The 72,089-nt window shown below is 44.6% G+C and overlaps 1 protein-coding gene across 1 annotated transcript; it reads left to right on the top strand.

Annotated features, from left to right (window-relative positions):
* Nucleotides 1-41,079: 41,079 nt before the first annotated feature.
* On the top strand, nt 41,080-68,849 carry LOC144724391 (calcium-activated chloride channel regulator 1-like). Its single transcript, XM_078603481.1, has 15 exons — nt 41,080-41,098; nt 41,307-41,494; nt 43,641-43,781; nt 53,339-53,489; nt 56,197-56,302; nt 57,516-57,693; nt 58,647-58,871; nt 59,860-60,084; nt 61,377-61,554; nt 62,531-62,637; nt 64,832-65,053; nt 66,464-66,734; nt 67,010-67,180; nt 67,361-67,594; nt 68,293-68,849. The coding sequence occupies exons 2-15, from the start codon at nt 41,339-41,341 to the stop codon at nt 68,667-68,669; spliced, it is 2,742 nt and encodes a 913-aa protein (XP_078459607.1). The 5' UTR covers nt 41,080-41,098; nt 41,307-41,338; the 3' UTR covers nt 68,670-68,849.
* Nucleotides 68,850-72,089: the final 3,240 nt, after the last annotated feature.

Raw genomic sequence — 72,089 nt, 5'->3', positions numbered from 1 at the left:
CCCATTACTGGAAACTCACCTTCTTTTTCCTCTGGCAAAATGGAAATGTTTTCCGTTTGTTTAAATTACAACGCACCGATATATTGCAGTAATAATATCCTTGGACCCTTGGGCCTTATTACCAGAAAATCTGACTTGATTTATATGTGGAACTATTCGCATTGCTTGTAAATGTACTCCAATTTACAGTTTCTCTTCATGCGTATCATCAGCTGTCTCCATTTCTGAAATTATATAATAAAATACCTGTTGGATAAAAGGTCAATATATGGCCAAGGACGGACCATATATTAATGTACTCCATGGTCATCATCATCATCCACTGCTGGATGAAGGCCTCCCGATCTATATACCAAGGACTAGGACTGTCACTGCTAGACGTCATTTTTCCATGGCAGCCCATGCCGTCTGAAATGCCATCACCATGCTGCAATTTCTAAGCATTCAATCTACACCTACTCTTAATAAATACCCAAAGTCCTCACCTTTTTCTTAAAGGCCCCACCTCTTTCGTCGGGCTTTCGAGTGACACTGACCTTGGTTTCGTGCCCCAGAGTCGCAGTCATGTATGTATTTGAATGCATTACTATTGTTATTTCTCAGGGTCCCTGGCGTGTATATAAAAATGGAACACTCTAAAATACACCACGTTTATTGACATGCAGGCTCTACGAAGTGGGTGGGTAGAGACAAACATTTCTGGCTTATCACCCTTATACCTTTCTTCGTATGTATAGGCATTTCACTTGTATTTCTGCAACTGCTGAGGAGTCTGACACAAAGAGAGAGCCGCGTTTTAAAATAACACAGTCCACGTTACTTGCCCCAAGTCCACACACGTTTTCCAGTAATTCATCTTTTGCCACTCAAAAAGTGGCGACAGGACGGTGGAGATAAGGTCACAAAATTAAATGCCAAAAAAAAGAAAATCTCCAGAAGACGATACTATGCTGTGAACCGATACCAGCTCGTACTGGGCTGATATCATCAAGGTCACAGAAGTTGAGGAGCTATTAACAAGACAGCGGGCTCGGATACATTGTAATGCACTTGTACCTTAGTTCACTGTTCTCTGGTTTTAAGACCCATTACTAGAATTGTGTGTCACGTGTAAAATGTGCAATTTTGCCTGTGCTTAAAAGTGGACATTAACCCCATTGCTGTTCATGCCGTGTGCCTTCCGAGGAAATGATGATCATTGCTGTTTTTACTAAATAAAGGAGCTACTGTTCTCTTCCACATAGAAAGATACCCAGTGTCAATTTTCATAAAAGTAACATTGCCAACGCACAAGTAAAAGCATCACTATCTGTGTGCTGTTGCTTCATATAGTAGTTCCCAAGCTCCGGTTTTATGAGACATCCTTTTCAGCAGTTAATCTAGACGTACCGGCGTGCGCTATCTACAAGTCCTCTGTACCTCCAAAGTTTTACTGTAAAATGCTCTCACATTTGTCCATCATTCTTTCACAAATGCCTATCAAAGCAATCTTCGAGGCCCATTACAAGGCTCTTCACTCAGCCGCAGCCCTCCTTTTAACGCAGGTGAGTATGACATCCTCGCTCTTTAAATATACGGCAGAAATGCAACAAATGCAGCTGCGGAGGCAGACTCCTAATGGAAACTTCACATGGCTCCAGGGGTAAGGTCAGATGACGTGATAACGCACTTCACTCCACATTAAAGCCAAACCGGCCAGACAAATAAATAAGAGAAGAGAAAAAAACAGCGCGGCTTTAAAGGAAGGTTTTCTCGAGAGTTTGAGACAGCTACCTGGCGTAAGGCCCGAGACCGGATTTGTCCGTGAAAGCATGGGGCTTAACGCACAACAGGTTAGCCTATACTTGACATTGAACACCGCACTTTCAGGGTGATGGCTAATGCTAAATGTGGACTGCAGAAGTGAGCATTTTTAAAAGCCTCAAGCTGGCTTATGCCATGAGCAAAAACAACCAAAAAAATCCGTCAAGAATCACTGCAACAAAGACGAGCTGCTTGCAATGTCATAATGGGCCCACGTGACAAATTGCTGTACCGGTTTTCCATTTCACGGTCAGGTTGAATGAAAAACGACGCCAGGCAGGCTTAACGCAGGTTTCTTGTCGACCAGTGACGATTTCGTAGCATCTCCCACAATATTAAGAAGATCAAACTGGTAAGCCCCGCCAATTTGAGGAACACTTCCGTTTTGTTTGGGAATTTAACCATACAAAGAGGGCGCACTTGCAAAGTGTCAAATGCACGCAAAAGTAAGTGCACACATTATAGGCTCCCATCCCAAATGCATGTGTGTCTGCCTATGTTGTTGCCGTGTCTGTGTTTTATCTTTGTGTATGTCTCTCTCTGCATGGTGTCTGCCTATGTTGTTTCCGTGTCTGTGTTTTCTTAGTGTGTGTCTCGCTCGGTGTGTATTTGTCTGTGTCTCTCTCTGCACATGTGTCTGCCTGTGTTGTTTCCGTGTCTGTGTTTTATCATTCATTCTTACCTGATGATGGTTGCTTGTGTTGTTAACCGAAAAGTCGTATTATATTATTATTATTTGATTATATTTTCTACGTGACTTTACTGAAAGAACCAAAGAGTAATTCCTGCAGTCACGAAAGCTTCGAATCTAGTAGGAATAATAAGCACAATGTGAATATCAATGTGTCGGTAAACCCGCCATCACCCGAGACAGCCAATTACTAAGGTATGTCACGTCAACGAAACATGCCAATTTGTTACTAGTTCAGCACACCGGCGTGTTCGAGAGTAAAACGCAACAATTACAATTCGAGTACGAACGACAAATTGGATTCATCTTCTTGGTTCTTTCGGTAAAGTCACGTAGAAGGGAAATAATAAAATAATACAAATAAAACATAATAAAATAATTCTCACGACGTTTCGGCCACAACGCAAGCAGCTGTCCTCAGGTGAAGAACATGTCTGTCGGGAAGACAGCGTCTGAATGAAACACCCCAGGCTTGGAGCGTATATTTAAGCTGGGTTGGAGGGAGAAGACCGCCTTGACAAAATAATTTGCATATCAAGAGGAATTTAGCATATTTATGGGAAATGCAGATATGGGATTAGTCACTACTTGTGAAATGCGTAGGTGGGCGGGGGGTTTCGAAGTCATATTATGCCCGTGCATTATGCAGGATTAGCAGCATCAAAGGGAGGGGATAGGGGTAGCATTAACAAATTGGATATTTACGTGATCTAACCCAAAAACCTCTACTATGTATAATATTGGTCGCGAAAGCTCTGCGTGTTAGACACAAAGTGACTACAGGCTCAGCCCTGCCATTATGACTTGCACGTCAGATGACATCACGAGATTGCAGGTATATTTACATACAGTCTGACTTTAATCCTTCTGAGGAATAACACATTATCGCCGTCATTCCCGATTGCCGTTTTGTGCTTCAGCAGCTTGATGTAAACAAGCTTTCGCTGATCACCGTGGGGAAACTTTTGGCACTGCCTAATGCGTGACAATAATTCAATTTGAACACATTTACAGAAACTGTGCGGGATTTGGTCCTCACGCAATGCGTGCCAATGGCATTGATTGCACTGGTATGCAACATCTTTTAAAAAGTGCCGCGTTGAAAGTATTTCGTTGTCAACCTTTCCTGCAAACTAGAAGAACCTGAGGACTGCTATTGGTAAGCTTTGTGGAAAATTGTATAGCAATTGATTTAGGGAATTTGTATTTTTTTGAGAAAACATGTCAACTGTCTAATTCTAGATTTGAAGCTTTCGTGACTGCAAGGATTCATACTCTTAGTTCTTTCGGTAAAGTCACATTGACCACTTCACAACTCCTCCTCCCCCGCTGCCCTTCCTGGCTCCTCCCCCCTTAACCACTATATAAGGTACAGATATTTTGCTGTGACGGTTTCACCTGAAGACGGAAGCTTGTGTTGCCTCCGAAACGTCGTGATTTTTATTGTTTTATTTTTTATTAATTTTAATTTCATTTTTTACCTACGTGACTTTACCGAAATAACTAAGAGTATGTCAACTGTCTGTGTATTGGACAGGTGGACAACATAACATGTTCTGGACATGGCAATACATGGTTTATCTTCACCATTACTAAGTGTTCACCGGCGGGACGTGGCACACATAAGGAAGGACAGTGGTCAGTTGTCATGAAGGACACAATGTCTTCCAGTGGAGATATCATACACGCATGGCCATCAGGATAGATGAAGAATTGAAAGAGAGTGGACTTCAAATGGATTCCATCTCTATAGGACCAGAGGCTGTTACCTCAGCATTCATCGAGCAGTAGATATTCACTGAAATTATTTAATTACAGGATTCTATCTTCTATCAAAGGCATATATATGGTAACAGGTATAATTATCTTCTACACTGATTTGCGTCACAATAATAATAATAATGATTTACAATCATTTGTTAGTTTTGGGGGGTTGCTTAACCATACTTCATCATGCTAGTAAAGTATGGTTCATCTTCTTGGTTCTTTCGGTAAAGTCACGTAGAAGGGAAACAATAAAATAATAAAAAGAAAACATAATAAAATAATTCTCACCGCGAGAATAATTTTATTATTTATATATTTTTTATTTTCACTGTGAGGTTATTTTATAATTATTTTTATTATTGTATTATTTCCCTTCTACGTGACTTTACCGAAAGAACCAAGAAGACGAATCCCTGCAGTCACGAAAGCTTTCAATCGAAATTTTACTTAGAGTAGTAATTTGCTGTGTCCAAGTTTCTGCGCTACCATACTGTGACGGATTAAGTTCGGTGCTCCATTGAAAGGGCTTGTCACAAGTGCAATACGGAATATTTGCACAGCAGAGGCAGAATAAGCACAGCACAAGAAGGTTAATGTCAATTTCAGGGTCCTGAGCCAGCACCTCTCTAGAAGGCAGGTTAATACCCCGAGGCTGGCAAACAAGAAACACATAACTTGGCTTGCACGCCTGGCAGAGGTCTACATGTGCAAGGAGTTGGTCCGCCGCCGATTGCATCACTGCGCAGGATCGGTGCTTGCGCCTACATTGTACTCGGTGTTTTTTGGGAGCGTGAATTGGCAGTCTCAGTGTGCAAACTTTGAGGGGTGTTCAAACGGTCCGCATCGGCACGCGGAAAGCGATGAGTGACCTTGATGAAACTGACAAGCAGTGCACTCGCTTCATCTGTGTTCCAGGGCCACAAATGACACCTTTGCAGATAACCACGTGGTTCGCAGCATCTTGGAGCACATCTTGCAATGCAAATCTTGTGAATATGTGTGAAACTCCTAAACCCTCTGGGCTGTGAGGTTGCCATGAGATGGCGGTGCAACAAATATGTCCATGAACCCTTGCCCGCAGAACTTTCGGTGTTATCTCCTTGTGTGTGTAGGATTTCCCTGGATATGCCACTTTACTCCCACGTAAACAAAAAAAACGCTCCGAAAAAAAATACGTTACCGAACAACTGAATTCGGAAAGCATTAAGAAGACTCATTGAGGTTTTCCTGCATATATAACAATATCAATATACATAACTTCTTTGTCACTGGAAAATACATTTACCTACAAAAGTAGAAGTAAAGGGGAGCTTGGTCTGTTGATTGGGGGGTTTTTACAGATTGAAATTGACATTTTACAATTTTCCTACATTTATCCAGAAATATATTTAAAAAGTGGTAATGAATGCCAAATACAATTTACTGGAATGCTCTGGAATGAATCTGGTAAAGAGTTTGCTTTGAACAAACTCTTGGCTATGTGCGGTACAAAAGAAATTCAACATACCTACAAACATACACAAAATTAATACATTGCTTCTGAAATTATGCTCTCCCAGAAGGCTGTTAGTCCGATGGGTTGCGGAAGAAATACTTTTGTATATTTTTTATGTGGGCAGACGGAGATGTGAAAATAAATTGTCTGTTTATATATTTTGAATTATTACGGATCATGAAGGGTGAATTGTTCTACCCCTGTTGGTAAAAGAACAACATGCTACTGACTCCGAGAAGTAACAGTGACATTAAACTTTTACAAGTCATTGTAAAAGGGCACGCTTTGTAGAATGGCTCACGCAGCTTGTATTAGGCATCATGGTCGCATATGGGAAAAACGGGAGCACGGACAGATCACTGAAATAAAAGGCTTACAGTTATTTTTCAGACGCCTAACAGGAAGCATCAGCCACCACATAGCATGGAGTGCATGTGAATTAGCAGCTGCTGCATAACTGTACTTCGTGTGTCGATGTGTTGTAGATCAGGGACATGTCGCCTCGGGCCCATGAGCCACAAATGGGCAACAGTGGGGTTTTGAGTGGCCCAAGAAGCAGAAGAGCTTCGTGAACACTCGGCCAAACAACTTGGCAGGCTGTTTGGCACGGACAGGCTACAACGACTTGACTGCCCGCGGATAGCTCGAAGATTCCCAATGTTGCACGCGCTTTAAAACACTTCCACATGCCTGCTCTAGATATGACACGTGACCAAGATAAAAAAAAGATTGCATACGAAGATTGACTGTGAGAATAAATGCAACCAACAAAGGTACTTATCCGATGTGAGTTGCCTACGCAGATTCTCTCATCTTCATCTATCAATGATACACTTAAAGGCCATAAATACATATCGACATATGTGCTTGGCTGTGTATGTCAGCATCAATTGGAAGGGTGCCCCGGAAGGAGGGTGCCCCGGAAGGAGAGAACCAAAGAGTAATTCCTGCAGTCACGAAAGCTCCAAATTAAGATTTACAAGAGATGTTTACCGTCTGAGAAGAGACATACAAATATATAATTTGAGTTTCATAGCAGGAAATCTTGGTCCTGGGTGGCAAATGCTTTTACCTCCGATCCTCCCCCATCGGACCTGCTGAGTATATCTGTTCATATCCAAACCCAGATTTCCACAGCTGTGAGATTTCCAACTGCTTTTCATTTAAGCTTTACATCACCCCCTATACGCTTGGCGTTTGAAGTTTTAGCAGGTTTATAAGTGGGTCATTTTGTGTATAGCTCCATATGTGTATTTCATCATGATGATGTTGTTGCACTGTAGATCCTGGTTGATGTTGTGATGTCTACTCTTCACGATGTTTAAATATCTGTTTTAATTCCTTCCACTGGAACCTCTTGCTCTTACGATGTACTGTAATTTTCTACCTTGAAGATAAACTTCTGGTCTCAAGGGACTCTTATCCGATATTCAATGAAGTACATTGACCCAATTCAGCAATCGAATTTAATTAGTAGGGATATGAACAATAGGACAGGATATGTTAACACCATCATAAACAAACATGTTGCCTTAAAAGTAAGTAAATAAATACAAAATCCGTTATACGGTATTGAACAATTGTTTTTTTCTCCAGAGCAGAGAGGATATTATGAAGTAAATCGCTATGTGAGTTGTTAATTTATGGATGAATGTGCCGCTAAGAGTGGTACAATTTTAACGGTCATCAGTTGTGAAACTTCAGAGAGAATTGCGGCCTAGAGCACAGGCTTGTTCCGTGGTTTCTGGCTGGTTGACAGGTAGCTCACCACTGGCTCACCAGTGAACCACAGAGTTAACAGTTTGATTCCCCAATCTTCCAGTAATTTTTTGAGGATAAGTACCACAGCAGTCAATATAATTGTAATACAGTAGTCAGAATCCCGTGACATAATTTACCATCACAGATCATTGTGAACAATATTGTGACCTACATGTTTTTTTTTATGTTGGACTAATAAATAAATTAACTTTCGTATGATAGCTGCACGTAAAAATATATGCGTTATTATATTAGTCCATCAGTCTATAATCTTCCCACTCAATAATAATTTGCACTTATGAGGTGCATTTTACAATGTCTCAAGGCACCGTGCCTTATCAAGAACCGGGTGGCAAAATAAAAGCCAAAGAGGAACAAAGATACCATTGGAACCTCAGTTGCCAGTAAAAAATATGATAATTGGTTTTTTACCCTTCTATCTGGCAACAAAACTGACACCTTTTTACAAGGAGTCATGTTTGCATAGACCACAATACCTGCAGTCATAATGCAAACAAAAAACATAACTCTGTATGCACTGTACTTGAAGTTGATTGGTCCACACCCGAGGAAAGCTGTCTCAGGTATTGTGGTCTATGCAAACATGACTCCTTGTAAAAAAAGGTGTCAGTTTTGTTGCCAGATAGAAGGGTAAAAAAACAATTATCAGGACCAAAGATAATTAGAAGAGAGCAGTTAAAAAAATATGTGTTTAAATCGAGCCTTAAAATATATAAAGCGACATTCATATAAACAAGAAATCTCTTCTTTGACCTTCAGGGTCTCATCAGCCGTCAGCCTTTACGCGTGTATCTCTAGAGGACAAAAGGGGTGCACATTGTTCTACAATCCTCTACGTCGCCTCCACAAGAAATATTTATTTTTAAAATACCTACCAAGCATGACTGCTGATGTGACCCATAATGCTTCACAACAACTATGCATAATGAGGTATTATAGATCAATAAATTGCCACTACGGTCTTAATTACAGTTCAATAATGCAAGAATAGTGGGACCAGGCTGAGTATGGGTATGGGGAGTATGAGGGCAGGCCGCGGGAGGAATGATGGGGTGAAGGGGGGGGACATGGATGAAAGGGGATTGCTCCCACATCAGAGAGATGCCATTAGCCAAGTAGTGTGACATAAAAGGGCTTTAGATGCATTTGCAGCATTTTCCCCATAAGACTAATATACGCACTAGATAATTAAACAAACGAGAGTGGAACAAAGTTTGAGAAGTGGAGGCAACTTGGTCTGGTCAAATTGACTTTCAAATAACTGTAGGTTCTGAAAGCACACTTTTAAAGAAGTTTAAAAGTGTGCTTTAAAAGTGTGGAAAAGTTGAAATAATGCATTCCAGACCATCAGGTTCCACAGAATTGTTTTGTTTGTGCAATGTGCATGGCATACTTTCTCTTATTGACACCATATGCTGGGGATGCAACAATTGACCATGCACTGTAAAGTTATTCAGTATTTACTATTGACAAGTGGTAACTGTGTTGAATTAAATGAGCGCCAATCCTAAAACTATGAGACTAGCATTTGCAGAAATCTCAAAAGGAAAATTATTTAATCACGACAATACGTCCAATGAAGCTGTAATATTTATATATTTGTATTTCCTTTTCCACATTGAGCACCAGTGTAAATAAGACACATTACAGAATGCTTGCTGTGGTCAGCAGAGGGCGGTGCGGCAACGTTGGACTGTACTGCTATGATCCAACGTCCATACATTCACGAACTCGCACTCACCAGCGCGGGGAAGTATGGTCAAATAACCACCAGCAGCGGATTGACAAAGGCCTGTGTACATGCGCGTGAAATGTTCACAACAACAGGCCGATGCACACATCTCCTTCATATCATAAATTGAAAGTTAAAGACACGAACTGAAGTTTGTGCGACTGTGGCCATGCAACCCAAACTATCGACTGGAACGACAACCACTGTAGTCCGCGCTTCTTCAACAGACAGGTAATAGCAAACATTCCACAAAGTATCTCCTGAAGCCCTCTCTCTCTCTCGTCGTGGCTAGCTGACCTCGACATTGACATTTATCTCGCGAACATATGGCGGCCATCATACGCAAGGATAAAATTGAATAGTCCCAACTCGCAGGAGGTTACATAAACACGGCGTGCAGACGGCAACACCTGCAGGCGGCATTCCATCGCGAGTCTGCGAGCCACACAGAGTGAGTCCCAGGCAGCGCTGGACACGTGCGGCGCGTATATGCAGCGATCTCGTAAACCACCAGCAGCCACCGTGCCGAGGATCACACTGCCCAGGTGTAACGCAAACTCCCACAGCAGCAGCAGGCCGGCTGGCTGCTGCTGCTGCTGTGAGATTTGCCCGTACAAAGCGTGCCCGTTGCGTTCTGTTGCGTCTGGATTTCATTCATGCCAAAACAAGACCTTTATTGAAAACATTTAGCTGTTTTTTTTATTCCTCTTGGAAGTTTTTTTAAATCGTTTTTTTTTCTACTTTGGTGCCAAAGAGCGTGGGCACTCGTCCAGTCTTCCATTAAACGATAGAGCGACAACAAAGCGCAAGACGGAAGGAATTGTTTTTATGTATTTATTGAGTAAATGCCATTCAAAGCGTCCGAGAAGCTGTTCATTCATAAACACATGCCATTCAATAACAGACTTGGAAATACTGATCGACCGCGTATACATTCAACCGTATACATTCGTACATGTATTGTACTGTACAGTAAGTAATCACGCGAAGAGAAATCACTCTTTCCTGTGCACTTTTTTTGTTGCTGGAAATTTATTCAAAAGGAGTTGACAATAGACATTCCTTGAAAATGACCTCAAAATACATCTGCAATGCATCTGCAGTGCCCTGTCAAACATAATTACATTTCTTTGAATTTGGTCACGTGCCTTTAACTGGATACTCCAAAAGTTTAGCTTATATAATATTATATATGTGCTTCTCAACTAATTACCCGATTAGCTAATTAGTTATTAGTTGAAGGGTATATATTATAAAAAAAAATACTTAAATACTAAGATTATCAATGAAAGCGATACGTTGATGTGTGAGATTCTATCAATATGTGTAATATGAATTTAGACACGATTCTTAAAGTTTAGTTTATTGCTAAGTTACGTTTGCAAACGAGCTGTATGACAATTCACCCCCCTTGGAATTCAATTGTCACAATTCAGGATGACGATTTAATATCAGGACTCGATTCGTCTTATTGGTTCTTTCGGTAAAGTCACGTAGAATGGAAATAATAAAATAATAACAATTAAACATAATAAAATAATTCTCACGACGTTTCGGCCACAACGCAAGCAGCCTCAGGTGGAGAACAGGTCTGTCGAGAAGACCTTCAGACTCTGTCTTCTCGACAGACCTGTTCTCCATCAGAGGACGGCTGCTTGCGTTGGGGCCGAAACGTCGTGAGAATTATTTTATTATGTTTTATTTTTATTATTATATTATTTCCATTCTACGTGACTTTACCGAAAGAACCAAGAAGATGAATCCCTGCAGTCACGAAAGCTTTAAATCGAAATTTGACTCGATTCGTGTTCCAAATTGTGGTGGATGTTGCAGCCTCTCGTGGCTGAACGGGGTGGTGGGGGGGGCACGTGAATCCATCACGTACAATTCTTACGCACGAGTTTCTGTAGCAATGCATCATTGAATAGATGCATTGCTACAGCTCTCGTGCAAACATAACAAAGTACACTTACCCATTCTAGATTTGAAGCTTTCGTGACTGCAAGGATTTATATTCTTAGGTTTTTTTCGGTAAAGTCACGTAGGTAAAAAATTTTAATTAATAAAAGTAAAAAAAAAATCACAACGTTTCGGAGGCAACACAAGCTTCCTTTCTTCAGGTGGAACCGTCACAGCACGACTGCTGTATCAAGTGAGAGGCTGAAGACGGACGCTTGTGTTTCCTCCTTTTTTATTTTCATTTTACTTTTATTAATTTTAATTTTTTACCTACGTGACTTTACCGAAAAAACCTAAGAATACACTTACCCAGTAAACACGTCAAAGTTGTAATGTGATTTCCAACGTTGGACCAACGTTGTCAGGTGATTTCCAACGTTGGACACAACGTTGGACACAACGTCGGTCCAACGTTGGAGCAACGTTCCATGTTCACTGGGTATTTGACAGGTGTGTGCTACATAAATCTGGGTTTATTTCACACGGAACTGAACGTCAAAATTGCAACAAAAAATGTAGTTTACCAGCACCGCAAAGGGGCCGTCCATAAATTACGTCACTCATTTGGGGGGGGGGGGGGGTCAGACATTTGTGACGATGTGAGGGGGGGGTGAGAAATGTGACGTCACATCAAAATGCGCAACTTAAAATAAATATAGACAACACGTTCTGCTTAATTAAATATACTTTTAAATAAATGTTTTCTCCTACAACATCAGAGTGCAGCGCCACATTAAACACGCCCTACAATGACCATAGTTTAAAGCGATTTGAAGCATGATTTATTTTCAAAATGGAAATATTACGTCATATTTGAGGGGGGGGGTCTAACTTTTCGTGACGCCGTGTGACGAGGGGGTGGGGCGGTTCAAAAATCGTCCAAAATGGCGTGACGTCGTTTATGGACGGCCCCAAATTGACCACATCATTTAAAGTTTAAAGGCCATCTTTACATGCGTGCAAGTTGGCTTTTCAGCTGAGCGGCGGACGGTACACTGCTGTTTGTAACGCCAGATGTCACGCAGCGAGGGACGCTACAACATCTGGGCAGTTCTCAGGAGACTCTGGCTGAATGCGTCGTGGCACCAGGCTCTGCTTAATGTATAACGGGGCATGGGAGCCTGCAGCATCTGGCTCTGTGCACTGCCCTCTCCGTGTGATTCAGCGCTCTGCCTTTCGATATTATGCACTTTTAAACATACGTACAACATATTTTTTTTTACTAGTTTTTGTGTTTAGTTTGTTGCCATTTCCCCCGCACCTCCAATTAGCACGGTTGCCTACGTACGGTGCGAAAGAAGTTCAACATTCGTGCATACAACATGATACAATATACATATATACATGTCGACGCTTTTGGCGAATTCAATTACTTGTGGAGCCTCTTGCCAACATTTACAGTTGGTGGAGACGATCCAATGTGTGAGAGCAGAGTTTCATACTTGGCTGTTCAATTTTAATCCTAACGGAGAGCTGCTCAAGACTAAAGAGAGCACGTTTCCTGATTTATATCTGACCTGCCTCTGTGTTAAACGTATGGCTGACGCCCATAAAATGTGGAAATGCGGTCATACAATACGCGGCCCTTTACATTAACGCAGGCAGCACTTTGATATTTTAAAAACAACATGTTCAGACAAGCACGCTTGAGCGCTGACAAGATGTCGTAATGGAATAATGCCGGCATCTGGCTCAACCAGCAGATACTCCCCTCCCGTCCTGGAATTGTCGCACGGTAGACGGTAAACTCAGGAAATCTGGGTCACCTTTTGGTCAAGGACCTTTGGCCACGGTGTCAGGTGTTGTTGTTAGATATGGTGCCGAGGCGAATTGCCGTCATTTCCAGCTGCAGACCAGAATGTAAATTACCGGTTCCCAATGCTCTGTTAGCCGTTGAGATGGCAAGTCCGATAAGTCGTTCGGGGGTAAGCCGGATCAATTCAGCTGTGCACGTGGCGTCGAACAATATCCACCGGCGCTTCAGCCCTGTGGAAGGGCTTTGGATAGTGAGTAATGTGTGAAACAACCACCAGCACAGCTCTTGACAGAGACGCACTCGTGTGCTTGAGCTTTATGAGTGTGAGGGTCATCGGTGTAAACCCCAGTTCCGGTACCCAAACAACGTGTGTGGCAGAGTGGTTATACAGAGTTGGGGAGCGGTAGTGTGGCGGTCAGCATTGTGCTACGAACCCGGCGACCCGAGTTCGATTCCCTGCTCACGGCCAACACCAGTGACAATTATTTGAACCGGTCCCGGGCCTCCTCTAGGTCGACTAATCCTGGTGTGGAGTTGCGTGTAAACATCGCCACTAGGGAGACAAAGGTGGCCGGGCGTGGTGCTGGCCACCCACCCCCCTCGTGTGCAGTGCCCGCCTTCATAGGTGCTCGCTAACAGCACCTGCCCCAATGGTTTGTTAAGGCTATACGGGGGCCGGGGATTCTTTGTATTTGTTATACAGCTCATTATCGCTTTCAGGTGGTCTTAACCCTTGCAAGCACTGTAGACTCCACAACAAGTCCATGAGCTAAGGTAACTGTTGTAGTGGCTACATATTGAACAAAAATTACATCGTAGAAAAAGAGGCAATATTTGGAGAAAAAAGCACATTTGACTATACTCCTTGGTTCTTTCGGTAAAGTCACGTAGATAGACAAATAATAGATCAAAACTGCTGAATTAGGCTACTTCAGCAGTTTTTCCTTGCTGTGGTTGTCCCACCTGATGACGATTGCTTGTGTTGCGATCGAAACGTCGTGATCTATTATTTTTCTACCTACGTGACTTTACCGAAAGAACAAAAGAGTATGGATTCCTGCAGTCACGAAAGCTTCAACTCAACACATTAAACTATTCCTTGAAAAAGAGATAATCATGAAAAAATTGGTAAAACCACATCGCGGTCCGCATAGGCTCCGTCCCCTCGGGAGCGGAGGGCTATAAATGGCGGTGCGCGCGGGCGCCCGAAGAGTTGGTGACCAGTGAAGACGGAAGACGGAGGAGGAAGAGATAGGGCCCTGAGACACCTAGTCCCGCTGTCCTTGTAAGGACCGGGACCCTGTATGGCTCAGAGGCGGGACCTTGGGACCCGGGGCCGGACGTCCGTGTGAGGGCCGGGCCGCGGGACCCAGTGGTCGTGACCCATACCCAAGCTGGGGTGGGTCTGTAGGTTCCCCCGGATGCTACGGGGCTGGAATGCCTGTGTGTGTGTAGCCGGGTGGAACGTGTAGCATGAGCTGTAGTAACCACACGTGTCGGGTGGAACGTGTAGCGTGAGCTGTAGTGACCACACGTGTTATTGTGGCAAGACAAGTGTTAATAAAGTGTGCTACCCGTCAAGTGGTCTCCTGCCGTAATTTACAATACTACATATCCCATCGTACACACGCGATGCAGTGGCACAGTGGTTCATGCGTTGCACTATGAACCCGGCGACCAGAGTTCAATTGCCGGCCACGGTTAACATGAGTGGCGAGTGATATCTAAATAGTCCTGAGACCCCCCCCTCACTCCCACCCCTTCACTAAGCAACTTGCACGGACCAGTGCGGGTAAAGTTTTTCTAATGTTGCCCACCGCTGATGGGTTTAAAGGATACCTATCGCTGTCCAAGTACAAACAATAAATGCATTTTTTTTATCACAAATGTACATATGATGTTTTTTTCAAATTTTCCTGCGACAGGATTTGTCTGTAAAAATAAGGATCATATGTAATTGCAATTGTAATCCAATAATATGAACGTAAATAAATGAAAATTTATTTCGTAATTGACTTCTTCTGACTCTCTCTTGGGAGCACTGATGTGCTTGTGAATTTGCTCATTTTTCTCCAACTCTGAACAATGGAGCGGTTTTGGATCCAATTTCAACAGTACACTCAGATGGTCAGATACTCCTTTAGCAAGATGGAGGCAGGTCATACTCAACGCTTTCACATCTTGTAAGGGAATGGCCCACGTGTGATCTCAGAATTTGCAACAAATCCGTACAGCTACCGACGCGTATTTTTTCAGGGATTTTGATAAAGCCCTTCGAAGCGAGGCATGCGGACACATAAATCTCCCCGTATTCCTTTCCAGATGAAACGAGCTGCTTCATAAATCACAGGAGGCTGACGGTGCGCCCGTTTTTCTGGAAAGTGCGCTTGCCAAGCGGACGTGATGGATGCAAAGGTTGAACAGAAAATTATTTCTAAAGGGGATCCAGAGAACATACCGAGGTAATTATACTCAAAGCTCCTTTGAACTTCAAAAGAGACAGTAGTACAGCATTGCCACAGGTTCCCCACCATGGGCCATTACCTGGCTATTCTCAATTTCACTAAAATTGGTAACTGTTCAATAAAGGAAAAAATGGGTCTATTCCCCCCCCCAAAAAAAATTGTATTCCAATTGTGCTATTGGCGTCACGGAATGACAGCATCCTTTTAGAAATCTTGCAGAGCAGGGGCACACACGGGTGTGTCAGAGAATGGCTGTGGGTGAGGTTTTTTGACGGGTCTTCTGTAAAATCCTTCCATTTGAATTGGGGGGGGGGGGTCACACTTTCACATAATCTTTTTTATGCCATTGTTTCCTGCATGGCAGGAACATTTTAATTCCTCGGAGATGGTATTTAACCAAAAAAGCGCTAAACTAAATGTAATATTAAAAAAAACGTTGTGCAGACATTGGTAACCACACTGAGACAATCAACTTTACCGCACTTGAGGACCCGATTTCATCACAGGTGGCTGCCCAGACTCAAGTGCGGGATTGCAGCACCTTTGAGCCTCTTCACACTGAATATAATTACTTGGTGATGGTGCTAAATATTTTCAGTGGTGCACAAGCACAAATAAGAAAATTCAACGCAGTTCAAGACATAGGCCTTTCGCGACCAATGTTATTCATAATATCGTTTTTTGGGGGGGTTAGATCGCATAAATAATGTGTCGTTAAACCCGCCACCACCCGACACAGCCAATTAGTAAGGCTTGTCTATTGTAATTCATATGCATACATTAACCCCCCCTCCCCCCACCCCACCCCTCAGGCCTTCGCACCTGATTGGCTCACAAGTGACGACATCACAATGTGTCACATGTATCCCTCTATTTAAGACCGAAACAGGAGGATTTCTCCACAAATCTAACTGTCGCCTGATGATACGAGTTGTTATTACTGGCGAAACGTCGTACTCGAATTGTAAATATTGTGGGTTTATTCTATAACACACCCAGTGTGTGCTGTGCTAGTAACGATTTTGCATGTTTTGTTTACGTGACAAACCTTACTAATTGGCTGTGTCGGTTGGTGGAGGGTTTAACGACACTTTATATTAACACGATCTCACGCAAAAACACCTCTATTATGGAAAACTCATCGCAATCTTAGGCCACGTATTGTGCAATGGCTCTCCATTGCCTGACGTTTTGGACAATAAAGGCCCATTGCCCAATACGTCGCCTATTATAAACGGGTTTTCTTTTGAGGAAGTGTTGATGACGAACATGTTGAATTTTCACAATTAATTTTCATAATTTCCAAGCATGCGTGGAGAAATACACCACGGGAGCACAGCATCGCATTTGTAAACAATACACCTTGCACACATGAAGGTTTAACAAACAGCCACTCTGTTATTACTCACCAACAAGTTATTAAACAATTGATTAAACACCGGACCTATGCACAAATATGAACAACAACAAAATATCACTGGATTGTAAACAATAAATGTTATATCTTGGAAATCCATCGCTATTCTGTCTGGTGAATGCACACACCTGCATAACGGTGCGCGTTGGACAGGTGCGTTCAAAGTATTTGGCAGGGTTACGCAATGGTAGAGCACGTGGCCCACCATCGGAAGGGTTGCGACTTCAAATTGATGGTCAGAGTCGATAGACTTCGTTGCCCAGGAGTCAATACGTAGGCAACGTCAACAGTGGTCCTATAAAAACATGCACCCTTGCCACAGGACTGTGGAATTTCCACCACTGGTTCAAGGCCATAGGCAGGCGATGAACACCACTCTGCGTTCAATTGAGCAGGAAACACATTTTTGTTGTAAAGTGATGACTGTTTCCTGGCTGTATTGGAACATTTCTTCAAACTTTAAGGAATCCAGCCATGGCATCATGGTTAGCACTGGACTTGCAATACAGAAACCACCGGTCCCATCTCCCGGCATTGCAGTGGAAACAATTATTGGTAAGTTTCTTAAATCACCACGCCTCTGTCCACCCAGCAGCATACATGAGTTACACCACGGTTAGTCAATCGCCAGGTCGCATGTGGTACGGTAAAGTGTGGCCATCGTGGAAGAGTAGGCCAAAATACGCTGGGGTGGATATCTCGAGAGCTCGTCTCGTGGAGGCCCTTCCGCCAGAAGTGATGTGAGCAAGCAATAGCGGAGGCTGCGCTTTAACCATCGCATTTTATTGTTGCACTTGAGTGCTGGCAACGCATTGCAATCTTGTTTGTTTACATTACATCCGTTTGCTTTTTCACCGCAAGAGAAGAAACATAATAAATCCTGCGATGCCCCCACAAAGTTCCAGATTCCGCATTCTGGAAATATCTGTGTTGTGCAAAAGCTAATTGTTTTGGCAAAGCTGGGAAGCATTCCACTCAAGGCTACATGCAATTAACACCGCCCGGCTGACAGGGCCCTGCACACAAACAATCCGTATCTCATCGCGCTCCTGGCATTACAGCTTCAAGAGGACCTCTCTCGCCGAGCGATTCGAGCTGAAGAACAAAGACTCCAGCAGAACAAAGTTATAGGGTGTGTCGAACATTCCCAGCTGTTGCCGGGAGCCTCATTTTTCATGCTCTCTGCTACATCCGGTGTACGATGTTGGGATGGATTGATGGCGTGAGCAGGTGCGTTCGGTGGCGTATCCAGGGAATTCCGAGCGGGTGACGACAGAGGAAGGACATGGGTGCTCACGGCCAACACGAGTGACGATTATCTGAATCGGTCCTGGGCCTCCGCCTAGGTGGCCTCTGCCTCAAATGAGTACCTGGTGCGGTGTGTAAAACATCGCCACTGGGGAGACAAAGGCGGCCGGACATGGTGTTGGTCACCAAACCCCTCGTATTCTGTGCCGGCCTTCACAGATGCTCGCAAACAGCACCTGCCCCAACAGTCTGTTCAGGCTATCGGGTGTATCTTTGATTTATTTGGCGTTGGCAGCACTATGTGCATCCAAAACATTTGGCAGGAAATAAAAATTAAAGCACGGCTTCATCAAGAGCAATTGTAACAAATGCATATCCACATTTTTATTTTCATGTAATGATGCATCCATTAATTACCATCCATGCTTGCATTCATAGTACCATGCATCACATTGTGCATGTGAAAACAAATGACGGTATTCGCGATTTTTTCTATTAAAAGTTAACACATCACAGCCCTTTTGTCCAATCCACTGACTTATGAAGACTTTTCCATGCCATGGAAGTCTTTAGGAGTTGCATGACCATACTTCACCACGCTGGTCAGTGTGAGTTGGTGGCAAGTGAGGCTCAGGACTGCTCCAGGTACCACTCACCGCTGATGTTCGCCACTGTGGCCAGGAATTGAATTCAAGTTGTGAGGTTCATTGCATCACCCCCCCCCCATCCATGCAAATCTTCTGCAAATAATAACTTAATTATTGTTACATTTAGGCTAATGGCAAAATACAGCACATAAATCAAATCGTGACCGAGAATTAAAGATGTTCATCACATCACTGAGGGCAGTGAAGTGTTGCTTGCCTAATCATCAATATCATTGCAGTACTGTTGCTTATTGCAAGTCTAGAGCAATGTAGTTATTGGACACAATCTACGTTAAAGCCAGTGATGACAGCCACTTTGAAAATGCTCCACGTTTGGCTGCGGAAAAAATAGCACCACGGAGTGTTCCAGTAATCCGAAATACTCGTGGTCACGATTTCAGTGTCACATTAGTCCACCAACGTAAACACGTGAGATGCCCCCCGTTGTCGGTGCACGGAAAGCCCCTCAGAGTCTCAAGACTTGTTCAGGATGATTCATTGCATGAATGAGTGTTTGGCACTCATTCATGGAAGTGTTTGGCGTCGTTGCTTATAATTCACTTTTTTTCTACCACGACTGATGAAAATGATGGGGGGGGGGGGGGAAATAAAAGGAGTAAAGTGTCAATTTCATTAAATGTATTAAAGATTAGCAAGTTACTTAAATGTTTTGTCTTTTTACTGCTACCGAGCACAACAAATGAACTCGATGTTTTCACCACCCGACCTTCCAGAGGTAGATAAAACAACATCTAAAAAGGTAGCCAGTATTTTTAATAAGAGCCTTTCTAAATAACCTAAGAAAAGGCCGATTTTCAAAGGCGTGCATTGTCCTATATCAACCAACTTTACATACCAAATAGTACCCAGCACATGTATGGATGGAGGTTGGTAAACAAGCACTGATGGACCACGTGACAGTCATGAAACCAGGACATGAAAACAAAGAGGCAATTAGAAATAAGGTTTCTGCTTACTTCTGGTTGCTTCTGTATTTCGTCTGCGATGAAGGCCTTACCACGTCATGTCAGTCATGGGGGGATGTTTCGACCATACTTCACCATGCTGGTCAGTATGTGTTCGAAAAGGAGGGAAGCCCAGGACCGGTTCCATGTATCACTCGTCACTGCTCTTAGCTGTGACTGGGAATTGAACTCAGGCCGCCCGGTTCATAGCAAACCAAGAGTAAACATGCGCTTACTTCTGATCGCTTCGTGTGTTTTCGTGTCCTATTCCTGCTATGTATGAGGGGCACTAAAAACGTGATCCATCCCAGTAAGGAGTGGAGTTAGGCAGGTGGGAAAATTGTGGAATGTTGTGACGTGATTATTGTTGTTCATTCCTGCAAAGGGCAAGAAGGGTGTGCTGCCACACTCTGCAAATCACGAGATGTCGTCACAGAGAAGTGGCACGGTCTAATTCTCCTGCACAACATGTGCTTCAATTCGCAAGTCCTTTTTAAATCCTTTATATTAAGTTCACTTGCTTGCGCGCTTACGACCGTGCAAATCTTTCGGTCGTTTTTCAACCCATTTCCCGTAATCCAATCGAGCTGACATTTTACACACAGACTCGTTGTGCGTGACAATGTATTTTCGTGAGAAAAAAACTGTCCAAAATTTTACACTTTTTTGAATTTTTTTATATTTAATTACCAATTGCGTAATGGTGGCAGGCAATCATCTGACCCATAGGTGGCAGCCATCTCAAGCCAGAGGACGAGAGGACTCTAGCCGCCCGTTTCAAAGACCAATGTGGGCTGGGTTGTGGCCTATTGAACACGCATATAAAGGATTTATAGTGAAAAACTTTGTTTTTACGGGTTAATATTTTTTGTTTTGTTTCAGGCTGCCATCATCAGAGTGTAGCATTGAGAAGTGAAACAATCCACCGCACTGCAGCTCAGACCTAGCCCCTTTCAGTGACTACTTTCTCAGATAAATAATCTCACGCGTGGTCATCGATTTCCCCACTGACGAAGACGTCAAAGGGAGTTGTGTCTGGCCGGGTTGAGGACCAAGCCCTGGACGAATCTTCTATTGGGAGATCCGGATTAAAATTGTAAGTGTAGGAGGTGAGGAGAACGCATTTAAAACAGTGAAGGGAATTCAATTCCAGCTCATCTCATTCTTCCTCGGGTCGATAACTTTTCGAGTATTTCCTTTCAAATACAGAACACACACAATCGCGAGTGCAATCATTAATAGATCTAGATAATCATCGACACATAATTGCTTTGGCTGATTCCGCCTCGTATTCTTTGCGAGCGTGTAAATGGGCGTGCTAATACGTCACCGTAATGTTTTCACAGATGATAATCAAGAAATGGTGACCTACGAAATGATGATTCGCTTGTAAAAGCTAATCATCATTATCTTTGCCACCTCAGCGGTGCTTCGAGACGTGACTTCATTCTCGCGTAAGAACATACGCCCTTTCAGAGTGACGCTGCCCTATATAATACCATAGCTTCAAAAATCAACAAGTGGATCCAATTAGGGTACAGTATTGTGTTTCCACAATTAAATATTTGCTATAGTAACGGGGAAAGTAGCCACGCGATCATGTAAGTAGCTCACTGTTTTTTTTACACATTTCTTCAGGCACGGGGTTTATCGAAGAATGTGTGTTCAGACGTAAACCTTACGTGTGACAGAAGCAGTTCTGAGACAAAAAAAACCACAAGAATTAAAGGGTTTCCCAAACTAGATTCAGATTTAGTTTTAGGCCATTGTATAAATCACAACATTGCATCTGAATAAATAACAAAAGTAGTAATACTGGTAATAATAATAACTCATTTCCAGCCATTTGTCAAACCAGATGAAGGCCTTATCCCGATTTCATGGTGGGTGTTTGACCATAATTCACAATGCTGGTCAATGTAGGTAGGTGAAAGCGGAAAGCCCAGGACTTGTTAAAATATCACTCGCCACTATTATTAGCCGTGGCCGGGAATTTAACTCAGGCTCCGGGTTGATAGTGCCCTGTGTGCGAACCACTGCTCCACCACCCCCCCACCCTCCATCCCTATATAAAGAGAGCAGGTCAGAGTGGTTTCCTGCTCATCCAAATACGAGGCAGTGTTCATCTTCTCTTCGCAGGCTTCGTCCAGTGGTCGAGATGTCCAACCGGTGTCAGAAATTCTGCATTCCTCTGAGTTGTTCCTCGAGAGTCGTGGTTACGAACCTGGGGGTGCACGCACCTCCTGGGGGTGCGAGATGCCCTTTCTGGGGGTGCGAGACATGGCCAAAATTTCTTAGAAGGTAAATAATCGAAAGACAAATTCAGCGCGGGCACGTAAGTGCAACTACTTTGTTTCACCAAACCGACGTATTTATTAACATCGTATAAACACGTTTACGGTTGAGAACCAAAGGGGTGCAAGACTTCAGCAAAGGTTAAGAAGCACTGGTCGAGAGAATGCGCGATCGTTGATCGATATTCGGTCGCCAGGTCGTGATTTCTCAAATTCACAGAGTGAGCCACGTGAACGCTGCCAACTCCCACTCCATGTCTTCTGACAGGGAGGGGCTAGTACTGGTAGGAACCTCCTGGTTACACCAGCCCACAGGGGATTATTGTGTCCGTCCGTCCGTCGTGAATCCAAAAAGGGGAGGGGTGGGGCTGGGTGGAGAGGGGAGGGTGGGGAGGGGCTGGGTGGGGTGGGGCTGGGTGGGGAGGGGAGGGTGGGGAGGGGCTGGGTGGGGAGGGTGGGGCTGGGTGGGAAGTGGGAGGGGTGGAGCTGGGTGGGGAGGGGCTGGTCACCCCGTGGTGCCCTTATAAAACTCAACGTTTAACCTACTCACGCCGGCTTGTGCCCGCCCTCACAGTCGGCCATATTTGCGGAATACACCACGCTGCTGTTGACCCTGGCCATTGACCGAACAACCCAACGTTCCTACCAGCTCCCTCCGCAGGAATGTGTTTAATTCGTAGATGACACCCATTGCTTCTTTGCACAAAGCGGTATTCGTTGTATTGACCCCAGCAGGACAAAAAGCTGAGCCTCCCACCAACTGACAGTTAAATGTGCAGCCTCATGAATGCAAGCCATGTGCACTAACTACAATACTGCAATAACCAATCTGGTATATATGTACGTATATAGACATATATACACAAAGTCAGCCCATGTAATTGTTGGGGGCATGTATTCAGTTTCAATTTGGGGCCCTGTAAACCCCCAGACCTCCCTTGAGAAAACTGCACTTTATAAAGCAAGGCTTAATTCTGACGGTTTAGTTGGCCAAGCTAAACTGCACCCACGATATAAAATTACATGGCATTCATAAACTTAAATATTGCAATGATAGTTGAAAAAAAGAAGTGAATAGCATTACATACAAGGCAAATATCCTGCTGAGTTTCCACGTGTTGAACTTCTTTAATTTAATTTGTGTTATTTTATATTTCTGAAAAACTGTAAAAAAATGTTAAAACCTCCCATGTAGGAGCAGGGTGGCCCAGAGTCTGGCTGCTCAAACGTGGGCTCGACTGGCCGCTGATCTGAAACAAAATCGGAACCCCAAAGGCTGCGCGATGCTTGATAGTAATTTATCTACATCTTCTTGGTTCTTTCGGTAAAGTCACGTAGAATGGAAATAATAAAATAAAACATATTAAAATAATTCTCACGACGTTTCGGCCACAACGCAAGCAGCCGTCCTCAGGTGAAGAACAGGTCTGTCCTGAAGACAGAGTCTGAATTATGTCAGTCAGACTCTGTCTTCACGACAGACCTGTTCTTCAGACAGAGTCTGAATGATGTCAGTCAGACTCTGTCTTCACGACAGACCTGTTCTTCACCTGAGGATGGCTGCTTGCGTTGTGGCCGAAACGTCGTGAGAATTATTGTATTATGTTTTATTTGTATTATTTTATTATTTCCATTCTACGTGGCTTTACCGAAAGAACCAAGAAGATGAATCCCTGCAGTCACGAAAGCTTTAAATTGAAATTTAATTTCTCTTCGTGCCTTACAAAAATACACACACGGATGCCTTCAAAAAGTCCTCATAATAATGTTTTGTTAAGGCAGCCTTTTTAAAATACTCCTATCCCGCTGAGATGATTAAAGGTGGAGATGAATAGGTAGGACAAACATTTACACGGGAAAACAATCTATCGTTACAAAGCCTCTGTAACTCATTGTGATGTGTGATGATGCACACCTACACTCCAGGGAACGGAGGATAGGGGTGGTTGATTGTGCCTGAATGAGATAGCATTGGGATGTCTGTAGAAAGTAGTACAGCAAGTAGGATCACATGTAAAAGTAAAAAAAAAACTCAGTTTAACACGTAGGCATTCGCGACCAATATCATCCATAATACAGCCAGATTAGGCTGTCGTCTGATGAAGCTAGTTGTAATTACTAGCGAAACGTCGTACTCAGATTGTAAATGTTGTGGCTTGGCTCTCCAACACACCGGTGTGCTGTACTAGTGACGAATTGGCATGTTCTGTTTACGTGACAACCCTTACTAATTGGCTGGTGGCGGGTTTAATGACACAATTTTATATTTACGCGATCTAGCCCAAACAACCTGTATTATGGAAAATTTTTTAATAAAATGTAACACCAAACGTTCCAGCAAAACCCTCCTGAAATAGATTGTTGTGACTCAGTTATTTTTTGGGTTAATTAATCAAATAACACTGCTGTTAATTATGAATCATCTTTAGAGTCTACATGTGCAACAAACATCTGGCATTTATTTTGAAAACAGGAGCATGCGATTTGTGCGTTGGCTCCATTATTTGGAAAGATGGACAGGTGTTTCCGGACTCCTTTACAGAACGCGTGACTTGCACGTCATGTTTATATTTACTCCGAGCTGAATCCAGCTTTCATAACAGTACGCACGGCTGTGTTTGGAGGAGCGCCCCTTCCGATACTGAGGCACGGCCAGTGATGACCCGGCGCCAAAATCTTTCCTGGAAGCCACCCCAAAAGACTTGGCTCATCTTCTGACATTCTGTCTTTCAGTGTGTGGAATGCCATAATGATTTCCTTACCTTAATGTTGAAGTCGGAATGCAGTCGTTACGGCTGTTGATGAATATATAGACATTGTTGTATCGAAATAACCAACCACGTGTGCTTCCAATTTTCCTATTATGGTAATTATGATTATGGTGGCGATGAAAATTGAAAATGTGCTATCTGAAGATCATCTGGTTTCTTTAACCCTTCGCTTTCTTGCCACCGGTTTTAAGAGGGAATTAGTGTGAACAATTTTTTTTGCTAAAGTCTGTGGAAAAGCGATGGCTTTCATTTGAAATCCAAATAATGAGACCCAGAAACCCATTGCCTTGTCAAGTTACACCCAGTCAAGTGGTTACATAAGAGGTTCCGATATTATTTACCCAAACCGTAAAGATCCAATCAATGACCGCTGTGGAGACAGAGAGGATGAGATCAATTCACGCATGGGAGTGAGATGGATTGTTGCATCACAGGAACTTAAGGAATGGCAGTAAGCACGGCTAAACCCTCATTCACCAGTGGGTAATGATGATGACTTTATAAATATGGTTTAACATTCCTTTGAAAAGGACCTATTACTAAAGGAAACTATTCCACTTATGATATAACCGTTTTGTTTCACACAAAACACCCAACAAATTGTTGTTCTAAAGCAAGCGAACGACATTTATTGAAAGCAGGTTGCACTCAAAGCAGATAACCTCAACTCCCGGAGTAGGATGGCAATGGATAAATAAATAATCACGTTGAAAGGGCGCTGGAGAACTTGCAGATATCAACTTCCACTGATGAATGCTTCGTAACTTGTCTCTGGATGACTCACCTCTACCCTCTGCTCAGTCGGTGCTTCTGCAGATTTCATGGCAATCATCAATCTCCATTACTCAGCAGTTAAAGCGTACATCCTTTCCATCGTTTATCACACACTCTATCTTCTTGTCACGGTTATGAATTACATCATTTTAAGAGTCCTTAAGAGAGTGAGAGAGATAACAAATACTATATTGGATTTCCCCCCCTTTTATTTAAGCCAAGTGCAGCCCATTGCAATTGTTAATTTCTTGATTCCCTTAACCCTACTCTTTATATTTAAACTTGACCTAAAGGTAATAATCACACTCTCCCATATGTCTCACATTGTTCTAAGTATTTACATTGAAAATAGGCCTCGGCAAGGTAAGGTAAAAGTTAAAAGGTAAAAACAACGAGCCGACCTTTACCCTACCTTTTACCTTACCACAATACAATCACTCTACCCTTACCTTTTATCCTTTAGCAGGTAAGGTACAAGGTAAAAAGCAACGAGCTTACCTTTACCCTACCTTTTACCCTTACCGCATACAAATTACCCGATTACAGGGTAATTACTAGGGAACAACTACACATGAACAAGGTTTATAACGGTAAATGCTAGGTAGAGCGCTTTAATCATATAGAATACTCTCGATTATTCCAATTTTACACGCTTTCTTTTAACTCACTCTGTCTGTTGTTGTTGTCGTTGTTGTCGTTATTGTTGTTGTATCCTCAAATCTTGAAACTCAATTTTTACCCACTTCCTAATGTGGTATCGACTGCAAACTTGGTATACTTAGGTCATACTGATGACAATACTATATTCTATCATAAAAAAAATCTATATGTTTTTAAACAATTTTTTTTATTTGTTATGTTTCGGCTTGGGTCTAATTGTCCACGCTCAACTGACGTTGGCTGTAAATCACCACGGTCCCTTACGTTGTGGCAAGCTTCGGGGCCACTTCCTGGAGTCGTGGAGTTGTCATCACTCGTACATTTCATAAAAGCGTGTTTTTTATCAAGTTTGTTTTAATATTACTTGTTAAATGTAGGCCACGGACTGCGCGACGGAGCTTTTAGCGGTAAACTAGGTACCGTATTTACCGGGTAATACTTTGCGCTATCTTTACCCTACCGGGTGATTCTTCCGAGCTACCTTTACCCTACCCTTTACCTTACCCCTTGGCATGTCGACATCTTTACCCTTTACCTTTACCCTTTTACCCGGTAAAAAGGGTAAATTACCTTACCTTGCCGAGGCCTAATTGAAAACAAAATTTTTCATTAAATATTTCCAGGATCATAGTGCCTTGCCTTCCCTGACAGCCTTTGTCATTGCACTTCTGGATGAAGGCCTCATCATGCCATTTTTGGCACGGCGGCTGCTTGACCATACTGCATCATGTCGCTCGGTGGGTTTGGTGATGGAGAGTCCTGGACCGGTGCAGATGTCACTCACTGCAGATGTTAGCCCTGACCAGGAATTTAACTCAGGTCTCCAAGTTCATACCACAGTGTTCTGATCACTAAGCAACCGTTGCACACTGAGGACAGAGTACTGGGTCATTTTACTGGTAGGAACCTCCTGCTTACACCAGCCCACAGGGGATGATTGTGTCCATCCGTCGTGCAGGGAGGGGCTGGGTGTGGAGGGAGGCGCTGGGTGGGGAGGGGAGGGTGGGGAGGGGCTGGGTGAGGAGGGTGGGGCTGGGTGGGGAGAGGAGGGTGGGGGGGCTGGGTGGGGAGGGTGGGGAGGGAGGGGCTGGGTAGGGAGGGTGGGGCTGGGTGGGGAGGGGCTGGTCACCCCGTGGTGCCCTTATAAAACTCAACGTTTAACCAACTCACGCTGGCTTGTGCCCGCCCTCACAGTCGGTCGGCCATATTTGCGGAATACACGACGCCGCCGTTGACCCTGGCCATTGACCGAGCAACCCAACGTTCCTACCATCTCCCTCCCAGGAATGTGTTTTTAAAGCAGTAACACATACACTATTTGAATAAACAAAGCCTTCCTCTCTGGCCAATCTACGACACAAAGCGACTGCACATGCATGACAGAGGTTTATCTATAACTTTATTTACCACTGGTATTAGTAAAAAAAAGAAAGCACGTCATGTGAATGCAGTTACAGATTCTGGGCAGACACGCAATATGCCTGGAAGGTATTTTCAGGCATAACGTTTCGCAGTAATGAACTTGACACTGATGTAATGCCATGTTTGCGAGTTGCCAACTATAAGGTTGTAACTCGTCCGGCTAAGACTGTGACACACGCACATCATTACGCCAAAGCAATAGGCGGTCCACAGCAATTTTTTTAAAATATAAAATCAGGGCCAGGTGTGCAGATGTCAACCTGTAAAACAGCAGCTTGGGGTTCGAGTTGGTGGATCACACAATGACGGGGGCCTGCTCGATGCATCCACCTGCAGGGACATTAGGTGCACATCAGACGTAGTACAGCAAGCAGGTTGTTGACCTATATGTGCAAAATTGCGGTGCTTTTTCTCGTCTTGCAACATTGTGAAAAATAAATTGGGCAAACGTCCAAGGTAGAAACCCTCTTGGAAAATATTTTTTTAGGCTCAGCGAAGATTTTATTGGGGGTAAAAAAGTTAACCCGTAAAAACAAAGTTTTTCACTCTAAATCCTTTATATGCGTGGCGGCTAGAGTCCTCTCGTCCTCTGGCTTGAGATGGCTGCCACCTATGGGTCAGATGATTGTCTGCCAGCATTAAGCAATTGGTAATTAAATATAAAAAAAAAAATTCCCTAAACAATGTAAAATTTTGGAAAAATTTTTTCAGAAAAATTAATTTTCACGCACAATGAGTCTGTGTGGAAAATGTCAGCTCGATTGGATCACGGGAAGTGGGTTAAAAAACGACCGAAAGATTTGCACGGTCGTAAGCAAGCAAGCAAGCACGCAAGCACGCAAGCAAGCAAGCGAACTTAATATAAAGGATTAAAAAAAACAAACGACTGTTTTATGTTGTAGAAAATATGAAGGCTCTGCTACTGCATTTACATATTTATATATTTATTTGATGATATTATGTCCGTGACATTTGTAAAGTAACACAAGCACCCTAACCTTTATAGATATTCCACAAAAATAATACGGAAGCATACAGTTTCGTAAATAGAAAGCATCGTTTGATTTAAAACCCTTTACATGTCTTCAACCAATCTCAGTGTATGTATTACATATTTTGACACACTCCTCTGTAAGATAAAGAGAGTGGAAGAGGGAGAGCGATTAGAAATCAGTGGGGATCTATAGATGGATCACCTTATATATACAGAGACTCCCACGAGCAATTATCTAAAAGTCAAGTGTAACGTGAATATCTGGATTTAACTCTGTGACGCAAGGTGCAAAAAACTGCTATTATATTACAAATAATACCTCTGTTCATTTAAATACAACAACCATAACTTGACTTTAAAGTTCCACTCAAAACTTGGGAGCACATGAGATGATTTCACATCCATAATAAAGTTTTTTTGGGGTTAGATCACGTAAATATAAATGAATTGTTAACCCACCACCACCCGACACAGCCAATTAGTAAGGTTTGTCAGATAAACAAAACGTACCAATTAGTTACTAATTCAGCACACTGGTGTGTTGGAGAGTAAACCCACAAAATTCACAACATTTACAACTTGAGTACGACGTTTCACAGCTTCATCAGAATTCAAAAAAATAGCCTCATTAAATTTTGTGGGTTTACTCTCCAACACACAACCGGTGTGCAGAAATAGTAACTAATTGTCGCGTTTTGTTTACGTGACAAGCCTTACTAATTGGCTGTGTCGGGTGGTGGCAGGGTTGACGACAAAATGATATATATGCGATCTAACCCAAAACACCCTATTATGGATAATATGTGTCGCGAAAGCCTACGCGTTAGAATTATTCCTCATATTTTCGTCAGTGGTATCAAACTGGTAGGATTGACAAGGGAATGTTGAAGGGCAATGAGAAGGAACACAGTGGCAGATAGAGTGAGATTGATGTACTCCCGGAAAACATTAAATACCATGGATCTGTTGTTTTTTTATGAAGACAGAATTCAGGCCCTTAAAAGGCGTCCTGGTAACCCCTTAAAGTGAGCATTACTGCAGAATGTTCATGATGATATGTACCCTGTATCGCACCAAAAAACTCAACCACCACCAGTATGGGTCGTATCACTTAACACCTTGATTTAAAGCTTTAAGACATATAAACGATGAAGTTGCTGCTGCTGCTGCACATTTTAAGGAACATTCCTAAATATTCCCATTCCAAACTAAAGTGCAATTACTGTCTAAGGTAGGTTTAGAAAATAACCAGCAGGCCATGCACAGGGCAGGTCATTAATAGAGAGGGCTTTTGGTTCTCATATATATATATTGTCCAACTCAAAGTCGGTTCATCACTACCCCTGACTGGTCGGCACTCAGAGACACTCTTGAGGTACTCTCTATATGATCATTTATCAACTCTCCGATGAGCACATTTAATGTGAGGCATTCACAAAACCCGCTGTAGCTCGCTCATCTGGATATCAGTAGGAGTCTTAAAGCTTATCCACGCTATCAATGTCATCATTTAGCCGCTTAATGAAAACAAATCTCATCGCTATTAACCAGAAGTGCCATTAGGCATGCACGCGGGAATTTTTTTGGGGATGTGAAAGAAAAAACCCACTCCATACCACAAACATTCCTCCAAGCTCAATTGAAGCTCACTTGATCTCAAAAAGGGTTGACACGAAATGTTAAGCAGGTGTCTACTGAATTTACGGACGCAAGTCTTTTTTTTCTCCGCAAGCTGAGGTAAACATTGCTTTTTCTTTTTAAAAACAATCTTTTTCTGAAGTTCTGACCATCACACCTTTGACCTCCGTCGCGGTGTTGAGGTCTCGGCTGTCCCTCCGATTGACTTCAGCAGCTCGGGAAGCAGAGACTGAAAGCGAACAGCTCTGAGCCTCGTGACCCGGCATCGATGGGTTTATCGTAAGCCAAGCACATAAAGAGGATACACGATTGATGTGGTACGCTGGAGCACAGAGAGTGACGGCCAATGGTCACAAGCAAGACAGTTGCCCAACACCTCATTATCGTGTCACTCAATATCAGTGGTTAAAATATACAAACCGTACACGTATTTATCTAACCACAACACGATAAATAAACAACGTCTTAATCCACCAGCCTATTGGTTTTCTAAGTTTCTTCAGTAAAATCTGATAAATATTCACTAATTCTAGATTTGAAGCTTTCGTGACTGCAATGATTCATACTCTTAGGTTTTTTCGGTAAAGTCACGTAGGTAAAAATAAAAATAGATAATAAAATTTATAGAAATAATAATAGAAATAAAATAATATTCGCTATTAACTTTATTACCCACAATTCACTCCTGCAACAGCACAACACATCTTGTGTTTTGCAATCTTCGTACGCAATCTTTTCATTTATGTATATGGAGTATTCTATTAATATACACACACAATATACATTAATACATCCCTTTGTTAATCCACTACTGAATGACGGCCTCCCCACTCTGTGTCAGTCATAGGGCTTGTTTCACCATACTTCACCATGCTGGTCACAGTTAATTGTTGAAGGGGTGGCCCAAAAATGGTTTAATTGGCATCACCCATTGATGTTAACCATAGAGTCAGGTAATCATATTTATCGTGCAGTGCACTAACCACTGCGCCACGAGACCCCATGGGTATGCACTGTATAAGCATATAATAAAGGCAATTATTTACAAAGCGGGAAACCTCCGTGAGAATTTATTTAGAGGGGTTGTGCACTGGGACGTTTGCTCGTTTCCACTAATGAATGCGTTGCTCTACATGGGAGGAAACGAGGGTATGTGGAGAAAACCAATTGCGAATGAGGTCACAATCAGCACTGCCATCCCCTGACGAGCTCGTAACCTCATGCCTGCAACATCTGGGCAACTACTGCTGGTTAACCGTCCAAGCATCATCATCTTTATTTATACTGGAGGAATCCGATGAGCTACCAAGCTCTTTTCACAGATGACCAGTCGTTCCAGTAGGACATCTGTGAAGTATTGACCAGGTTCAAGATCTGCTTAGCTTTTGAGATCCAAGGATATCAGGCACATTTATGCTGATTTGGTTTTACGCTATATCATGATGTGTCAAAGTGACGTAATTAATATATATAAATTCATAATAGGTGTCATAAAAAGAAGACCACGTATTATGGAATATAAATGCACATTGCACTGTCTTTTATTCGCTAAATGCAACAACAAAGTAAACCTAGCAAATACACGTCTTAAAGCACGAAGTCGGCAAATGTAACACATGCAGACAATTAGGAAAACTTGACATAAGCGAGATTTTTATATACATTTTTATTCCATTCCGAGGTAGATCCACGGGGGAAATACATACATGCTCGTTTTGTAAATAGAAACCTCATTGGTGGAGGACATTGCCCTGTGTGTAATGGCTCACGAGGCCCCCAAAGGACAGATTTTGCTGAGGCGCATTTGGATGAAACCCCGAAAATCCTCTGGGCTTGCCAAACACCCGGCCGCCTCCCCCCACCCCCTACCGTCTGGAGATGTGCTGCAAAGACTGTGTAACACAAGACCTCTGTACCATTTACCTTTGCTTTTTTGTGCCCCCCCCCTAACCGCGACCCCCAACAACCCACCCCAACCCACTCCCAAAAGCTTCTCTTTTTTTATTTCAGCTTTAGCTTGGGTCTTAAAAAGAAGCAGGAGAAGGCAAAAAAAAAAATAAGAAAACAGGGATACATTTCATTGAGCTCAGGAAATGGAGTTTGGTCTTCTTCAATCAAACGACAAAGGTGGGGATTGTGCGGCCGAACGGCCGAGTCTGCGTCTATGCCTGCCGAATCACTTCCCCCGTGTCAGCGCCGTGGAAATGGAGCCTCGCCGCCTGTGACAGGCGCTTTCATCCGGACGTAACCCGAGGCGCACCACCGGCACCGATAATCGGCGCTCACAGAAATCTGTGGAAACACTAACCGCCTTTAACACTGCAGCTCTGCTACCCTTTCAAAAATAGACTAAAAAATACGGCGAAGATTCCGTGGCATCTGTAAATATGTGCGTGGCCACGCACGCGCGTACGTGCGTGTGTACGTGTGTGTGAGACTGAGTCTTAAAATGTGTACCTGGTGTGCTGTCAACATCAGAAGTTGGGGAGATAAACAAGGCAGCAAGGCATGATTCTGACCACACCACCCCCTTGTGTGCTATACAGACTTTAATAGGGGCTCGCTAATAGCGTTGTGTTTGTATTTGTGTCTGTTTCTGAACATCAAATCGTGTTTTTGTGATGTAGGGTGTGTTGCTTGCTACACTTTTCATGACAAGATGAAATAGTATTTTTTATTTCACCGATATAAATAGTTATTTTCAAACAAGGCTATATTTCTACATGCCACTGTGTATAAAAAAATGTTGCATTGTTTACTGGAATTAAACAGAAATTTAAACAAAAACAATACATTTTGCGTGTGTCTGCTCAAGACATTTTCTGTTTAAGTAATCAGAAAATGTGGTGGATTCGTCTACGTATCTCAAGCAAATATGAAGGAGTGCAACCACAAAAAAAGACAATTGTGAATCTTTGTTCATTGTTTAGGAGACTCATACATCATACGTGTGGTGTACCACATGCAACACACACTCTGTTTTATTAAACAGGATGTTTTTGGCTCTGACTTGTATGAAAATGTAAATTTCCAGTGTGTCCTTAAAATGCACTTGTGTTCTTTCCAGTGGCCCTGGCTTACCTGATGCACCAAAGTGACGACCTTCTCTGGAGAAGTTCACCAAAGTAAATTAAAACAACCCAGTGCCATGTACATGCCAGTCTTACATTTCATAATCAACATCATCGTCGTCGTCGTCACCTTAATGTGTTAATGCACAGCACAGGTCTGGGAACATATCTGCAAAAAGTTAGAAAATGGTGCATGTCACAGAATAAGTAGCAGCTTTCGTGTGAGTATTTACTCGCACGGTTTTCAAAAATATATCGTAAACAATATTATTGGTGAAGTGACAACAGAAGCCCCTTTTTTAAATCCTTTATATTAAGTTCGCTTGCTTGCTTAGGACCGTGCAAATCTTTCGGTAGTTTTTTAACCCACTTCCCGTGATCCAATCGAGCTGACATTTTGCACACAGCGTCGTTGTGCGTGACAATGCATTTTCGTGAAAATTTTTTCCAAAATTTGACACTGTTTAGGGAAATTTTTTTACATATTTAATTACCAATTGTTTAATGCTGCCAGACAATCATCTGACCCATAGGTGGCAGCCATCTCAAGCCAGAGGACGAGAGGACTCTAGCCGCCACGCATATAAAGGATTTATAGTGAAAAACTTTGTTTTTACGGGTTAATTTTTTTACACAATGGAAACCAACCGGTCCTTTAAAACCGATTTAACCAAGCCGTTGACGGCAAGTTGCTGCCGCGCAATTGCTCGCTCAGGCCACTGCTGGCAAAAGAGCCTCGACTAGAGGGAGCTCGAGAGTGGCCGCTCAAGAGGGCATTCGGCCTGCCCGTCAACACTGGCCAGACCTATTGGAAGCGGTGGCACGGCCCTCCTGAGAAACAGTGACGAGAATCAGTGAGGCTTTCCTGGGCAAACCAGCCTAAGAATAAATAAATAATATTCGCTGATCAAGTTGGTGATGTATGGTTAAACAATCTTCATGAGTGGAACAATGTAAGGAGGCTTTCATCCAGCAGTGAATTGAAAAAGGAATGTAAATTGTTATAATTTTATGATGCTGTATTGCTGAATTACCATTATTTTATGTGAATTTTTCTTCTCTCATGGTGTGTTGTCTGAAATATTAGTTTGTTATATTTTTTTCTTTAGTGAAAAAGCTGTTCTTGTTCATGACGATAGGTGGTGATTTCAGAGGTCGGGCATCTGCTTATGTGGACTAAATGAGTACTTTACCCTGTGCTCTGGTGCAGCCTTCTGGCCACAGTAAGCTATTGAAGGAATCTCGAATTAAAGCTTTCGTGACTGCAGCGATTCATATTCTTGGGTCTTTCGGTAAAGTCACATAGATAGGTTAAAAGAAAATAACAAAAAATAACAAAAAACTACGACGTTTCGATCGCAACACAAGCGCTCATCATCATCTCCTTGATGACGAACGCTGGTGTTGCGATCGAAGCATCGTCGTTTTTTTGTCATTTTTTTGTTATTGCCTTTGAACCTATCTTACGTGACTTTACCGAAAGACCCAAGACTATTGAAGGAAATTTGAAGGATCGTTCAACATTTTTCCAGAGCACACCAAGCGAGCTCGTTTTCCCAAGACGTCTTCCACCCTCTCATATGTGCATCAAAATGTTGATTCCCGGGTAAAAGTCTTATCAGTATAGCATTGATAAAAAAAAACATTTCCAACCGTTGGGATATATTTCCATACATTCTCTCGCCAGTGGGGTTTGCTATCGAGCATTCGGGAAGTGTAACTGCGTTGAGACCCACGGTTGAGAGGGGTCCATGAAGGGGCGGCATATATTGGACAAGGGACCACCTTTGCATTTCTTGCACCAGGGCCCACCGCGCTACGCCAATGACAAGAGCGCACGATGTGTTCACGATCACAAAGATGAATTAGCGAAACATGACAATGGAAATAATAATAATAATATTGGTCGCGAAAGCTTACATGTTAAAGCTAAACCTGTGTGTGTGTGTGTCATGCAGAGGTGTGGACTCGAGTCATGTGACTTGGACTCGAGTCAGACTCGAGTCATGAATTTGATGACTTGCGACTCGACTTGGACTTGCATAACAATGACTTTGTCCCACCTATGAGATGTGGACTCGAGTCATGTGACTTGGACTCGAGTCAGACTCGAGTCATGAATTTGATGACTTGCGACTCGACTTGGACTTGCATAACAATGACTTTGTCCCACCTCTGGTGTCATGCACATAATTGGTATCAGGATGAAGGTACAGCCTTGAAAATATTTTCTCTTGCCTCACTGTTTCTGAGGAAAGGCCTCCACTAGAGGAAACCCTGGAGAGCCCCTCCAGAGGGCTTTTGGTCTACTCTTCCTCACTGGCAGTACGTCTTGGAAGAGAGAGTATCCGTTTATCCTGACTGTGGTGATCAACTCACTTGTTGGACAGAGGTGGAGCGGGGTGGATTTAAGAATCGTATTATTTTCACTGCCCTGTTGGGAGATCAAATCGAACTACCCACCCCTGAATTGCAAAGTCTTGCGTGCCAACCGTTAGACAATGGCAACTTCGTCACTTGTATAAATGCACGTCATGCATGGAAACTAACTGATGCATTGGCAATGTTTACTCGACAGAAATACATATCAATGTATATATGAGGAAGCCACTTGTTGTTTCACAATGATTGATAGGATGACTGGTCACCCGCTAATCATTTAAAATAAATACTGCATTTGGCCACCTTGGGAAAACATTAATTATTTTAAGGTGACTTCTTGTTACACAATCACATGAGTCATTGTGAGTTTGATATCGCAAATTAACCTTATACAGAACCCTTTATGCTCAGCATTTCCCCATTGCTGTATTGACCTTAAATACGTCATCTGATGCAAATGACGTATTTATGAGTAAAGGATCAATACGCGGTCGATGAATTGCCCTGATTGAAACAGATGAGTGTACAAGCCTTTTCTCGTGTGCCGTAGGCGTAGTTCCATATAACAACGTAACGTCATTTGTAACAGCGTGAACGGGGATATGTCACAACTTGGGAAGGTCTTCATCCAGCAATGGCCGAATCATTACTGATGATGAACTGGAATATGCCACATAGGTACGATATGTAACCGTTAGCTAGCTCCAGGATTTTAGAAATGGTCGCCATTTGGGGTCACGTTTCGAATCACTTTTCTGCACTCCAATTTTTTCCCATTGCCATGCAGATATAATCTATAGTCGTATGCATAAACAAAATTGCTATAAAATCTGTATAGATATGTCAATCAGACCACTGGTCAACAACTGGATCAACATTTGCTGTTGAAAAACGGTACTTTGCATAAAAGGAAGTCGAACAGTATATTGCAAAACAGGAAGTATAAATATGCAAACGGTACGCAGGGTAAAAAGGCTGGCTGTAGCTTTGGATGTGGAAACATTTTTGATACAAAACTTGCAATGACTCATGTCATCGCTAGATCAGTTATTTATTTTTCCAACGATTCATCACAGTCATACATAATTACCTGCTCTTGAAAATGTCACACAGGTTATCACTGTGAAAGCGTCTCTAAGTTTCTCGACCCCTTTTTCAGAAGCGCCTTGAATTAATGTTGTTTGGCCAATTTCAAGGATTCATGTTCAACGGGGTTTTTTTTTATGTGGGAGGAAACAATACACCCTGATTCATGCAGATGTAGAGGTGTAATTGTGTATGGGCGCGGATGGCTAACAAACACAAGGGGCGTGGTTAGGGCCGTACACAGAGGAGGTGCTCACACCGACGTCCGCACCTGTATCCCCCACGGGCCCCTCCCGGGGGCCGAGTACTATAAAAGGTGGTGAGCCGGAGGGCTCGAGGTCGAGTATCAGCTTAAACCAGCGAAGACTGAAGACCAGCTAGAATAGGCCCCGGAGCTCCCCTGGCTCGCTGTCCTTGTCAGGGCCGACCAGGGCAAGCCGGTGGCGTGGCCCCGAGAGCCCAGACTGACGAGCCAGTCTGGAGACTCAGGGTGCCGGGATCCCAGCTTGACCAGGGCTGGGATAGGTAGCCTCCCCTAGCTCCGTAGAGGAGGACTTGGGCTTAGGTTAGCGGGGTTAGATGTTGTGTCTCCCTGTTAGCCGGTAAAGGGAACGATAACCCCTTAAGTACTGTGTGTACCCGTTACTGTGCACAAGTTGGTGTTAATAAATAAGTGTGCCTCCGACCCCGTCGTCAAGCCTCCTGAATACTTACTACACAGGGATATGACACTCGAAAGGCCACACAGACTGGTTATTAACTCCGTGTGCTGCATAGTGGTCATCTCTAAACAAAATTGCAAGATCAACACACCCTTTCTCCCAAAGCACTGGATCACAAATAAATGTAGTCCTTTGTCAATCCATGGCTGTATGAAGGCCTCCCCAAGGCACCGCGATATTTCCGATATTAGGAAGCCACTGGAGTTATGCACTTTTAAATGTAGATTGAAAACTCTTTTATGAAGAACTGTTCTTTGTGTTTAGTTTGTTGTTCTTCCCCCACACCTCTAATTAGCACGGTTGTCTGTGAAAGAAGTTCACCATACATGCATCTCTCGTGATCATGGTATGTAATAATCCACCAAGTATATTGAACTTATTTCGCGGTGTACGTAGCAAAATATGCTAACTGGAGGTACGGGAGTAACTGCACACTAGCCAATGTAATCACTCCATCTTCTCTGTGAAAACTCTCTCGCGCGTGTACCATTCTTTGGCCACCGCTCCGTTATTATACTTTACCATCGGCCGTCTTTCCTCCTCGTGACTTGTCCTTCCCAAGCCGCACTTACTTTTTTGACAGTTTTAATTGCCTCATTAACCTGAATGTGTCCTCCAGTCCACGCGTTTCTCTCTCTCTGTCTCTCAGTGCAATTCCAAGCAGGTATCTCTCTACGCTCCATTGAGCACTTCTAAGTTCTTATTAAATTATGTTTGTCAATGACTTTGTTTTTGAAGCAAGTGTAATAGCAGGCAATACACACTGATTAAACACCATCGTCTGCAGGCCACATTTCTTTATTTTGTTTCGTGATCAAGTTTGGATTTACAAAACCACCCCAATCTGTTCTCATCCACCTCTTTGCAGGTAATTTTTTTTTTTCCTGTTTCGCCTTCAATAGTTTTCCCAGACTCTTTGGTTCTTTCGGTAAAGTCACGTAGATGATTTTTTTTTTAAAATAACTAAATGAAATCACGACGTTTCGTAGGCAACACAAGCTTCCTTCATCAGGTGGAACAGCCACAGCAAAATCACTGTAGTGAGTAGAGAGAGCTATTTGTGACAAGCGATTAAATAGGTTCACACATTTCCACTGTTTTCCAGTCGTGTCCCTCCAACAGACATCTGCAATTGTCTAGTGGACTTGTTGTCTACCACCTTGTTTCTTCTCTCGTTTATCCTGCACTCAACCCTGCAGCCTCACTTTATAACGTTAGTCTAAAATTTCCTCCAGTTCATAACAGCCAGAGCATCTGAGATGGTTATTGTTTTTTTTCTACACGAGAATGTACACACTTAAGCGGTTGTGCTTTTGCTACATTGTCCCCACCTGAAGAAGGACGCTTGTTTTGCGCCCGAAACGTCGTGATAATTTTTTTTATGAAAAAAAATAATTCCTACGTGACTTTAGCGAAAAAACAAAGAGTGTGAGAATGCACGTATTTATTTCTCAAATCCAAATTTTATTTTTATTTTTTAAATGTATGTCGTTTTTTTTACCTTTTCCCTCACCTTACTGAGTCCAACAAATGTCCCAATTTATTTATCTCGAATCCTGTCGATTTTTCGTCACGCTTTACTTGCCAAACAAAGCCTACGTATTGTACAGGGCTACTATCAACTCCAGGTGTCCTCCCATAATCGAGGTTTTTGGGTTAGATTGCATAAATATAAATGTGTCGTTAAACCCGCCACCACCCAACACAAATCTGGCTGTCACCTGATGATGCGAGTTGTAATTACTGGTGAAACGTCACACTCGAAATGTTGTGGGTTTACTCTCCAACACACAACCGGTGTACTGGACTAGTAACGAATTGGCACGTTTTGTTTACGTGACAAACCTTATAATTGGCTATGTCGGGTGGTGGTGGGTTTAACGACACATTTATAGTTACGCAATCTTACCCAAAAGAAAAAACGTATATTATGAATAATATTGGTGGCCAAAGCCTGCGTGTTAAACTGTCCAGGTGTCCCTTTTCGGACCCAGTGATTCTTAGCAGCCTCTGCTTCTTCACTGACCCCAACGATATCACAACTGCTGGAACCAGTGAGGGACTGGAGTCCGTTGTTCATTCATGACAGACGTGAGGGACCTTTTTGAAATCGTACTTTGTCACCCTTGACAAGGGTATCTATCTACCTGACAAAAGGAATGTCCCATGATCGCACAAGGTGTCAACTAATTGCAGTTCACAGTTCACTCCAATGACATACACCAACACTATCAACTACAACTGCATTCCATCATCAACGCCACACAACTACGGTGCACCGCAGTATTAACAATAAACCACAATGCGAGCCCCACACCAGAACTCTGCACGCACAGTCTACCACGACAACAAAAATGGCAACCACAAAGGCGACGTGGGTTGCCATTTTTAGCAACCACGTGGCCTTGTCAATTTGGGGGGCGAGTTGGTGACAGGTGAAGATAATATGAGCAGTGGTTGTCTTGGCCATTTGCACGGTAGTCAGCCGATGGCCCTAGGCTCAGTAAATAGTCAGCCTAGGCTGAGAAGAGGTAGTTACACCCTAGGCAGTGAGTAGGAAGTCAGCCTTGGCTGTGAGTAGGTAGTCAGCCTAGGCAGTGAATTTTACAAATGACAATTGTTACAATTTACAATTGTGTAAGACATTTTTTTGGATAGTTTTTGCATCCTTCCCGAGCAAATAAATATGACCTCAAAGTTCTTCAACTGCACGTGATTCAACAAAAGCCTGCCGTAAACACACTTACAATCAATAACGGTTATACTGCACATGCTGTCCGTTAACATTGAGTGGTTAAACTATATTTAAAAAAGTGGCATAATGTACATGATGTCAATTCCTTTGGAAAAACTTTTGCAAATGATAAATTTAGTCGGAAATAGCCGATCCACAACATTGAACAATTGACTACAGATGTTTCCCTTGTAGTCACAACCAGCATCACCAGGCACTTGTCAGAAATGTGCATCGTAATTTTGGTCAGGAAAGCCTACGTGTTAGAGTTTGTATTATTGGTGTTTTGTTACTTTGATAGGAAATCAAATACTTAATAAAAGTAAAATAGCATAAATGACAGTATTATATGTTGCACAACAAACGATACATTGTTTGTGGTGTATCAAAGTATCACTAGATTGCCACGACCCTAGCTGCGAGTGCGTTATCATACTGCTTAGTGTGATCTTAGTTATCGACACTTTGATGGTAAAACTAAAACGGGTAGATATCACCTGTACCTTAGACTTTTTATTTATTTTAAGTTCTGCGAACATGGCAAGTCTTGCATTATACAAGACCTTGGACCGGTGACAATAGCAGTCTTTATTTAAAAGTGACTTGATCTAATGTTATCAGCATCCAACGAGATTATCTAAGATGTACATGTCGAACAGCTTGGATTAGATTACTTTTGCATTCAACGGTTTTTAGCACTCGGGGTGATCCCCTTGAGTGTCGGAATTTGGCAGTGGAATTGTATTGCCCCGACACAAGCCCTGTCATTAAACGGAGCAAAATAGGACCCAACTATAGAAGCAGGCGTCGGTACATGGAACAGGTTCGTTACCCTGCACCCAGATTGCACTGCCATTCCAAGCAGCAACTTGAGATAGCAAATAATGCAACTGAGCAAAGGTGAAAGACAATCAACATTATCTTGATGATTAGATGTGGGTGCTAAAGGAATGACGGGTGGGTGAACACGGGATCTTGCGAATATAAGGCAACGAGGTAAATCAGTGCATTGCATTTAACCTCTTCCCAAGGTTTCCTGTCAAATCAATTGACTTAGCGCAGCATGAACATCGTCGTGGCTCTGACCGCGGTGCTGTGCGCGGCCGTGGGGCTGAGTCACGGCTCGCGAGTGAGGTTGAGCGACAACGGCTACGAGGGTTTGGTCATCGCCATCAACCCCGCCGTGCCGGAGGACCCCCAACTCGTCGACGCCATCAAGGTGAGTGGATGGAGATCAGCAGTGTGAAGCTTTTTTGCTTTTAATCGAATTCGATGAAGGTCCATTTGAATTTTCAGAGCAAAAAAAAAACCTGCAGCAACTGCTTATTAGCAAACACACAAAGCCAAAGACCTGCCACCATCATTAACTATTTCTAGATTTGAAGTACTCGTGACTGCAAGGATTCATATTCTTGGGTTTTTTCGGTAAAGTCACGTAGGTAAAAAATTAAAATTAAAATTAATACAAGTTAAATTAAATAAAAAATCACGACGAAGTACAGCAAGCGTGCTGTGACGGTTCCACCTGAAGACGGAAGCTTGTGTTGCCTCCTAAACGTCGTGATTTTTATTGTTTATTTTACTTTTATTAATTTCATTTTTTTACCTACGTGACTTTACCGAAAAAAACCCAAGAATATCATTAACTATGTTATACAGTAATTATATAGTAGTTTACTTAATGTGTTTTTTCGGCAATAAGGCAGTGTTGATGAAGGTGGTGGTTTTGTTTTTAGCTTTTGCTTGTATACCACTGCTAATGCAGTGTTTTTTTATTTGAATTTGTTTACAAAAAGTCACAATCTTACAGTGACTGGATTTTTTTTAAAGCTATCATTGTTGCACTGCTCCAGTCAGACTGTATCAGGGCTCACAATGCTGCAAACAAGACTTGACTGGGGTTATTGGAATAACTCTACTAGTTCTCTGATGCCATGGGCATACTGCTTTTAGCTTCCAAAGTTTGGCCTTCCACTTTTTAACAGCTTGCTCTATTTTTTTGCAAGTTATTAAAGGATTGTTGGGCATATTTTAAAATTCTTTCTTACCGAAAGACCCAAAGAATAAGTTAAGCAATCATGTTTATACATATCATTATACGAGGCAGTTTATTTAGATTCATAATGTGTTTCTTTTGCAGTAGATTTTGTAAGTATACTGTCGATGTTTAAAATATCCTTTCATCACTCCACAGTGCCAGTGCAATACATCTGTCACGTGGGCTATTATGCAAATTGATTTCATGTTCAGCAAACTGCTGCGATGCTTAAATGCAAGCAAGCATTTTTTTACAATTTTATACAAGAATATAAGTACAAAAATTGTCAAAATGTTACTTGCTTGTCAACATGGCAGCAGTTTGATAAAAAATCTAATCAATTAACATAATTGCCCACATGACAGATTTATTTGATTGGATCTGTTTGATGGTGGAGGGTATTAATTAAAGAATGTACATTATACCCACACGATATAATCCAAAATAATGTAATCATGAATCATAATATTGGTCGTGAAAGCCTCTCTATAGAATTAGGCAGTTTGCTTGTTGCACGTTCAACGTCCTGGCGGACAAATTGTCGCAGATGAAGTTGACAGCTGCACACTGCATAATTTTAATTACAGGAAAACTCCACTCATCCATCATCTTAATACCCGCAACTCATATTATCCATGAGAGCTGTGGGGTCTGCACAAACGGGCCTATTTATCATATTCTTCATTATTTCCCCCCTTGGATAAGTGGAATAAAATAAGTAGATAATCCTGTGCTGTGGATAATAGGATCCGTCTGACCCCCCCCCCAACCCACATCACCATCACCACCGATAAAGAGTTCTCCTGTACGTGCGCTCTGAATCTCAACAAGCTTGCAATAGCTACGGTGAACACATCAAATCATTGTGATCCGCGTTGTTTCATTTGTACGTGTACTAAATGTTGGCGCCACGGTAGCTAGGAGATGTTAACTTCCTCGCCTGATATGCAGGAGGTCGTGGGTTTGATCCCAACCCTGACGCCTGCTGTATATTGGAGTTTGCATGTCTCTCTCTCCAGGGTCGCACGCATTTTTCGCCGGTCCTCCGATTTCCCCCCTCCCCACACCCCCACACTTAGAAACATGCGTTTTGAGTATTTGTCTGCGATCAATTTCCACGTGACAAGCCACTTTGCTGAGCTATCATTTGTGGCCAGGTCGCTTCTGAAAAAGAGCTCTATGGCTCAGTGGGCCTTACCTGGTAAAATAAAAGATAGTTAGAATGATTATGTCGTTTTAGCCAATTTGCATAAGAAGCATTGGACTTGACATAAAACATTACAACCGGTAAGATATTTGTTGCTGTCTTGAAAACTGTTTCTCGCAGGCTATGGTCAGCGATGCCTCTGCCTACCTGTTCAAGGCAACGCACCGCCTGGCGTATTTCAAACACGTCAGCATTCTAATTCCATCTTCCTGGAGCTCACAATCAAACTACACACGACCCAAACACGAGTCCTATGGCAAGGTAAGAGCTGATTTAAAAAAAACTGAAATCTTCAGCACAAGTAGCGTTTCCAGAGTTTAGACAGTGGTGATAAATTGTTTCCATTCATGTTTTAAACTTGTTTGCGTGGCTAACACAACTCTTGATATTCAAATAACATAAGCACAAAGTAACAAGTTGCATGTTTCAATCTGTGCTGAAGCAACAGTCTTTTGAAGTAATGCTTATGAGAGAATACCGGAAGTTGGTGGTATGGTTTGATTAAAATTGTGTGCACGCACACAATTTTGATGGAAAGAATCAAACCATGTGCAGTCCATTTGTCAATACACTGTTGCATGAGGGCCTATACGTGAAGTATTGGAAATGACGGCAGGAAACTCCTTGACGGGTAACACACTTCTTTTATTAAATCTTCACTTATCTCAATACAACGTGTAGTCTCTATTCTTCCGCGTACGGTCACCAGACACCGGTACAACTCGTAACCTCTTCTCTTCCTATAACACACCGTACTGAACTCGTGTAGACTCCAAGCCTCTAGCTACACACGTATCACTCGTCTCGTGTAGACTCGCCTCGTGTAGACCTTATGCCTCTGGCTACACACACATCACTCGTCTCGTGTAGACTCTTCTCGTGTAGACCCTATGCCTCTGGCTACACACACATCACTCGTCTCGTGTAGACTCTTCTCGTGTAGACCCTATGCCTCTGGCTACACACACATCACTCGTCTCGTGTAGACTCTTCTCGTGTAGACTCGTCTCGTGTAGACCCTACGCCTCTGGCTACACCCATATCACTCGTCTCGTGTAGACTCTAGGCCCCGGCTACACACTCGGCATGCTGACACTGCATGCTCACACTACCCCCGCCTCTGGGTTACACAGAGTCCCGGTCCTCGCAGGACAGCGGGACTAGGTACCGCAGGGCCCTGGCTCTTCTTCCCGTCTTCAGTCTTCGCTGGTTACACTCTCCCCGTGCGCCTGTGCGCATCCCCTTATATAGTCGTTCCTCCCGGGAGACGGAGCGGATGCGGACCTCGATGCGAGCATCGCTTGTTAGTGAACCAATCACAACGCGTTATCTGTACGATCCTTTTTCCCCAACGCGTGTTTCCACTCACCAACCAATCACGCCGCGCTGCCACTCGATCACTCCCACACCAGCACGTCACCGGCACCCAGCCAATCAACACCACACAACCCACGATCCCGCGCTGACCCCTGATCGCTACCCCAGCGCGTATCACCACTACATCACCCCCCCCCACATAGCTTGCAGCCGTCCCGGCTGCTAACCAACAACCTCCCACATCGTTAACACAACAAACCCCCCCCCCCCAGTGTGCCCCGTAACACAACAACAACACAACAGCAACCTATGTACAATTTGACAATAACCGCAAGAAAAGTTAACAATACCACACACAACACCTTATATAGAAAAAACTATATACAGCCCAACGAACAACATAATAAAAGCGATTTCTAGAAAACGAACGCGCTGCGCTTCTCTGCAACCAACGAAGTGACGAGGCGCTCCCACTGCCTCGACTCCTCACGTGGCAGGTCAAACAAAGTAGCGCGACCTGGCGCGAGTCCGTCTGGCTGGTCCGTCATACGGGACGGGACACTGACGACCGTCAGGCGGCTCCGGCTGCTCTAGACGGCATGGAACGGGCTTGAAAGGCCCGGCCCCGCCGCGAAGATCCGGCCGCCGGTGGTCGGCAGCTGTCAGTTCCGAGACACCTGGGAGCAGATCAGGCGGAGACATGTGAGGATCAGGCAGAGACATTTCCCCCTTTGGGTCGACGGTCACGTCACATGCTCGGCCCTCACGACACAATGGGAGGCCATATGGAGGCGAGAACGGTTTCAGTCGGGAGGGGTGGACGTACCACCGTCGTTTTCCCCATTTTATCTGAACGCACTAGGGCCGTGCAACGCGCACGATCTCCACGGGCCCCCGCCATGGCCTCAACAATTTAGGCGACGTAACCAAGGGCACCTGAGGGCAATGCAGCCAGGCCCTGTCACCCGGTTTCCATTCGTGCACGGACACCTTCCGTGCCCGCAGTCGTCCGTTAGCAATTTGGCGAGCCCGCGAATTAAGCCGTGTGGCCTCCCTTGCCTCTGTTAGCTTGTGAATATTGAATTTAATATGTTCCGCCAATTTAGAATTGGTTCGTGGAGCGGACAGGCCAAGCTGCGTTTCCATGGGCGGGTCGGCTTCCCGACCGTACATCAAATAGAATGGGGAAAACCCTGTCGCTGCATGGGGGGCCATTCTGTACGCGGCAAGGACCCCCGGGACCTGCAGGTCCCAATCTACATGTGCCTCACACACCTGCTGGCACAGCATAGAAGTCAAAGTCTTGTGAAGTCTTTCCACCATCCCGTCTGTCTGCGGGTGGTACGGGGAGGTACGCACCTTTTTAGTACCCAATAAATCGCACACCTCTTGCAACAATTTACTCGAAAATTTTTTACCTTGGTCGGTCAGCAAGCGTTCGGGAGCCCCCTTGTCCAGGACATAGCCCTGGACAAAGGCGTCCGTCACAGCCGCTGCCGACTGGTTGGCGAGAGGCCACGCCATAGGCCACCGGGTGAAATATTCGACCCCCACCAACAGGTATTTATTCCCTCTAGGCGTGACTGGAAAAGGCCCCAAAATATCGAGTGCAACAAGCTCGTTAGTGCGCGAGACCTGAATCGATTGCAGCGGTGGATTAGCTAGCACGGGCGGTGGTTTCCGTCTGGCGCACTCAACGCACCCCTTCAGAATATTTACCACGTCACTCCCCATTCCCGGCCAATAATAGTCACGCTGAAGCAGGGCAAGAGTTTTGTTTACTCCCAAATGCAAGAGGCGTTCGTGTGCGGCCAAAACAACTTTCCCCCTTACAGCAGAAGGCACCACCAGCGCGTGCCGCCGGGACAAACTGTCCCATCTCATCAACATGCCCTGTTTAAGTACATAGGAGCCAGTTCGCTCCTGGTCCTCTTTAGGACCACCCACCCTGCGGCGCAATGCTAGCAGGGAGCTGTCCGCCATTTGGAGGCGGCCCCACTCGCCCAGAGACAATGAGAGCAGCGAGTCCCGATCCTGACAAGTAGCGGGGACCTCCCCGATTGGCGCTCCCGCAGTCGCAGCCAATGTCCCCTTATCTTCCACAACCGGCAGTTTACAGCGCGCCGATCCCGATAGACACGCACATTTCTGACACGGCAACAATCGCGACAGGGCATCGGCATTTGTGTGTCGCAACCCCTTACGGTATGTGGTCGTGAACTGATAGTCTTGGAGGACTTCCAACCACCGTGACAATTGGCCCGAGGGTTGGGCGACCCTCAATCAATACTGTAGCGCCGCGTGGTCCGTCCGGACCGTAAAGTGACGCCCATAGAGATACGGTCTGAACTGTTGTACAAAAAAAGCAATGGCGAGCAGTTCACGATGGGTGACGCAATAGCGCTGCTCAGCCGGAGACAACACCATGCTACCATAAGCGACCACCCTTTCGACTCCCCCAACGACCTGGGACAGTACCGCCCCAATGCCCGTGTTGCTAGCATCCGTGTCTAGCAAGAAGGGACTCGCAAAATCCGGATAACGCAAGGGTGGGGCGCCCACCAAGGCGTCCCGGAGGGCGCAGAACACGGCCTCCTCTTCCGGTCCCCATTTGAACTTCACACCCTTCGCCGTGAGAGCGTGCAAGGGTTTTGCAATAGTGGCGAAGTGCTCAACGAATCGGCGATAATACGAAGCAAACCCAATAAAACTGCGCACGTCTGCAACCGACGTGGGTGTCGGCCATGAACTGACACAGTCCGTCTTTGCGGGATCGGTAGAGATCCCCGAAGAGTCGACAATGTGACCCAAGTATCTAACGGACTTACGAAAAAGGTGGCATTTGGCCGTTTAAATTTCAATTTAGCCGATCGCATTCGCAAGAACACCCCTCTCAATCGCTGGAGGTGTTCCTCAAATGTTTTACTGAAAACAATGACATCGTCAAGGTAAATCAAGCACGTCTCCCATTGCAAGCCTGACAAAACCAACTCCATAAGGCGCTGAAACGTCGCTGGAGAGGAGTGAAGTCCCATGGGTAACCGGTTAAACTGGAACAGGCCCCCTGGAGTCCGAAATGCTGTCTTAGGTTTAGACTCTTCGTCGAGCGGCAACTGCCAGAATCCCGATAACAAATCAAGAGTCGAAAAATATCGCGCACCAGACAATGCATCGAGGGACTCGTCCATCCTGGGGAGCGGATACGCGTCAGCCACAGAGATCTTATTCAGGCGACGGAAATCTACGCAAAATCGCAAGGAGCCATCTTGCTTCTTAACCAGCACAATAGGTGCTCCCCACGGACTGGAGGAAGGCGAAATAATGTCGGCTTCAAGCATATCGTTAACGGCCGACTGAACATGTTCCTTTTCGGCAGGACTCAGCCGGAAGGGATTTAACCTGACCGGTGCCGCATCGCCCGTGTCAATGTGGTTGCGTAACAAATCTGTACACCCAATGTCATATTTATGCTTGCTGAACACATCAGAAAATTCCAATAGTAACTCACGCAGCGCACCCAACTGCACCCCTGACAAATCGTCCGAGGCCGCGCACAGCGAATGGACCCATTCAAGGTCCTCCCTCGGTTCAACATTCTGCGTGGGGCTCGGATCAACATGCGCAACCAGCCGTTCCTCCGCAGGAACCCGCGCCGCGTGAGCCAGCACGGTACCCTGCTGAATGACGGCTGGCCGCGATCCAGCGTTTAAAACCATCACAAACGGATCCTTGTCCGCCCGAACCAAAGTGTGAGCCACCGACAAATCGACCCCTCCTACAGCCCTGTTAGAAGGACCCAAAAGCATGCCTTGTTCCGAAGTCCCCTCTACCCATGGTTTCCTTAACCGGAGGGGAATTAACATCTGTGAACCCGGGGGCACGTGCACGGTCTGCGTCGCCAATGCTTGTATCGTGGCGCACGCCGTCCGAATCTCAGTAGGGCTCGTCAAAAATGAAATGCGGCGACCCGAAGGTAGTTCAATGCAACGCTGATCGATTAGAATTTTAATGGGCATCTTAGCCAAAAAATCAGTGCCCAATAGACAAGGAACCGCCAAAGAAGACGAAACAAAAACGGGTCCCGACAATTTGATATCTCCAATGCAAATGGACGCCCTAATCTGACCGATAATGCCCAACGATCCCCCATTTGTGGCGAAAAACGGCACATCCACTGGGAGCAGTGGACGGCACTGGACGGGGAGAATGTTATAAATGAGGTCAGATATAATCGTCGCCGACGCCCCCGTGTCCACCAATACCCTGACCTCTACCCCATCAATAGAACCCGCAACGACGGATGAACCCGCTGAAGCAGCCACAATTCTATGTCCCAACTCCGACCACTCAATGTCTCTCCGGTCCCGGCCGAAACCCCCTCGCCGTACCGAATCCCCGAACCCTAACCGGCCCTCTTCCGTCGCTCTGCGACGGCCCATGCGTGTCGAGTGTGTGGGCCGAGCATGTGAGGTGCCGCGACTTGCCGGGGTTTGTAGGGATGCCTTGGGGCCTTGGTCGTCGTCCAGCCGAGATCCCATGGCGCGCTGACGGGGCGCGCGGCAACCGGACGCCACGTGGCCCCGGAGGCCGCAGTTGTAGCACGTGATGAGGGTCGTCGGTGATCTCGGTTGCTCCAGCTTGCGGGTCGATCGCAGAGGCGACCGACCCCCCGACCTCCAGTCCCCCGGTCGTCCCGCGGTGAACGCCTCCTCTCGCGGTCTGACGACTTGTAGTTCGGTGATCACCGGACCCGGAGTTGAGGCCACAGCAGCGTTGCAGACGACCCCCTGTTTGCGTTGAAGGGCCTTGTGCGCTTGTATACTCGTAGCGACCCGTAAGGAAGAAATGTCGATCTCGTCGGCCGTGTTGATGGGGACCCCCAGGTCCTGCGCCAACTTAAGCAGCTGCTCCAAAACCATCGCATCCTGGCCCTCCTCGTCCATCCGAGGGAATGCAGCATCGGCGAGAGCCAGCAACGCCGTGCGATAGGCGAGCGCGGTCTCCGTGTCCGCCTTCCGCCTCGCATAAAAATGATGGCGGCACGCCGAGGGAGGTCCGTAGACCCTGGCCATGAGACCCAGCGCTGCCTTAAGAGTGGATCGGTCCGACCTCCGAGCTGACATGAAGGCCGCGAGCGCGTTGTCGTCCAACATGGCAGGCAATGCCCGCAGCGCCGTAGCATCGGACCAGGCCGACATCTCCTGATGCGCCAAAAATCTGCGCTGAAACTGGCCCCAGTCCCCGCCTTCCGCCTTGAAGGCTGACAATGCGGGGAGGCGCTGTTGAAAAATGAAGTCGTCCTCCGCGTCGCGGTTCCTTCCCGCCGCGCCGTCGGTGTGTAAGATGGCGGCTCCAATGGCGGACGCCTGATGGCGGTCCGCAGCGCGCGTCGATGACGTAAGATGGCGCGCTTGGAGACCCGCACCCACGTGGCGGTCGCCGTTCCCGCCAAAAGTCGCCGCCGATGAAATGGCGGGAATCGCCAAGCCATTTTGGCGGGAATCTGCAGGGCGACCCTGTAAAATGTCCGCTGCCGTCTCCGCTCCTGCCGACGAGCTGATCTCCGCCAGGATGGACGCGGCGGCGAGCAGCAGCTCCGCCAGACGAGAGTGCGCCTCCCGGAGCACGGCCTCGGTCCCCCACCGCTCCTCCGGCGCCGCCGGCGGATCCTGCAGCGTGGGCCATTCTTCGTCCTCACCCCCCGACGGCAGCTGGCCCGGGTCGTCAAGGTTGTCCTCGCGGTCACTCCCGTGGGTCCGAACGGTCTTCCTCGTATCCATGCTTGGAAGACAGTTTCACTTCAGACACCAGTTGAAGTATTGGAAATGACGGCAGGAAACTCCTTGACGGGTAACACACTTCTTTTATTAAATCTTCACTTATCTCGATACAACGTGTAGTCTCTATTCTTCCGCGTACGGTCACCAGACACCGGTACAACTCGTAACCTCTTCTCTTCCTATAACACACCGTACTGAACTCGTGTAGACTCCAAGCCTCTAGCTACACACGCCTCACTCGTCTCGTGTAGACTCGCCTCGTGTAGAACTTATGCCTCTGGCTACACACACATCACTCGTCTCGTGTAGACTCTTCTCGTGTAGACCCTATGCCTCTGGCTACACACACATCACTCGTCTCGTGTAGACTCTTCTCGTGTAGACCCTATGCCTCTGGCTACACACACATCACTCGTCTCGTGTAGACTCTTCTTGTGTAGACTCGTCTCGTGTAGACCCTACGCCTCTGGCTACACCCATATCACTCGTCTCGTGTAGACTCTAGGCCCCGGCTACACACTCGGCATGCTGACACTGCATGCTCACACTACCCCCGCCTCTGGGTTACACAGAGTCCCGGTCCTCGCAGGACAGCGGGACTAGGTACCGCAGGGCCCTGGCTCTTCTTCCCGTCTTCAGTCTTCGCTGGTTACACTCTCCCCGTGCGCCTGTGCGCATCCCCTTATATAGTCGTTCCTCCCGGGAGACGGAGCGGATGCGGACCTCGATGCAAGCATCGCTTGTTAGTGAACCAATCACAACGCGTTATCTGTACGATCCTTTTTCCCCAACGCGTGTTTCCACTCACCAACCAATCACGCCGCGCTGCCACTCGATCACTCCCACACCAGCACGTCACCGGCACCCAGCCAATCAACACCACACAACCCACGATCCCGCGCTGACCCCTGATCGCTACCCCAGCGCGTATCACCACTACATACGTACACCGTGCGGGTCGTAAGGGTTGTTTAACAAATACTTCACCATGTTGGTGAAGGTGGGGGGGATACAGAGCGATGTTTTTTGCTGCACTGCCATTCGATACTGTCCACAGCGCCTACTGCCCCTGTTTAATGCACATTATGGTCACCCATCCGAGCACTCTTCAGGTTCAAGGCTGCTTAACTTCTGAGATCTTATAGGACCGGGCGCATTCCGGGTGATCTGGTCACAGACACAAGAAAGGTGTTTCATGAGGTTAATTAATAACTCTTCAAACCACTTAAATGTGACGTATGCATGTCATTGATTAATTCGTAGAATGTTTTCTCACACGACTCTTTTATTTGGACGGTATTATATATACATCCATAAAGATTAGATATTTGATAATATACTTGGATCCACGGAACATAGAAACCACGATACACTCGTTTACAACACTGGCTTCAAAGAGAAAACAAATATACACTTGGAAACGTTTAGGGCAAAGTCCTTTCCTCAAAGCAGAAGGGCCATTCCTGTGAAAAAGGGCTTTGGCCCGAAACGTTACCAACCATCTGTTTAACTTCTCTCTTTTGTCAACGAGCGTGTGGACTTTTATTTGTCAATTGTGCTTTCTGGACCAATGCCACCAATTAATTTGTTAAATAGAACCCCCTCCCCTGTGTTTTAAGCGGGGTAGGGGACAAATCGTCTTTGAACCCTGGGAATATGTTTTACTGCATGCGATTGTGAAAGAGAAGCACAATGCTCGTCTGAGGTTACGGAGCCTGGCTCGGAGGACAGCACTACTGTAAGAATGCAAGGTCGTTTGGGCAGCTCTAAAGGCAAACATCATCAATTACGCTTTCGTGAAGAATTGTTTGAAGATTAGAAGATGTGTTTCCTACTGGAAGTGAACACAAAACGGATCAAATTATTGCGTATCCTTAAAAGGAAAACTCTAGATTCATGTGGAAAAGTGAGATTCTCTTCGGATCCCGTTGAATTTCGCTTCGGTGGCTAGGAGATGTTAATGACCTCGCCTGGTATACAGGAGGGTCGTGGGTTCAATCACGACCCTGACGCTTATATATTTGCAGTTTTCATGTTCTCCCCGTGGCCACGTGGACTTTTCTCCAGGTCCTTCGGTTTTTCCCTCCACATTTAGAAACATGCGTTACGAGTATTTGACTGCTATTAATTTACACGTGATAAGCAACTTCGTTGGGCTATCATTTGTGGCCAGGTCGCTTCTGAAAAAGAGTTATATAGCTCAGTAAGCCTTACCTGCAAAACACAAATATTTGAGTTTAAGTTTAGTTTGCACTCACGCTTTAAAATGCAGAAGTCTACGTTTTACTCCCAGCGTAACAGTTGAAACAATGGGGAACGTTTCTTGAATTTCCCCGCCTCCTCTGTCCACTCAACAGCATAAATGGGCACAGTAATGAGATGAACAGGTCATGGTGCGCTGGGCCAAAATTGTGGGTACTCATACCTCTTCCGAGATGTCTGGTTAGCATGGGAGAGTCGGCCAATACTCTCTAGAGGGGGCTTTCTAGAGCTCCCTCTAGCGGAGGCCTTTTCACGAGCAGTGGTTAGAGCAAGCAATTACAGGGCTTAATGGTAAAATAAATGGTAGTCAGCCAGCAGCATTCAGTGGTGTCAGGTATTTTTATGCCAGAAAAGTAAAGTTTGGCCTTAGGGAATCATCATGATTATGCAACAAATGTCAATTGACCAAAGGATGGATTCACCCTCATTTCTTTCTCCATCCACACAAAAAAAACACAGGCGGAGGTGTGTATCGCCTCTCTGGACGACCCCGAGGATGACTCGCCGTACACTCACCAGTACGGGCTCTGCGGGGAACCTGGCCAGTACATTCAGCTGACCCCCAACTTCCTCCTGGATGACAAAAACCTGGACGCGTACGGCCCACGAGGTACGTTCATACTGTGGGACAAAGCTTGCACTTTAGATAAAATAACGCCGCGTTCGTGCAGGTTAGACCTTGGGTCAAGCGTGCGATCTGCCGTTTTGTGCGTTACAAGCATGTTGTCCAAGTGTCTCTTCTTAGGGGGCACCCCAGCACCATTCTGAGGGACTGGAGGGGGCTGAACCCCACCCCTGAAAGCTGAGCACCTCAGTTGAAACATGTTGTAGTCGTGTAGAAAAAAAAACGTTGGTACAATATTGGACACCAGCAGCAGTTTTTCTTAAAATTTTCAGCATCAATTGCACTTGATTTGCTGCAGTGTCCTACTTTTAATTCGTGAGATTCGTTTGGTATTGATATACAAACTGTCTGCGGTAGTCGGAGGGAACTGGACATAATGGAAACATTTGAACAATTAAGTGATGGGTGTCGCAGTCTTTCATTGTATATATATATAGGGGGTGTGAGCTAGGCCAGAATTTAGGACAAAATCATATCGTACGTATGTTGAACTTCTTTCGCACCATACCTAGCCAAACGTGCTAAGCGGAGGTGCGAGGGAAGGACAAACAAACTTAAAACATAAAGCAGTTCTACTCGAGTGGCTTTCTACTCTTGAAGAGCGTTCATGAAAAGCACTTTAACGTGTATAATGTTTGTTTAACATCGAATGTGTCGAACCCCTCCCTTCCCCCACCCCCTGAGTTTGTGTGAGCCCCCACCTTTAAACAAAGTCACTCTACACAGTTGGTGGGCCCAACTGTAAACCATAGTCGTCGGTGGATAAAAAACCTCAAGTCAATTTGTTTCCCCACCCAATTGCTCAATGTGGGCAGTGATCATGTCTTGTTGGTGGCAAGTGATGAAAATTCCACATTTCTATGGTGGAGGAAAGGTTGTTCGAAAACTTACCACTGGTGACTTATCACAAAGTGTCATCATTTTATGAACCCAGAGATGATGGGCAGTCAGCCCCTGACTGGAATGTTACATGCTACCTTCCTGGGATCTCAAGCGATAAAACCGGACCATGACAGCACTCCGTGGCCAAAAAACAATTGTAATGGCACATCTACAAGCTACTTTTATGATACTTAATCTGTATTACAAAATATAAAGTGCAAGGTTTGCTGGATCACATGCAGATTTGCGCAACTGCCAAACCCATTTGGCTGTGAGGTGGCACGTATATGGCAGAATGGCAAATTGCTTCTTCAATGTATCCGTGTGGATTTGTGTTATCCCTTTTACGTTTCGTGTGAAACACAATCCTCATGCATAAAAAAAAATTGAGAGACTAAATGATAAAAGGATGTGACACCAAAACGAGGAACTGCAGGGATGAGACTCCCGACTCGTGGTGCCGCATGTTGAACGTTATCAGGACCACTGAGTGGTACAGAGCCCCGCTCCAACAGCTCGTGGGTGTGAGATGGCTTGTGATTGGCGGAAAGCCACGAGGTTGTCAGTTGGGGGAGTTAACGGACATCCACGAGGTTGTCAGTTGGGGGGGTTAACGGACATCCACGAGGTTGTCAGTTGGGGGGGTTAACGGACATCCACGAGGTTGTCAGTTGGAGTGGTTAACGGACATCCACGAGGTTGTCAGTTTGGGGGGTTAACTGACATCCACGAGGATGTCAGTTTGGGGGGTTAACTGACATCCACGAGGATGTCAGTTGGGGCAGTTAACAGACATCCACGAGGCTGTCAGTTGGGTGGGTTAACGGACATCCACGAGGTTGTCAGTTGGGGGGGTTAACGGACATCCACGAGGTTGTCAGTTGGGGCAGTTAACAGACATCCACGAGGCTGTCAGTTGGAGGGGTTAACGGACATCCACGAGGTTGTCAGTTGGGGGGGGTTAACGGACAGCCACGAGGATGTCAGTTGAGGGGGTTAACGGACATCCACGAGGCTGTCAGTTCGGGTGGTTAACGGACATCCACGAGGCTGTCAGTTGGGGTGGTTAACGGACATCCACGAGGCTGTCAGTTGGGGTGGTTAACAGACATCCACGAGGCTGTCAGTTGGGGTGGTTAACGGACATCCACGAGGCTGTCAGTTGGGGTGGTTAACGGATATCCACGAGGCTGTCAGTTGGGGTGGTTAACGGACATCCACGAGGCTGTCAGTTGGGGTGGTTAACAGACATCCACGAGGCTGTCAGTTCGGGTGGTTAACGGACATCCACGAGGCTGTCAGTTGGGGTGGTTAACGGATATCCACGAGGCTGTCAGTTGGGGTGGTTAACGGACATCCACGAGGCTGTCAGTTGGGGTGGTTAACAGACATCCACGAGGCTGTCAGTTGGGGTGGTTAACGGACATCCACGAGGCTGTCAGTTGGGAGGGTTAACGGACATCCACGAGGCTGTCAGTTGGGAGGGTTAACGGACAGCCACGAGGCTGTCAGTTGGGGCAATTTAGGGAGCAGGAGAGTCGATAAAAAAGGGTTAAATAGCAGCTGGAAGGCAGTTAAGCCTGGAGAGGAAAGTAAGTGGCTAAGTTGTGAGATCTCCATAAGAAGTTATAGGATAAATAAGTTACCGATTGTTACAATTGTGAAGTCAAATATTGCAACAGCAGTAGTGCGAAAGAGCGATTTCTTGTCTGCACCTTTACATTTAAGACGTGTGATATTTTTTTTTGACCGAGGGTCACATGTCATTTGACTCGTGAACCTGAAAGCAGGTTTGTGTGTCGATGCACAGGAAGGGCCTTCGTCCACGAGTGGGGGCACCTCCGATGGGGCCTCTTCGACGAATATAATGAAGATGAGCCCTTCTACGTGCACGGCAATAATGTCGAGTTCACAAGGTTGGTTTTGTAGAGGATGAGCCGACACGAGGTTGGGGGGGGGCATGTATTTTATCCACACTTGCTCACAGCCCTCAGTCAGTCCATCCCCCCGTCCCCCCCCCATCATCTCTCGAGCCCCCCGATGCCCCCCTCTTATATCTCCTCGCCTGCTGCCTCCCTTATCCCCTGCTCCCGCCCCACTGTCTCACTCCTTTTGGTGGGAATCCCCCTTGTTTTGGCAGGAACGCTCTGCGTGCCCCTTAACCCACTGTCCATCTCCATCCCTACCCCTGACATCTCTTACAGTTGCACTCCTACAACCACGTAGGCCTCATTTGTTCCGTCAGAAAAAAGTGCAGATAAATATCGGCGAGGCAAGTGACTCCAGAGAGATCCTCAGAGAATGGAGGTTAAATAAAACGGATTCCTTATTACATTAAATTATGTGTTTCGCGTTCTTTTGGTTTTCTTCAAAAAGTGAGAAATTAAAATGTTGATCTGAATTCCATCCTTTGTAGCAGGGTAGTGTGGGCAAGTCTGTCTCCTAGTGTATGAACTAGAGTTTACGTGAAGGGATCTCCGAAGTAGCTCTGTATAATCTGCTTCCACTGGCCATTCTCTAACACTGCTCTGCAAGAGATCCACGTGGATTTTTCGTCTCACGACGACACTCACGCTGATTTTATTCAAATAAAATATGGGAGGAGACACAGAAATACCTTGCGAGTCACGGATTGTATTATTTGGTGAAGATACTCGTCTCTATAGGTGTGCCTGTTGAGTTTGTAAGCTAACATTATTGCCCTTTTGTATAATGGTTAAAAAAAACGTTGGGTTTTCCAAATTTTATACCACTTTGTGTCATAAGATACAGAAATTTCTATTGAAAAAATGCAAAAAGCAATATAAATACATCATGGTAGAGAATGGCATGTGGCAGATGACATTCATCATGAGGCATATTCATTCCATTTTATCGACATAGTACAAGTTAAGCACATGGACTTTAAACTGCAAGAAGTCAGTGATCATCAGAGCTAGAAATATACTTTAAAAATAAGAAATCACATATAATATTAATATTATTTACGCACTGATGACTGGGCTGAGCCTACCAATTCTCTACGCTTGAAAGCCAAAGTTAATCATAGGAGGAGGTCCCAGGTTTCAACCCAAGGTGTCAACAGCGCTCGTTCAGTGTTCTGACATGGCATCGTCTTGTCTATAACAGGTGCTCCAGAGGCGTAACAGGCGGCACTGGAGTAGTGAGCTGCAGTTCTATCGGCTCTTGCAAAGTGCGAGAGTGCAAGGTCGGAATTAACGGACTGCCTGAACAGGGCTGCATGTTCTTCCCCGACAAGGTTCAGAAGGCACGGGAGTCCATCATGGCCCTACAATGGCTTGACAACGTGAGTCCGATGTTCTTTAACCCTGTTCTGTTACAGCATTAGAAATGGGTTTTAAAAAAGAAAGGGACTTCGGACTGTGCACGGGGATAAAATTTGCAACGTTATGTTTGCCATTAATAAATGGACAATGGGTTACTGGAGTCCATGGCACATGTGATGCATTGAATTAAACTGTCTGGCATGATATCCGAGACAACTGAAATTATCAGACAAACGTATAGTGCGAAGACAATTAAATGCAATGTTCATGCTAATTGCTCAAACAAATCAAGTGGTGATTGTGCAAGGTCTCAATGTAACTTTTTTTGTGGTTTCAATTGTTGCCAAAATTCTGTAAAATTTTCAAACTCTGAAATTATGCAAACATTGTAATAAATGGGTTACAAACAAGAACGTGCAGCATCGATAAAGTAACGAGTAGCAGCGGGGTGGCAGTGGTGCACGCCTGTAATTCAAAACTATGGAGGCGATGTTTAGTGGATCGTACAAATGTTGTGAAACTCCTTTCCCGTGGGTATCGAGGTGTCATCCTCTGGCTTGCCAAAAGGCAGTACAGCAAAAATGTTAACTCCACCTGTTCCATCTGCCTGGTATAGTGCCCCCCCCCCCCCTTGCATGCGTGGGTTATCTCCAGATGCTCCGGTGTCTTACCGCATTGAAACACTTATTATTTGGGTGGAAACATCTTAATATATAGGCGGCTGTAGAGCTTGGGAAATGTTGGTGCTGGCTCAACGCCAAGCTGCTGCCGTCCCACTGGTCTGTGGTTTCTTGCATCTCCTAGTCCTTGTCTCGTCGAGAGTAAGTGAATACTGTCAAGTTACATGTTGAAATTACATCCATTATAACTGAATGACTATTAATGCTCTTCTTTGACAAGCTAACACTGTTGGTGATGCACCAACCCACATCAAGAACATTCCTTGCCCAAATGCATGACGGTATGGCTGCAGGTGGAAGAATTCTGCACGGTCAACTCGCACAACAGAAATGCTCCGAATCTGCAAAACCGACTGTGTAGCTCAAGCAGTGCCTGGGACATCATGGGGAAGCATGAAGATTTTAATAACAACGAACCACCCCCCGCCGACGTGCCCACACAGCCGACATTCAGCCTCCTGCGGCGATCCCACCGAGTCATCACGCTTGTTCTGGATAAATCGGGCAGCATGAGTGGGGTGAGTTACTTTTACTCGCACAACAAAGATATTCCCGTTCTAAAACAGAGTCGAGGCATGTGCGTGGCCAACAATGCAAGCAGTTAAGTCTGCAGTGTGTGTGGCACATATAAAAGGTAGTTAACTTGATTAACCTAACTATGTAAGGAGTTGTGTAAAATGTGTCCAAAAACTAGGAGTTTCACCTCTAACATCTCTCAGCTCTGCAGAACCGCTCCCCACCGTAATTTATTTATGCAGAACAATGCCTGCAGCTTCCACATCCTTATCCCATCCGTTGCTCAAACCCTTATCCATGTGTTCATCACATGGCAACTCTAGGACCGCAACTCTCTCCTTTATGGCCTTATCAAACTCCTCACCACAAAATTCCAAATGATCCGAAATGCCACACGCGTTCTCACCCGCACCCATAATTAAGGCCTTGCCCCAAATAAGCAGATCCTTATTCTGGCTCCAAATATAATTTCGCACCAACTACAAGATCGCTCTCATCATCTTCTAGATCCCTCATTTACTTGTCCTTGCCGAACTCTCCCATTATGTGCTCTCCACTTGAGCCACCAAGGCTCGTATCAAAAGTCTCATTCAACGTTTGCTCAATGAGAGGCAATGCTTTCTATGTTGTTGCTGCTGCTCCCACCGTTTGAAATTCCCTTCATCTGGCCATTCACACCGCTGAGACTCTCCCACTTGTCTAGGTTCAATATTTATCTGCTACATATATAAATCTCTATGAAGTGTCTTCATTCACACTTCTGTTATGTAAACAATTCCTATGGAATTCTACTCATTTCCTTCTCCAACCCCCACCCCCTCTTAAAACTCGCAGGATGTCCACGTTTCGCCTAATTGCGCAACATCTTGAGATACGGTCACATTTAGATGGGTTTTTTTTATGAATGTAAATTGTGTCGTACTATATAAATGTACGTGTGTTAAAATCCCCTGCTCTCTCTATTTTTATTGTATTCTCCTTCGGGTGCAGGGAAGTCGTTTGCAGAGACTGCGGCAAGCGGCCGACATATTCATCATGCAGATTTTGGAGGAAGGAGCCATGGTTGGAATTGTCACTTTTGACAGTTCAGCCCAAACCAAATGTGGGTTAACACGAATAACGGACACTAGAAGCCGGGAGGCACTAAAGTCTTGCTTGCCCACAGGTGTAGGGGGCGGAACAAATATATGTGCAGGTGTTTCAAAAGGGTTTCAGGTAAGTTGTGAAGTCTGACGTATTTGTTTTCTGAATCGTCAAAGGCAGTTGTCACAATATGGCAACTATGTGATGATGTGTCCTTTATAGTGTGTTAGCAGCAATACAAAATATAGCAGAAATACAATACTATAGGGGGGACCGTGTTGCAGATCCTTTAATTTGTGGCGAATTTCTGAGGTTAGACTTGTAATCCGTGATAAAAATGTTGGTGCCAAAGCAGTACACAACGAAGTATGGGAAGAATTCACCACGTGAGCCCATTAATCCGTGAGAACGTTGCAGATTACAGGGGAAGTGCGGGATGTGACTGGCAGCTAAATTAATCCGAAATAAATCTGCCCATTATAAGGTTAAAAAAATGTAAAAGACCAAATGGTGTATATCTGCCATATGTTAAAGGTGCATATCTTCTATATGGGTCTATGTTTAAGGACTTTTTGCATTTGCTGGACGTGATATCCAAGTTTAAGGAATACAAATGTCACGTCCTTGAAAAACGAATTGGATCACCACAGCTCCTCTGTGCAAAAATAAACAACAAAATAAACATTGCAAATAAAAAATATACAAATCTTACCTCCGTATTTTCCTTGCAGTAGCTACCTTTCCGCAGCTCCGAGTTCGCCCCACCCATTTCTGTAGATCTCGGTTTACTGTTTGTGAAGAGGTTTTAATTGGCTGCGGTGTTCTGTGGATTATCAGAAGAGGAGTCTTGAACCGCCAATTACTCACGAATTACACAGATTCACGGGTTTTTGGATCGCAAATTATTAGATTGTTTTCTTGCAGACAGGAGTTTCACCATGTAAAAATGAAATGCATTTGTTTTGCCCATCAGCAAATGGGTATTCTGGAACAAATAATTGACAGCAGTCTTTTGTGCATAATGGGATATCCTTGGCCAGTTTTAACTTTGAGATTCTTATTAGCAAATCATGCCTATTAATACAAATGTTATTGTCTAGAGGGTTTTGCTAAAGCTACGGGGACCGATAACTCTATGGATTAACTAATTGGCTGTTTATATGTTTAATGATGACACGTGACCCTAAACAATGGCGCATATTGATTTGGCATAATTTTTGTTGGAAAAAAGCACCGCGTTGTGTGTTATAATTATGCCTCAATTATAAATGACACGTACATCAATCATAACAATATATTACTCATTTGAACTGTCATTAAATGCATAACGAGACATCCCAAGGGAAATGCAAGGAATATGACTGTATTCTCAGCAAAAGATGCACGTCAAAATAAACGCTACATTTTGACGTCCCTCTGCACAGGTTTTGTCTGCAGATGACGGCAGTGCCTCCGGAGATGAAATTGTCTTAATGACCGATGGCGAGGATGGTGGCATCAGTTCTTGCTTTGAAGCCGTTCGCACCAGCGGATGCACTATTCACACCATCGCCTTGGGACCAAGTGCAGTTAAAGAACTCGAGAAGCTCGCAGAATTATCGGGTGAATTTTTTTAAATTTCTATTTTAAAATATGCATTCATCAAATTGTCCACATCCTCCACCCCAAATTAGTTACAATCAATGAAACCAAAGGAGGAAACTTGGTTTAAGGCCACACCTGCAAGAGTCACAACACGTACGTCATAGGGTTGTGCAATCACTATGATTGTTTCAAGGCTGCCAATGAATATGAGCAGCAATAAATGCAAGGCAGAAATCATGTATGTTCATACAGTATCATCTCCATGCAGCGCTGGTTATGGGCGTTGTTTGACCATACTTCGCCATGCTTGTCAGCGTGACGGGAGAAAGGGGGTGGCCCAGGACTGAGGCCTTCATCCAGCATTGGACTGACAAAAAGGCTGTGAAGTTCCATTTCATCATGGCCTCAGGAGGCCAAAAACACCGAGTTAGCAATGCTGGATTCTGATCAAAGCAACCGCCTGCGATTGCATGGACTTTTTCCGTGTCGCAAGTTTATGATGTTTAGCTCCATAAATGACAGCACAAGTAAAACGTCGTTTTTTGCTAAATTTAGAGGAGTAAAAACAATGAAATTTTATTGCCATGTAAAAATACATGCCCACTTTAGGGCTTGTGAAAGTGTGCCTCTATTTTTGATAAACAGGGCTTGTGAAAGTGTGCCTCTATTTTTGATAAACAGACCCAATAAAGATACGTTTAGAAGTCGTTCTGTTACATCATCCAGGGCTGTTCTCTAACTCCAAGTAGTGCACTGCTGCCTGTTAGCGTTTCAGTGGAAATGTATATTTATCTCATATGATGCCAATCGCGTGATTTTAACAAAATTGTGAGAGATAAAAGCAGCAATAATGGACTAAACTATGCATGTTATGCTGACTACCCAATGGTTTCTACAATTATACTCTCTCGCATCTTCCAGAGTTAAACCAATGTCCCAGAATAAGGGAAGCACAGTGCCATAACGTCTCCCATTGCCTTTGTTGTTTTTTTAGGTGGTTTGAACTTCTTTGCAAGTGATAACGTGGACGGCAATGCTCTTGTGGATGCGTTCACATCCATCACTACAGACAGCGGAGACTCAGATGCTTTGGTCATACAGGTAATGCAGCACAACATTACTAAAACATTTAAAATAACTCAGGTGGCATGGCGGTGCGGTGGTTATTACACTGGGCCATACAACCGATGACCTCAGTTCGATTCCTGGCCACAGCTATCATCAGTGGCGAGTGATATCTCAACCATTCCTGGGTGCATCCCTCACCAACCCGCAATGCCCTGCATGGCTAAGAATGGTTAAGTAACATCCACAACCAACATTGTGATGGAAGGCCTTCATCCAGCAGTGAATTGACAAAGAGCTGTGATTTGTTATTTCAAAATCATATTTCCTGCAACAATCTTTTTAAAATGTCATGCTATGTTCTGGATTTCATAGCCAACATGGAATGGCTTCCAGTGTGCACCATACATCTCGATGTAGCCAGTGCCATGAAGCTACATGTACGACCTTGCGAATGAAAGTGAGACGTTTCTAAAATGCCTTTTGTTAACAAGACTTCATTCATGTTAGAGAGCCCATGACACACAATCTAAGTGCACAGTTATAAAACAAGAGCCGTTTGTACTTTGACATGCGTTTTCCCATAACAGCTCACGCGTAATCTGTGGCACTACATAAAATGTCATAACACTTCTCTTACAATTTTGTTTATTAAATTATAATGAACCGCGCCACACATTCTGATGATTCGCATACTCACATGGATGAATAAATCCGCAGAAGTCCTTGTCGGGTGTCGATACTCCGTGTATTTAAGGACAGAACGGATTCAGCGTGGGGGGAGACCTGGATCTATTCTGGGTGCTGGGGTTCTTGGTCGTCCGACCTGAAGGAATTGCGACGATTCGCCAAGACGAATTTGAAGGAGGTTGCTCGGTTGGGGAAATAACTAGGGGGAGAGGATTGGCCAATGATTTGAACGTGCGCAGGTAGAGGTGCGAAAGGCAAAAATTAGAGAGCAAGGGTGCAGATCAATGCAAGGGAGAGCGGTTACATGGGGACTTTGCGAGAGCAAGAGGCTGGGAGAAGGGTGAGAGAAATAGTGCCTCCTCGTTATTAGCGAGGGATACATTCCGGAGATGCTTGTGAATATCAAATTAATGCATTACGTCAAATACGTAAATAAACTTTTAAATGCGTGGAAATTATAATAACATCTCTGTATCTCACCACTTTATCTCATCACTTTATGTCTCTTTGTCTCTCTAGATGCAGTCGTGTAGAGTTCCAGATTGCGATTTGTGGTTAGCCAAAATCGCAGATAGCAAGTTCATGAATAACGAGAGAATACCGGAAAGCTCAATGTTGACAAATAACACCTGAGCTGAGTCTTTTAGAAAAGCAATGGTTTAACCCTGGAATATGTGTGAAGAATATGCTTGTATATGCAGTGTCTAGGGTCAATAACAATGGCATACATCTTCTTGTAGAAGGGAAGTAATAAAATAATAAAAATAAAACATAATAAAATAATTCTCACGACGTTTCGGCCACAACGCAAGCAGCCGTCCTCAGGTGAAGAATGAAACACCACCAAGAAAGAACCAAGAAGATGAATCCCTGCAGTCACGAAAGCTTTAAATCGAAAAATGGCATACATGTTTAATAATGATGTGCTCATTGAATATCTACAACTATAGTACGAGAGGAAGTGCCCATCTCTCAGTGATGCTCCCCACCACATTCTCTCCATCTCCAGGTGGGTGGCTCATGGTCTCCAGATTGCTGGGGGTTGAACGACGGGACTTCACGGCAATCACTATTAGAGATATCGTCTAAATCGTTTAGATCAGCGGTCCCCAACCTTTTTGACACCAGGGACCGGTTTCGTGGAAGTACATTTTTTCACGGACCGGGGGGGGGGGGGATTCATCATTGGGTCTTTCCCCCTTTTCAAATAAACTCTCCAGCGACGTTTGTTTTTTACGCATTTTGGCTATGGTGTTAGAGCTTGTGGGCTTACCAAAACTGTGACTGAGACAAGTGCGCAGTGTGGGAAAGAGGCGCGGACGAGAGTGGTAAATAAAACAATGGGGGCGGGCCACGCGGGGACTCACCGCTCTCACCTCCTGCTGCTGTGCGCCCTGGTTCCTAACAGGCCACGGACCGGTACTGGTCCACGGCCCGGCGGTTGGAGACCCCTGGTTTAGATTGTCGATTAGTGATTCATGTCAAAACATTTCAATGTTTGGCATCGGCTGTTGCTCATTCCTACTACTCTTGTTGGCAGCTGGAGAGCAACGGTAAAGTTCTCATCAGCAATCAGTGGATGGATGGAGACGTCAACATCGATGCCTCCATTGGGAACAACACGCAGTTCGTGGTCACCTGGCAGTCAAGTGTCCCAGAGATGCACATTACTGATCCAAATAATGTTACCTACCAAAACGGAGACTTCGTCATTGACGGAACATTCAAAACTGCAAGGCTGACCATTCCAGAAAGAGCTATGGTACGTATTGTATCACGATTTTTCAGGGTTAAAAATTATTGCATCGGTTACCCTCTCTGATGGGACTTGGTAAGTGGGACATTATAGATGCTGGGATTTGTTACGAAAGGGGTTAATATTGCGGTTCATTCAAACATGCCTCATTCATTAAACAGCTAAGCGTAATTAACACATACATTTGGTTTAAAACATATAGGCTTTCAAGACGCTCATCAAGACGCTCATACATACATCGAGCTAAGAAAGTGTCGGATGGTGATAGTCTGAGGAGTGATATTAAACATATTATAAAAGCGCTGTAATTTAATGATTACAATGATGCACAAATCAACAGGGCACTGAATGCCAAAACCAAATCAAATAACACAAGCGTTGAAACTGACCAAGTCATTAAAATTATAAAAATACCATACATTGTGGGAGTAACTGATAGATTATCCAGATTTTTGTAAAAACAAACATCCAAGTGAGATTTGGCATGATACATAAAATACAGAAACTAATATCTGGCACTAAAGATGTATTAATGAAGCAATCAACAGAAGGTGTGTACCAGATTAATTGCACATGTGGCAAATGCTATATTGGGCAGACAGGACGAATAATCGGCATGAGACTGAAAGAACACCAATGGAATATTAAATACTCCCAAATACAACTGTCGGCAGTGGCAGAACACGCATGCCAACACGGACACTCAATTCATTTTGATCATTTTGAAGTTTTGTGCAAAATAGTTACTACTGGCCAAGACTAATTAGAAAATCTATCGAAATTTAGAGAAATTAAAATAATTTTAACCGTTCAGATAACTACTGGCTTAGTGCTGCTTGGAAGCGAATCATCAAATAATACATTGCTTAAATGCATGCCAACACATGCCACCATGAGTCAATGGGGATTACCTGTGCACAGACAATTACAGGTACTCTATTTTCGTGCACACAAATGACAGGAGGTACAACAACAATGTGCATGCATAAAGTACGTTGATTACCATATGAATAACCCAACCGGTAATGGATACCCATTGTAATTTATATGCATTCATTAACCCCCCCCCCTTCGCCCGTGAAGGGCTCACAAGTGACGTCATCACATCTATCCCTCTATTTAAAGGACAAAATTAGGAGGATTTCTCCACAAATACGGCTGTCGCCTGATAAAGCTAGTTGTAATTACTGGCGAAACGTCATACTCAGATTGTAAATGTTGTGTATTTGCTCTCCAACACACCTTTGTGCTGTACTAGTAACGAATCGGCATGTTCTGTTTACGTGACTAACATTATTAATTGGCTGTGTCGGGTGGTGGCGGGTTTAACGACATTTATATTTACGCCATCTAACCCAAAAAAACCTGTATTATGAACAAATACATTTCAAACCAAACGTCATATTTCGTTCTCAGGCTGGGACGTGGAAATACTGGCTAGTCAATAAAGCTGCCAGCACGGACACCCTTACCCTGACGGTCACCAGCATGGCGTCCAGCAAGGGGGCGCCTCCCATCACGGTGGAGGCACACATGCGGTCCTCCAGCGGCATCTCTTTGAGCGCCTTGACCATTTACGCCGAGGTGAAGCGTGGGACCACGCCTGTTGTCGGCGCAAACGTCACCGCTCTGATCGAGAGACCTGGCAGCGCAACGCTCGAGATTGAGCTGCTGGACAATGGCGCGAGTACGTTGTGGCTGTGAGCAGCTCTCAAACAAAATGGTGGTGCTGTTTGATAGATGTTGTCAGCTTTTGCCAACCTCATTGCCACCCAACTGACTGTGACAACAATGCATCAATAATGTTCAAATGAGGCCATGTGTCTGCTAAAACTGCTCATCGCGCTGAAAAGCAAAACAAATTTTGTGGAAAGGTAATGTTGTTTCATATCCACCAAATTTATGCAAGATACATAAAGGGGATGCTTTATTGATCTAGGGCTTTATTTCACTTGTGCGCAGGTGCCGACATAAAGAAGGACGACGGAGTGTACTCCAGATACTTCACCCAATACACGTCGAGTGGCTGCTACAGCCTGAAGGTCAGAGTGGCAGGAAGTAAAGGGACAACGAGGCTGGCTCCACGCAGAGGCTCCAAAGCCATCTTCATTCCGGGCTTTCGAAACGAGAAAGGTGATCCTTGCTAAACAGCCAACACCATGTGGCAACACTCTAAACAGAAACGCAATGGAAGTAAATTCCCATTAAATGCTTTATTTAACAAGGTAACATTATTAAGTGTCTCTATCTGTATCCAAATGAACTTTGCCGTGGCTCTGTATCATCAGAATGAACTCTGGTCTCTCCCACCAGGGGAGCTGGTGGTAACGCAGGTGCCAGCTCCGGCGGGTGGGCAGGTGCTGGTGCCGAGCGAGGACTTCAGCCGAGTGGCATCGGGAGGCTCCTTCCAGGCGACGGTGCCGCCGGGCGGGCCCCGGGACATCTACCCTCCGTGCCGCGTGCTGGACCTGACGGCCGAGTTGCTGGCGCCGGGGATTGTCAGCCTGGCTTGGACGGCGCCCGGGGACGACGCCGACTTCGGCCAAGGTGCCCCAGCCACACAGCCACACAGACTCACAGCTTCCGTCAGCCACACACACGGCAACCCACCACTCACGATCTCCATTAGCCACACACATGGCATCACACCACTCACGACCCCAATTCGCCACACACACGGCCTTACTCGCTTGGCACTCACACGTGACCTCCATCAGCCAGATATGCAGCTTAAAAACTGGCTCCGTCAGGAACACACATGGCACTCACATACATGGCCTCCACCAGTCACACACATTGCACTCACTCACTACCTTCATCACAATAACCTTCCAGGATCTTTACGATTCACTTCATAGCATGGAAATTCCCCATGGTATGTTAATTCGTATATATTTTAACAACCAATAACTGTAAATGTCCTTATTGACAAGCCTGCATATAATTCAGCAGTTAATTTACACCAATAATTCTCCAATTCATCGATCATACTTGAAATTATATTCTTACAAAGCATTATTAAAATTGTAAATGTTGTGGATTTATTCTCCAACACACCGGTGGGCTGAAGTAGTAACTAATTGGCACACGTTGTTCACTTGACAAAACTTGCTGGCTGTGTCGGGTGGTGGACGGTTACGACACATTTATACTTAAGCGATCTAACCCAATACCCTTTGTTATGGACATTGTTCGCTGTATTCATATGTAACAGTTAAATTATGTTGTTTGGATCCCCTTCACAGCTTCAAAATATGAAATCATTACAAGCGACAGCATTGAAGGCTTGTTGAATGGCACAGAGGAAATGATCGTGCCTAAAGACAACGTCACACTGGGAAACACAAGTGACCCGGCGGTCGCGGGTTCCACTGAAACATTTGCCATCTCCATAGCTGAGCTCCAGCCAGGAAACAGCCTCTATTTCTCTGTACGAGCCATCGACAAGAACAACAACAAAGGAGAGAACTCCAACGTGGCGTCCGTGGCACCTGCGTTGATTGTTGACCAAAACAAGGCACCCAACCGTAGTGGTCCACCAACAATATCTAAACCCGCATGCACAGTGTACTTTATGGTAACCATCATCACTCTAATAGTGACAGTGTTCCCTACATCTTAAACAGCCTGTGATCTGTTACAGACAATAATGATGAGGATGAGAAAAGGTGGTCAGAAAATACCAGTTTTCTTTTTGTAACAGCTAAAGCATAATTAGTTTTGATCTTTTTTGGGAAGTAATATATGAATGCTAGCTTTTGACAAAGTGCCATGCAGCTTGTGTTTATAAATCATTGATTTTACATTTTGACCCTTGTTTTTATACAGGATGATGATGTTGGAGTCTCTCATGTCTTGAGGCATTGCTCCTTCTTCCCAGCACTGGCAGATAAGTTCATGGAGTTTCGTCAGGACAGCGGGTTTCGCACATTTCAGTACCTCAGGTGTGATACCGTCCTATCCTGGGGACTTGCCGCTGGCTAGTGAGTTGATGGCGTTGTCCAGTTCCTTCAAGCTTGGAACATTGCCCAGTTCGTGTATCGTTGGTAAGGGCTTTACAGCAGCAAGGGCAGCTTCTGACACACCGTTGTCTCGTGAGTAGAGCTCTGAGTAGTGGTCTACCCACCTGGCCATTTGCTCGTTTATCAGTGATGATGGCCCCTGTGCTGGATTTAAGGGGGGCAGTCCTCCTGATGTTTGGACCAAAGGCTGTCTTGATGCCTTCATACATGGCGCGGATATTGCCAGTGTCAGAGCTATGTTCATACACCACTAGTTACTCATACTGTGGGTTCAAGGTCATGTGTATAAGCGCACTTTGACCAGGAACTAAGATTGCATATCTTATTCATATTGTCAAGAGTTTAAGCCAGTATAAGTTAAACATTATAAGTTAACGGCCAACATGCTGGGCGTGTGGACCTGTGTGTCAGCACTTTGGTGGCCACGTTTGCTCGCTATTCACACAGATGTGTTAAACTCCCCAACCCAGTGGGGCTATGGCATGGTCATAGAATGGCAGGACAACAAATGTGTTTATGAACCCAATTCGTGCAGAACTTTTACTGTTATTCTCTTGTGGGCCTCTGCAAAAAAAACACACTGGCTAAACCTTTCAAGTGAAGGACTCTCCTTAAATAAACCTGAACCTCCATAAAGCTTGTCTAGAAAAATGCCATGGCCATTAACATTCGTTTTTAACTAATGTATTGCATTGAAATGGTATGCTATTTTTTTATAACTGTCATTGCAGCCTTGGAGTAAGAGATCATGACAAGTAACGGCTTTGACAGCATGCTGAATGTCACAGAGGTCTTGTCGGTGCCGAGTGCAACATCATGCTGGGAAACACGAGCAAGCCGGCGCTCACTGGCTCCATTGAGAACCTCGTCATCACCATGGCAGAGCTCACACCAAGCGACAGCCTCTACTTCCCTGCATCCCCTCTTGCTCCCCGTGTCTCCCTGTGTCTCCTCCCCCGTGTCCCCATGTTCCCATGTCTCCCCCCTGCCGTGTCTCCACCCCCCGTGTCTCCTTCACCGTGACTCCGTGTCCACATGTCTTCCCACGCCATCTCTCCACCAATAAATAAAGTCGCTATGTTCAGTAAATTCCATGATTTACATTTTTCTAAAATTCAGTGGCATATTCTGGGGAATGGACTAAATATTCGTCGTTAAAAATGTAAAGGTACAGCCCTGCAAATACTTGCTCACGACCATGCTGATGGAAGGGCCTCCACCAGAGGGAGCTTTAGAGAGCCCCTCTCTCAAGGATAGTCTGGCCTCCTCTCCCAAGCTTACCAGACATCTTGAAAGAAGGCGGGAATACCCACTTGATCGCATTACACAAGACCGGTCGCCGATCTACAAACCGATAATCCCATTCATACTGCTGGATGAACAGAGGTGGGAAGATTTAAGAAATCTGCCCATTAATTTCAACTGCCGTACCAGGATATTGCATCGATCCAGTGACCTCTGGATTTCGATTCAAGTGTGCAAACCGTTACACCAAGGCAGGATCCTAATTGACACATGCTTATTGTCTCTTGGCAAATACTGTGAAATAATTCACAGTAGTGCCAGTTCACCAAATACTATATTATAAATACAGTTTAACGACGTTACATGTTTACCCATTGACCTTGCCTGGGTAGTGTGCTCCTAAAATACTGCCACACTCAGAATACCTCATTCGAGACACAAACATTACACCTCCTGGCTTCGACATGGTGTACCATCAACTGTAGAACATCAAGAGGTCGATGTGCGCATCTCTTCCATAATAGAAAATTAAAAACAAGCCACAGTGCAATTCTGGCCATGCAACCCAAGCTATCGAACTGTGTCCTGAATGAAGCCTTGTTGTGGATATAAGACCTCCCACGTTGGCATTTAGCACCCGTACATATTGCCATATGCAAAAACAGAACTACCACTCAACCACAACCGTATAGAACAACCGTCGAAACAATCAAAACCGTAACATTGCTGTGCGATTTCTTATTGTATTAATTGCAATGATTTGCTTCCAAATATGCTTATTTGGCACCGTTGGTATAAACATTTGAGGCTATGCCACAATGCGGAGGACAAATAGGATAAAACTTTCCTGATTGTGAATACTTTTGTCTTAAGAAGTGTTTATGGTCTCAAAAGTTCCTCCAAGATGGTCACAACGAACTCCTTTTTAGAAGTAATTAAGGAGGGTTGTCACCACTACCTAATAATGTGTGTGTGTAATTTGGGGAGTCCAGTTATTTGCGTTTTGATTAAATTACCAGCCATAGCACGCATAGTGTCGAGTGGTTCAGATGCTGTTCTGAGTTTCTCCTAGGTTTATTCAGCCTTAAATGAATGACTAATATGAATAACTTTGGAGGAAAGATTGTGTAAATCACGTGAAGATTTATGAAACGTCCAAACCCAATGGGCTTTCAGATGGCAAGACTACTGCAATGGATTATGAATATATCCGTATGGACCTTTGAGTGTTATTCATTATTTTGCATGTGTAGCTGGCCTACCCTGCATCTCTCTTTCATGTGATTGTAACGAGGTAACAGGCTAGAAAAAAAACATTCAGTTTGTTTTTGTCCCTTTCCTGGTTGAGATGATGGAACGACTTAACGAGTAGGTCACGTGACGGTAACAATTTATTTTAAAAGTTGTCTTCCAATTTACACATAATGAAACAAAACAGTAAATGTTCAGTCTCCTTAAGTGGGTGACAATAAATCTTAGTTTCGTGTTTTAATCTAGCCATACGAAAATTCGCATTGGAGGTTGTGCAGGGTGCCGATTTCAACTATCTTACATTTATTGGGGATAGAGTTATTTATTTTTGTGTTTAATCTAGGTATAAAACTTTTCTAAAAAGGTAAGAAAGCCTACATCGCAATAAGTTTCCAGTTATGCAAATAATTTACGACACTGCTGTGCTTTGTAAAGCAGAACCTAAAGGTCGTATGTTATAATCAGTAACAGAGTCCTGGGAATCGAGGAAAACAGTCGCCTTCCCTACTATCTGGTTCTTCAGG

Source organism: Lampetra planeri, chromosome 20 (assembly GCF_965212315.1).
Source record: "Lampetra planeri chromosome 20, kcLamPlan1.2.h2, whole genome shotgun sequence".
Lineage (NCBI taxonomy): Eukaryota > Metazoa > Chordata > Hyperoartia > Petromyzontiformes > Petromyzontidae > Lampetra > Lampetra planeri.
Note: the sequence above shows the minus strand (reverse complement) of the source record. Positions and strands in the feature narration are given on the sequence as shown.

Bases quoted from the DNA above. Each gene is read 5' to 3' on its own strand.
- LOC144724391 (XM_078603481.1), top strand. From the start codon at position 41,339: ATGAACATCGTCGTGGCTCTGACCGCGGTGCTGTGCGCGGCCGTGGGG. The intron at 60,085-61,376 runs GTAAGTTGTGAA...CCCTCTGCACAG, and splicing joins GTGTTTCAAAAGGGTTTCAG to GTTTTGTCTGCAGATGACGG. The intron at 66,735-67,009 runs GTACGTTGTGGC...ACTTGTGCGCAG, and splicing joins GCTGCTGGACAATGGCGCGA to GTGCCGACATAAAGAAGGAC.